The sequence below is a fragment of the Capricornis sumatraensis genome, chromosome 3, assembly GCF_032405125.1.
Source record: "Capricornis sumatraensis isolate serow.1 chromosome 3, serow.2, whole genome shotgun sequence".
NCBI classification, from domain to species: Eukaryota; Metazoa; Chordata; class Mammalia; order Artiodactyla; family Bovidae; genus Capricornis; species Capricornis sumatraensis.
In genome coordinates this window covers 165,143,556-165,215,293 of record NC_091071.1, presented here as the reverse complement: position 1 = coordinate 165,215,293, position 71,738 = coordinate 165,143,556, and the positions used below count along the sequence as shown (strand labels likewise).

The window sequence follows — 71,738 nt, the reverse complement described above, 5'->3', positions numbered from 1 at the left end:
ACGAGGCGTGAGGTGACGGCTGTTCTGAGGAACGTTCTGAGGATGCAGGGCCGTTGTGAGGGGATGGACACATTCCAAACCTCGACAGGAGTGTGAGCTTCAGGAGAATATTTGATTGTTAAAACTCATCAAACTGGGCTTGGGCTTCCTTGGTGGTCCAGTGGTTAATCTACCTGCCAATACAGGGGACACGGGTTCGATCCCTGGTCCGGGAAGATCGCACATGCTGTGGGGCAACTAAGCCGATTCGCCACAGCTTCTGAGCCTGAGCTCTAGAGCTGCTACAAGAGAAGCCCACGCACCACAATGAAGAGTAGCCCCGCTTCCCTGCAACAAGAGTAAGCCCAGTGAAGACCCAGCGCAGCCAAAAACAAATCAATAAATCACATCGAGGGTCAAATATATGTAAAAAAATCTGATCAAACTGTATAGCTAACATCTGTGAATTTCATTATATGGAAATTATACCTGTGATGGGCAGCTTTCAAAATAGCTCCCAGCGAGCCCTGCCTCCTTGTGTAATCCCTGCCTGCACATTGTATCAGGTTGGTCTGTGTGGTGACTAGAATGTGGCAGAAATGATGGCATGTCACTTTTGAGATTAGGTTATAAAAGATGCTAAGGTCCTGTCCTGTACTTTCTTTCTTTTATTTTGCTTATTCTGTCCAGTGTTAGGCATCCCCTGGGAGAAATGCACAAGGCGAAGAACCCAAGCTTCCTGGCTGTGTAACTGAGCTTCCAGTAAGAGGATCCTTCAGCCTCGGTTAAAGCTCTCATTTGTTTGCAACCTTGGTTGACCACAGATTCATGAAAGACCCTGAGCCAGGCCACCCAGCTAAGCTGCCTCCTGATTGCTAAGCCTCAGAAACGGTGTGGAAGAATATATGTTTGCTGTTTGAAGCCATTACGTTTTGAGAGTTATTTTGTTTTGCAGATGTAAATGACAAATACAATATTTCAACAAACTAAACATGTGGGAAGAACATCTTCTAAGGGCTCCTGGCCCAGAGAGCTTTCCCAGAGACCTTCAAGTGTTTTCTGTGACTCAGACTTCTGGGCTCCATCTCCACGGTGGGGAAAGGAGGGGCCTGAGCTCCGTCTAGACACCAGGAACTGGTGTCTCCAGAATAGCCACAGCCTCCACCCATGTCCACCGCAGGAGCCGGCTGCACACAGCGCCCAGGCCCACACCTGCAGAGCAGAGAGGATTCCAGAAATGTGCCCCACCCAACCTCACCCATGTGCACCTGCAGGGATCCACTCAGGGCTCAGAAGCTAACAGCAGCTACTATTTTTGGAACACTCTCTATGTGCCACGTGATGTGCAGAGCTGTGTGCATCTTTTAATTTACTCTTCTCAACAACCTTCTGCAGGAGATATTACTAAACCTGTTTCACAGTGGAGAGAACTGACGTTCAGAACACTCAAGCAAATTGCAGGGTCCATAGAGTTACTTTGGTGAGGCAGCTTTAGATTCAAATTCCGCTATGTTTAGGTCCCAAACTGGGAGACTAGAAAATAGAAGCTTCTGACCTGAAAATACTTTTATCATCCATTCCTTGTAAGAAGAAGAGACACAAGCTTCCATCAGAGAAAAGGGTGCCATCTCGACCTAGATTTCCCAGGGCAGAGATGTAAAGAGATTGTGGAGGATATCTGAGCCACCAAGAGTCTCAGAGATGGAGTCATGAAGAAGGGAACGTGGACCCAGAGAGGAAAGCGACTTTTCCAAGGGTTCCTGCCCAGTGCTCTTTGCACAGAACTGCCCTGTCCCTGACACACAAGAGGGGAATGGTTGCCATGTGGGGAAATAATGCTGGGGTACAGGGTAGCTTTGGGGTGGGTGAAGGAGAGAAAAAGGGGAGCCAAGGTAATAGCAAAATGGGCATCTCAGTTTTGTCTTGGGTCATCCCCACCTTGGCTAGGGGATACATAAACCAGCATCACAGATTGTCCCATGCAGAGCCTGGGCGCCTCAGAGAACATCACAGAAAAGCTCCAAGACAGAGCCAGGCCCGTGGCGCCACCTGCTGAAAAGCACTGTGCCCTCACTGCTGTGATTCATTCATTTAGTAAATATTTATTGACGATCTGCTTTGTGCTAAATACTGTCTTAGGAGCTTAGGATAGTTCAGTGAACACAAGAGACTTGCCTTTATGAAGCTTAAAGTACATAGACTTAATATATAAATTCTAAGATTCTGGAAAGTGAAAGGTGCCATAAAAGAGGAAAAAGTATGAAGAGGGAAGAGGACCAAGAGTGACAACAGTGTGTGTAGAGGGGTGGGTTGAAATCTTTAAAAGGGTGGTTGGGGAGGCTCCCTTAAAAAGGTTTCATTTGAACCTTCAACGACTTTAAGGAGGTGAGGGTACGTCACATCTGGAGTGAGACATTTGTGTATCTGGAGGAAGCACTCTCCAGGTGAAATACACCCTGATATATTTGGGGTGAAGGGGAATTGTGTCTGCAACTTACTCTCAGACAATCTAGAAAAAAATAAGTTATATAGACATACAATATTTATGTGTATATTCACATAGAAAAATATACTTGTACAGAGAGAAAAAGAATGAGAAAACTTAAAACGTTAATATTTGGGGAATCTGGATGAAGGGGGGCATCCAATTTTTAGGAATTTTCTGTAAGAAATTCCAAAGTAAATATTTTTTAATAGATTTATACTATTAAAAGAAAAGCTTTCCAGGCAGAGGGAGCAGCTTGTGTAAAGACCCTAAGATGAGAGCATGCCTGGACTTGTGAAGGAGACATTCAGGGTGCCAGCAAAGAAAATACAGATGGTCTCTCACTTATGATGGTTCAGCTTACAATGTTTCAGCTTCACAGTGGCGTGAAAGCGATACACATTCAGTAGAAACCATACTTTGAATTTTGAAGTTTGATATTTCCCCAGGCTGGTGATATGCAGTACAATACTGTTTTGTGATGCTGCGCAGCAGCAGCCGCAGCTCCGGGTCAGCCACATGGTCACAAGGGTAAATCACACGTATACTTAGAACTATTCTGCACCCACACAGCCATTCTAATTTTCACTTTCAGTGCAGTATTCATTACGTGACGTATTAAGCACTTGATTATAAAATAGGCTTTGCATTAGATGATTTTGCCCAACTGCTGGCTAATGTAAGTGCTCTGAGCCCGTTTAAGGTAGGCTAGGCTGAGTTACGATGTTTGGTAGGTTGGATGTATTAAATGCATTTTCAGCTCATGATATATTCAACTTACAATGAGTTTATTGGAATGTAACCCCATCCTAAGTTGAGGACGATATGTAAAGGGAATGCATCAGTGTTTATTACCTGCCTAGCATGCATCCCTCTTCTTCAGGTAACAACACTCCTTTGGGGAGCTACCCCTGCCCCACTCTCCTTCCACATTCATCCTATCTCCCAGCTCGGGGGAGGGAGATGGCTGGAAATGAAGGTCCAGCCAATCAGACACATGCATATTAAGCAACAGGCCCAGGGAGACACAGTCCTGGGGTCCAGGGCTGGCAGATGGGGTGACAGCCTGCCTGAGGAGAAAGCCAGCCTCGCTAGAGGCCCAGCTGAGACTTGAAGCAAAGTTTGGGTCTCAACTTTTATTCCTTGGTGGCTTAGATACATGAGGCAACAAATTCTTTTTTTGCTTGGGCCACTTTGAGTCGGAATTTTTCTTACAGAAAAATGTGTTGAGTGCCCCAAAGTGCTAGTGTCAGCCTTCTTAGGAAGGGGCGCTGAGGCAGAGATCTGAAGGATGAGCAGCAGGTGGTTGGATGAAGAGTCAGGGACACTGGTCCAGGAAGAGGGACTGGCGAATAAGAAGGCCTCCGGAAAGGGAAGGGCAGAGCAGGAGATGCAGGAAGGCCCGGATGGTGGTGGCAGGGAGAGTGAGGAACCTGCAACTGGGTCCCTGATGCAGGGCTTCACAGGCTTGGCTAAGGATCTGGGACTTTCTCCCAAGAGCCATGGGAAGTCATTGCAGGGTTTAGAATGGGGATTGACAATTTACATTTGATGTTGTTTGTGTTTTGATAAGAACACTCTGGTGGCACGGTGGGACTAGATTGGCAGAGGTAAGAGTAACGCAGGGGGATCTCTTAGAAAATTACTGCGGACCTCCAGGCTGATATGATGACAGCTTAGAGGGAGGTTGTAGCTATATAGGGTCTTCCCAGGTGGTGCAAGTGGTCAAGAACCCACTTGCCAATGCAGGAGACCCGGGTTCGACCCCTGTGTAGGGAATATCCCCTGGAGAAGGACCTGGCAGCCCACTCCAGTATTCTTATCTGGAGAATCCTATGGACAGAGGAGCCTGGTGGGCTACAGTCCATGGGGTTGCAAAGAGTCAGACACAACTGAAGCAACTTAGCACACATGCATGCAGGTGGCTATAGGGACTGGATGGATTTTGTGCCGCTAGTCCTCAGAGATGGTCCCCATGAATCATGCCTCCCAATAGTCACGCCTTGTGTATTCTCATCCCACGTTGAATCTGGGACAGCTCTGCGGTCCACTTTAACCAATAAATGCAGAGGAAGTGATGCTATGCCTCTCAAAGGCAGGAGGTCTGGTGTCTCTGCTATAGAGGACTCTGCCACATGGCATCTGTGAAGGGGTTTACCCAAAGAATGCAGGCTCTCTCATAGACATCAGGCAGGGCTGGAAGCCTCAGTGGTGGTTTAGTCACTAAGTCGTGTCCAACTCTTGCGACCCCATGGACAGAGGAGCCTGGCAGGCTACAGTCCATGGGATTCTCCAGGCAAGAATACTGGAGTGGGTTGCCATATCCTTCTCCAGGGGATCTTCCCAATCCAGGCATTGAACCTGGGTCTCCTGCATTGTAGGTGGGTTCTTTACCAACTGAGCTACAAGGGAAGCCTCAGAGACAGAGGCAAATACTCTCTGGCTCCCTCTGGAGAGGATTTCACTGACCCTGGCTTTGACCTATTACTTGACCACAGTCTCTGTGTCTCTGGTTGGTCAATTAACTGGAGGTGTATGGATGCTCTGTGATTCTATTGGCTGCGGGGCAGGGGAGCAGGGACCCTGAGGCACAGACATGGCTACCTGGCTATTCTGGGGGCGAGGGAGCAGTTTTCAAGGGGAGACCATGGCACTACAGCAGTTTAGGAAGAAGCCCAACTTGGGTCAGGCTTCCACGACTCAGTACCCAGCACATCGGCGCTGCCCCTGTGCAATCCCATGGGGCTGGAATGGAATTCCATTACCCATCCACCCATCCCCTCACACTGAGCCTTTGACCCCTGCTGGGTGATCCTCGGCTCAGGTCCCAAAACGTTCCTGTGGAGCTGCTTCTCCCATCCTGTTCCAGCAGTGTTGCTCTGACACAGTTTTAGTTTTTGACACAGTTTAGGTTTTCTCCGCTAGTCCCCTGCACACCCCAGCTCAGGGTAATAATACTAACAGCTACTACTTAGAATACATATACTAATGTATGTGTCAGATGCTAGGCAAGGGCTTTATTAAAAATAATTTTATTTATTTAGGTTGCACTGGGTCTTCATTGCTACAAGAGGACTTCCTTGAGTTTTGGCGAGCAGGAGCTACTCTTCGTCGTGGTGTGCAGGCTTCTCATTGCAGTGGCTTCTCCTGTTGCGGAGCACAGGCCCTAGGCTCGCGGGCTTCAGTAGCTGCAGCACTTGGGCTCAGGAGTTGTGACTCATGGGCTTAGTTGCTCCTCGGCATGTGGAAACTTCCTGGACCAGGGATTGAACCTGTGTCCCCTGCATTGGCAGGCAGATTCTTATCCACTGCACCACCAGCAAAGCCCTAAGCAAGAGTTTTTATAAGTTCATGACATCAATTCTAGGAAGTAGTTACTCTTATGCCCATTTTGCAGATGGATAAAGTTTATTTATTTAATTTTCAGTCGCTCAGTCGTGTTCGACTCTTTGCGACCCCATGAATCGCAGCATGCCAGGCCTCCCTGTCCATCACCGTCTCCCGGAGTTCACTCAGACTCACGTCCATCGAGTCAGTGATGCCATCCACCCGTCTAATCCTGGGTCGTCCCCTTCTCCTCCTGCCCCCAATCCCTCCCAGCATCAGAGTCTTTTCCAATGAGTCAACTCTTCGCATGAGGTGTCCAAAGTACTGGAGCTTCACCTTTAGCATCATTCCTTCCAAAGAAATCCCAGGGCTGATCTCCTTCAGAATGGACTGGTTGGATCTCCTTGCAGTCGAAGGGACTCTCAAGAGTCTTCTCCAACACCACCAGTTCAAAAGCATCCATTCTTTGGCGCTCAGCCTTCTTCACAGTCCAACTCTTACATCCATACATGACCACAGGAAAAACCATAACCTTGACTAGATGGACCTTTGTTGGCAAAGTAATGTCTCTGCTTTTGAATATACTATCTAGGTTGGTCATAACTTTTCTTTCAAGGAGTAAGCGTCTTTTAATTTCATGGCTGCAGTCACCATCTGCAGTGATTTTGGAGCCCCCCAAAATAAAGCCTGACACTGTTTCCACTGTTTCCCCATCTCTTTCCCATGAAGTGATGGGACTGGATGCCATGATCTTTGTTTTCTGAATGTTGAGCTTTAAGCCAACTTTTTCACTCTCCTCTTTCACTTTCATCAGGAGGCTTTTTAGCTCCTCTTCACTTTCTGCCATAAGGGTGATGTCATCTGCATATCTGAGGTTATTGATATTTCTCCTGGCAATCTTGATTCCAGCCTGTGTTTCTTCCAGTCCAGCGTTTCTCAGGATGTACTCTGCATATAAGTTAAACAAGCAGGGTGACAACATACAGCTTTGACGTACTCCTTTTCCTATTTGGAACCAGTCTGTTGTTCCATGTCCAGTTCTAACTGTTGCTTCCTGACCTGCATACAGGTTTCTCAAGAGGCAGGTTAGGTGGTCTGGTATTCCCATCTCTTTCAGAATTTTCCACAGTTTATTGTGATCCACACAGTCAAAGGCTTTGGCATAGTCAATAAAGCAGAAATAGATGTTTTTCTAGAACTCTCTTGCTTTTTCCATGATCCAGTGGATGTTGGCAATTTGATCTCTGGTTCCTCTGCCTTTTCTGAAACCAGCTTGAACATCAGGGAGTTCATGGTTCACATATTGCTGAAGCCTGGCTTAGAGAATTTTGAGTATTACTTTACTAGTGTGTGAGATGAGTGCAATTGTGCAGTGGTTTGAGCATTCTTTGGCATTGCCTTTCTTTGGGATTGGAATGAAAACTGACCTTTTCCAGTCCTGTGGCCACTGCTGAGTTTTCCAAATTTGCTGGTATATTGAGTGCAGCACTTTCACAGCATCATCTTTTAGGATTTGAAACAGCTCAACTGGAATTTCATCACTTCCACTAGCTTTGTTTGTAGTGGTGATTTCTAAGGCCCACTTGACTTCACATTCCAAGATGTCTGGCTCTAGATTAGTGATCACATCATCATGATTATCTGGGTCGTGAAGATTTTTTTGTACAGTTCTTCCATGTATTCTTGCCACCTCTTCTTAATATCTTCTGCTTCTGTTAGGTCCATACCATTTCTGTCCTTTATTGAGCCCATCTTTGCATGAAATGTTCCCTTGTTATCTCTAATTTTCTTAAAGGGATCTCTAAAGTAGGGTGGGACAAAAACCTACCTGGGCTAGCCGAATGGCTATACAGTTTCTAAGTAACAAGAGAACAAAATTCGTGGGTATACAGGTTTTGCTCCATTTCCTGGGTGCACACTCACTGGCTCTGTGACCTTGGCTGGTGGCTCAGGTGGTAAAGAATCTGCCTGCACTGCAGGAGACCCAGGTTTAATCCCTGGGTCGTGAAGATCCCCTGGAGAATGGAATGGCAATCCACTCCAGTATTCTTGCCTGGAGAATTCCACAGACAGAGGATCCTGGCAGGCTACAGCATTGGATATGACTGAGCAACTAACACTTTAACTTTCAAAGTGAGGCTCACACAAAATAAAAAACTTTGCCAAGGTCACACAGCCAGTGAGTGTGGCCCCAGGAAATGGAGCAAAGCTTATATACACACAAAGTTTATTCTTTTGTTACTTAGAAACTGTACAGCTGTTTGGCTAGCCCAGGTAGGTTTTTGGCCCACTCTACTTCCGTACCAGAGAAGGGATAGGGGTAAGGGCCTGATAAGATTTTTCAAGGGTACATAGTTTTGACCCCTTTGCCTGCTGTACTTCAAGTTCATTTAGGGCAGGGGTTCTCAAAATCTGGTTCCTGGACTGGCAGCATCCGCATCACCTGGGAAATGGTCAGGAAACTGTCAGAGTGCATATTCTCAGGCCCACCTCAGGCTTACTGAATCAGAAACTCTAGGGCGGGCCCCAGAAATCTGTTATTTAGCAAGACTTCCAGGTGCTTCTGATACACACTCATTTGTGAACCGTTGAAGAATGCAGAAGAATCAACAGCCTTTCCATTCTTCTCCCAGGGGGCTCTGGCGACAGCAGCTGGCCAAAGCGAAAATTTTCATCTGAGTATTTTTTATTTTTAATTTGGTTGTTGTTGTTGCTTTCTCATCACATTTGTTAGAAATGACTCAGGGCTGGCTTGAGAGATAGTGTGTGAATCCTTAATTGTTGCACACTATTATTATTATTTTTCACATTTGTGTTCAGCCTAAAAGAGAGTGAAAATAAACGTAAAGAAATCCAAAGGACCAAATTCAGCATCTTAGCATCCTGTCTGTCTATGGAAGGTCTGTGACTATAATCCCACATTCAGTCCACAGATTCAGGTTTTGCCTCCTTGGTGCCCAGTCCCAGGCTGGGCTCTGAGGCACACATTGGGTCTCTTTCCTGCCTGACTCTGTGTCAGGGGCACAGACAACTCACTAATTAGAATTTGGGGGTTCCGAGACTTGGGGTTCAGAGTCTGCTCCAACACAACTGTGGGCTGCACCATTTCAAGTTCCTTACCAGCACATAGCCCTGAGTTTGAGTCAGGTTCTGCCACTTACCAATTGTGTGATCTTGGACAAATCACCTGGCCTCTCTGGGCTTCAGGTTCCTCCACTGAGAAATGAGAGTAATAATTTCCACCTTGCTGGCTTGTTGTGAGGATGGAGGAAATGTATGTAGCATAGTGATGCCATTCATTAGCTGTGTGACCTAGAGCAAGTTTGTTAGTCTCTCAAGCTTGTTTTCTGCCCTGTAATACCCATAGCATGAATTTACAACAAAGCTGCAGGATAGTAATTACTAGTAGTAAAATGTTAGTAGAATGTTAGCTCAGTTCAGTTCAGTTCAGTCACTCAGTCATGTCCGACTCCTTGCGACCCCATGGACTGCAGCACACCAGGCTTCCCTGTCCATCATCAACTCCTGGAGCTTGTTCAAACTTATGCCCATTGTGTCAGTGATGCCATCCAACCATCTCATCCTCTGTCATCCCCTTCTCCTCCTGCCTTCAATCTTTCCCAGCATCAGAGTCTTTTCCAATGAGTCGGTACTTTGCATCAGGTAGCCAAAGTGTTGGAGTCTCAGCTTCAGCATCAGTCCTTCCAATGAATATTCAGAACTGATTTCCTCTAGAATTGACTGGTTGGATCTTCTTGCAGTCCAAGGGATTCTCAAGTTTTCTCCAATAGCACAGTTCAAAAGCATCAATTCTTTGGCACTCAGTTTTCTTTATAGTCCAACTCTCACAGCCATACATGACTACTGGAAAAACCATAGCCTTGACTAAACGGACCTTAGTTGGCAAAGTAATGTCTCTGCTGTTTGATATGCTGTCTAGGTTGATCATAGCTTTTCTTTCTAGGAGCAAGCATCTTTTAATTTCATGGCTGCAGTCACCATCTGCAGTGATTTTGGAGCCCCAAAAAGTAGAGTCTCTCTGTTTCCACTGTTTCCCCATCTATATGCCATGAAATGATGGGACTGGATGCCATGATCTGTTTTCTGAATGTTGAGTTTTAAGCCAACTTTTTCACTTTCATCTTTTACTTTCATCAAGAGGCTTTTTAGTTCCTCTTCACTTTCTGTCATAAGGGTGATGTCATCTGCATATCTGAGGTTATTGAGATTTCTCCTGGCAATCTTGATTCCAGCTTATGCTTCTTCCAGCCCAGCATTTCTCATGATGTACTCTGCATATAAGTTAAATAAGCAGGGTGACAATATACAGCCTTGATGTACTCCTTTTCCTATTTGGAACCAGTCTGTTGCCCCATGTCCATTTCTAACTGTTGCTTCCTGACCTGCATACAGATTTCTCAGGAGGCAGGTCAGGTGGTCTGGTATTCCCATCTCTTGAAGAATTTTCCATAGTTTATTGTGATCCACACAGTCAAAGACTTAAGCATAATCAATAAAGCATATGTTTTTCTGGAATTCTTTTGCTTTTTCAATGATCCAATGGATGTTGGCAATTTAATCTCTGGTTCCTATGCCTCTTCTAAATCCACCTTGAACATCTGGAAGTTCATGGTTCATGTACTGCTGAAGCCTGGCTTGGAGAATTTTGAGCATTACTTTACTAGCGTGTGAGATGAATGCAACTGTGTGTTAGTTTGAACATTCTTTGGCATTGCCTTTCTTTGGCATTGGAATGAAAACCGACATTTTCTGATCCTGTGGCCACTGCTGAGTTTTCCAAATTTGCTGGCATATTGAGTGCAGCACTTTTACAGCATCATCTTCCAGGATTTGAAATAGCTCAACTGGAATTCCATCACCTCCACTAGCTTTGTTTGTAATGATGCTTCCTAAGGCCCACTTGACTTCTCATTCCAGGATATCTGGCTCTAGCTGAGTGATCACACCATTGTGGTTATCTGGGTCATGAAGATCTTTTTTATATAGTTCTTCTGTGTATTATTGCTGCCTCTTCTTAATATCTTCTGCTTCTATTAGGTCCAGACCATTTCTGTCCTTTATCAAGCCCATCTTTGCATGACATGTTCCCTTGGTATCTCTAATTTTCTTGAAGAGATCTCTAGTCTTTCCCAGTCTGTTGTTTTCCTCTATTTCTTTGCATTGATCACTGAGGAAGGCTTTCTTATCTCTTCTTGCTATTCTTTGGAACTCTGCATTCAGATGCTTATTTCTTTCCTTTTCTCCTTTGCCTTTTGCTTCTCTTCTTTTCATAGTTATTTATAAGGCCTCCTCAGAAACCATTTGGCCTGTTTGCATTTCTTTTTCTTGGGGATGGTCTTGATCACTGCCTTCTGTACAATGTCATGAACCTCCATCCATAGTTCTTCAGGCACTCTGTCTATCAGATCTAATCCCTTGAATCTATTTGTCACTTCCACTGTATAATCATGAGGGATTTGATTTAGGTCATACCTGAATGATTTAGTGGTCTTCCCTACTTCAATTTAAGTCTGAATTTGGCAATAAGGAGTTCATGCTCTCAGCCACAGTCAGCTCTCAGTCTTGTTTTTGCTGACTGTATAGAGCTTCTCCATCTCTGGCTGCAAAGAATATAATCAATCTGATTTTGGTATTGATCATCTGGTGATGTCCATGTGTAGAGTCTTCTCTTGTGTTCTTGGAAGAGGGTGTTTGCTATGACCAGTTCATTCTCTTGGCATAACTCTGTAAGCCTTTGACATGCTTCCTTTTGTACTCAAAGGCCAAATTTGTCTGTTACTCCAGGTAGCTCTTGACTTCCTATTTTTGCATTCCAGTTCCCTATAATAGGAGCAGCTGTGAAGAGATATCCCACGTCCAAGGTAAGAGAAACCCAAGTAAGATGGTAGGTGTTGTGAGAAACATCAGAGGGCAGACAAACAAACCATAATCATAGAAAACTAGTCAATCTAATCACATGGGCCACAGCCTTGTCTAACTCAATGAAACTAAGCCATGCCGTGTGGGGCCACCCAAGACGGGCAGGTCATGGTGGAGAGGTCTGACAGAATGTGGTCCACTGGAGAAGGGAATGGCAAACCGCTTCAGTATTCTTGCCTTGAGAACCCCATGAACAGTATGAAAAGGCAAAATGATAGGACACCAAAAGAGGAACTCCCCAGGTCAATAGGTGCCCAATATGCTACTGGAGATCAGTGGAGAAATAACTCCAGAAAGAAAGAAGAGATGGTGCCAAAGCAAAAACAACACCCAGTTGTGGGTGTGTCTGGTGATAGACACAAGGTCCGATGCTGTAAAAAGCAATATTGCATAGGAACCTGGAATGTCAGCTCCATGAATCAAGGCAAATTGGAAGTGGTCAAACAGGAGATGGCAAGAGTGAACATTGACATTTGAGGAATCAGCGAACTAAAATGGACTGGAATGGATGAATTTAACTCAGATGACCATTATATCTACTACTGTGGGCAGGAATCCCTCAGAAGAAATGGAGTAGCCATCATGGTCAACAAAAGAGTCCGAAATGCAGTACTTGGATGCAATCTCAAAAATGACAGAATGATCTGTGTTCGTTTCCAAGGCAAACCATTCAATATCACAGTAATACAAGTCTATGCCCCAACTAGTAATGCTGAAGAAGCTGAAGATGAACGGTTCTATGAAGACCTACAAGACCTTTTAGAACTAACACCCAAAAAAGATGTCCTTTTCATCTTTTCATCCTGTCCCCTTTTATAGGGGACTGGAATGCAAAAGTAGGAAGTCAAGAAACACCTGGAGTAACAGGCAAATTTGGCCTTGGAATATGGAATGAAGCAGGGCAAAGGCTAATAGAGTTCTGCCAAGAGAATGCACTGGTCATAGCAAACACCCTCTTCCAACAACACAAGAGAAGACTGTACACATGGACATCACCAGATGGTCAACACTGAAATCAGATTGATTATATTCTTTGCAGCCAAAGAGAAGTTCTATACAGTCGACAAAAACAAGACTGCGAGCTGACTGTGGCTGAGATCATGAACTCCTTATTGCCAAATTCAGACTTAAATTGAAGAAAGTAGGGAAAACCAGTAGACCATTCAGGTATGACCTAAATAAAATTCCTTATGATTGATTATACAGTGGAAGTGAGAAATAGATTTAAGGGACTAGATCTGATAGAGTACCTGATGAACTATGGACTGAGGTTCATGACATTGTACAGGAGACAGGGATCAAGACCATCGCCATGGAAAAGAAATGCAAAAAAGCAAAATGGCTGTCTGGGGAGGCCTTACAAATAGCTGTGAAAAGAAGAGAAGCGAAAAGCAAAGAAGAAAAGGAAAGATATAAGCATCTGAATGCAGAGTTCCAAAGAATAGCAAGAAGAGATAAGAAAGCCTTCCTCAGTGATCAATGCAAAGAAATAGAGGAAAAGAACAGAATGGGAAAGACTAGAGATCTCTTCAAGAAAATTAGAGATACCAAGGGAACATGTCATGCAAAGATGGGCTTGATAAAGGACAGAAATGGTCTGGACCTAACAGAAGCAGAAGATATTAAGAAGAGGTGGCAAGAATACACAGAAGAACTGTACAAAAAACATCTTCATGACCCTGATAATCACAAAGGTGTGATCACTCACCTGGAGCCAGACATCCTGGAATATGAAGTCAAGTGGGCCTTAGAAAGCATCACTACGAACAAAGCTAGTGGAGGTGATGGAATCCCAGTTGAGCTATTTCAAATCCTAAAAGATGATGCTGTGAAAGTGCTGCACTCAATATGCCAGCAAATTTGGAAAACTCAGCAGTGGCCACAGGACTGGAAAAGGTCAGTTTTCATTCCAATCCCAAAGAAAGGCAATGCCAAAGAAGCTCAAACTACCTCACAATTGCACTCATCTCACACACTAGTAAAGTAATGCTCAAAATTCTCCAAGCCAGGCTTCAGCAATACGTGAACTGTGAATTTCCAGATGTTCAAGCTGGTTTTAGAAAAGGCAGAGGAACCAGAGATCAAATTGCCAACATCCGCTGGATCATCGAAAAGGAAGAGAGTTCCAGAAAAATATCTATTTCTGCTTTATTGACTATGCTTAAGCCTTTGACTGTGTGGATCACAATAAACTGTGGAAAATTCTGAAAGAGATGGGGATACCAGACCACCTGACCTGCCTCTTGAGAAACCTATATACAGGTCAGGAAGCAACAGTTAGAACTGGATATGGGACAACAGACTGGTTCCAAATAAGAAAAGAAGTATGTCAAGGCTGTATATTGTCACCCTGCTTATTTAACTTCTATGCAGAGTACATCATGAGAAATGCTGGGCTGGAAGAAGCATAAGCTGGAATCAAGATTGCCAGGAGAAATCTCGATAACCTCAGATATGCAGATGACATCACCCTTATGGCAGAAAGTGAAGAGGAACTAAAAAGCCTCTTGATGAAAGTGAAAGAAGAGAGTGAAAAAGTTGGCTTAAAGCTCAACATTCAGAAAACGAAGATCATAGCATATGGTCCCATCATTTCATGGCAAATAGATGGGGAAACAGTGGAAACAGTGTCACACTTTATTTTTGGGGGCTCCAAATCACTGCAGATGGTGACTGCAGCCATGAAATTAGAAGACACTTACTCCTTGGAAAGATAGTTATGACCAACCTAGATAGCATATTAAAAAGCAGAGTCATTACTTTGCCAACAAATGTCCATCTAGTCAAGGCTATGGTTTTTCCAGTAGTCATGTATGGATGTGAAAGCTGGACTGTGAAGAAAGCTGAGTGCCGAAGAATTGATGCTTTTGAACTGTGGTGTTGGAGAAGACTCCTGAGAGTCCCTTGGACTGCAAGGAAATCCAACCAGTCCATTCTAAAGGAGACCAGTCCTGGGTGTTCTTTGGTAGGACTGATGCTAAAGCTGAAACTCCAATACTTTGGCTACATCATGGGAAGAGTTGACTCATTGGAAAAGACCCTGATGCTGGGAGGGATTGGCGGCTGGAGGAGAAGGGGACAACAGAGGATGAGATGGCTGGATGGCATCACTGACATGATGCACATGAGTTCGGGTAAACTCCGGGAGTTGGTGATGGACAGGCAGGCCTGGCGTGCTGCAATTCATGGGGTCACAAAGAGTCAGACATGACTGAGTGACTGAACTGAACTGAACTGATAATAAAGCTACTATTGTTATTATTGGAGCACAAAAGATGGCCAATAAATGGTGGTTACTGTTAGTTTCTGTCTTTTAAAAATATATTTTATTTATTTATTTACTTGGCTGTAAATACACTCACGTCTTAGCTATAGTGCAAGGGCCTAGTTGCCCCATGGGCTTTAGGGTCTTAGTTCCTCAAACCTATATCCCCTACATTTGGAAGGTGGATTCTTAACCACTGGACCACCAGGAAGTCTTGTTACTTTCCATCTTAATGTGAAGACATCTTTGACCTAACAATGCCTATGGCTGCTTTCAGCTTTTGGCTTCTAGTTACTTAAGGGTCTCCATCTCACTAATGCCTTTGGGGAGTTTGCAGTGCTAACTTGGGGTTATCAAAGCACCAGCCTTTTCTGCCAATTCATCTTGTGTCTGACTCTGAGTTCCAACCTTTCTTAGTCTCCTGCTATTTGCCCTTGGCTTGGTCTCAGAATCCTTTGTTTTCAGCATTCATGCCCCATTCCTGGGGTCCATCTCACAGACATAATATCAGTCAGGTCAGAATTAAGGCTCAGCTCTGTACTCACCAGATAATGGATTTAATCACAATTTTCTCATCTGTAATATGGGACTAATGATGCTTATCTTGCAGGGTTGTCTAAAGATTAAATGTGACATATATTCAGCAGGGTGTCTGTCACACAATTGGTGCTCAATATATGTTTATTTACTTCCCTGTCAGCTTTCCCTGTAAATCCCATAGTTATTCTGAGCTGGTGTATCTGTAAAAGGAGAAAATAACCTTTCCTACTTGTGGCAGAGATTGCCAGTCTCCACCCAATATCCAGTCTCCCTTTCTTCTTTTCTATCTTGACTTTAATGGGAGTGGGAGGAGGCAACAATGTACCCAACTAAAAACTAGACCTTCCCACCCCCTTTGCAGCTAGGTGGCACCCTGTATCTATATTCTGCCAACAATATTAAAAGCAATATTGGAGTGCTGGTATGGTTTGAATTGTGTCCCCACAAAAGATAAGTTAAAGTTCTAATCCTCAGGATCACAGAATATGACTCTATTTTGAAATAAGGTCTTTACACAGGTAATCTAGTTTTAATGAGGTCATTTGGGTGGGCCCTAATCTAATATGACTGGAGTCCTTATTAAAAGGGGTAATTTGGCCACAGAGACCGCCATGTACACAGGGAAAATGATATGAAGACACAGGGAGAAGAAGATAGCCATGTGACCTGAGCGATGCAACTGTAAGCCAAGGGGCACTAGGGACTGCCAGTGGACACCAGAAGCTCTTAATAGAAGGGGCAAGGAAGGGCTCTTCCTTAGAATTAGCAGAGAGAGCATGGTGCTGCCGACAGTTTGATTTTGTTATTCTAGCCTCCAGAACTGTGATACAATAAACATCTGTTGTTTTAAGCCACCCAGAGTTTGGTACTTTCTTATGGCTATCCTTGGAAAATTAGCATGTGTAGAATTTGGGGGTGGCTGCTTCCTCCTGCCTGGAATGTACAGGGTTGGTGTTTAAAAATATTTAACAATAAATATAAAGAAGGGCACTGATCAACCAGAAAGGACACTGCCCATGAATAATTTGGTTACATTCATGTATACTGGTTAAATACGAGTCCTACAAATGTGGCTGGAGCTCTTGCAGCCATTTTGAACCACGAGGTTGGAAGCCAGACAGAACTGAAGGAAAGGAGGCACTTTCATTCCTGCTGACTTTGTGGAGCTTCCATACCAGATTTGGACTGCCTACCTCATATATTCGGAGAAGGGAATGGCAACCCACTCCAGTACTCTTGCCTGGAAAATCCCACGGATGGAGGAGCCTGGTAGGCTGCAGTCCATGGGGTCGCGAAGAGTCGGACATGACTGAGTGACTTCACTTTCCCTTTCACCTCATATATTACATGCATAGTAGAGTAAACCTGTTTGTTCATGGTTCCAGTGCATTTGACATTTCTGTTTTCCTCAACCAAACCTAAATTTATCTGATATCCAATCCCATAAAGTATTGGGAAGCCCGAATAAAATGATGAACAGGAAAGTATTTTACAAACTCTTCAGTTCTAGGCACGCCTCAGTTTGGTCCAGTTCAGTGACTCAGTTGTGTCGGACTCTTTGCGACCCCATGAATCGCAGCACGCCAGGCCTCCCTGTCCATCGCCAACTCCCGGAGTTCACCCAAACTCATGTGCATCATGTCGGTGATGCCATCCAGCCATTTCATCCTCTGTCGGCCCCTTCTCCCCCTGCCCCCAATCCCTCCCAGCATCAGAGTCTTTTCCAATGAGTCAACTCTTTGCATGAGGTGGCCAAAGTATTGGAGTTTCAGCTTTAGCATCAGTCCTTCCAATGAACACCCAGGACTGGTCTCCTTTAGAATGGACTGGTTGGATTTCCTTGCAGTCCAAGGAACTTGCAAGAGTCTTCTCCAGCATCACAGTTCAAAAGCATCAATTCTTCGGTGCTCAGCCTTCTTCACAGTCCAACTTTCATATCCATACATGACTATTGGAAAAACCATAGCCTTGACTAGACGGACCTTTGTTGGCAAAGTAATGTCTCTGCTTTTTAATATGTTGTCTAGGTTGGTCATAACTTTCCTTCCAAAGAGTAAGCATCTTTTAATTTCATGGCTGCAGTCACCATCTGGAGTGATTTTGGAGCCTAAAAAAGTAAAGTCTGACACTGTTTCCACTGTTTCCCCATCTATTTCCCATGAATTGATGGGACCGGATGCCATGATCTTCATTTTCTGAATATTGAGCTTTAAGCCAACTTTTTTACTCCTTTCACTTTCATCAAGAGGCTTTTTAGTTCCTTTTCACTTTCTGCCATAAGGGTGGTGTCATCTGCATATCTGAGGTTATTGATATTTCTCCCGGCAATCTTGATTCCAGCTTGTGTTTCTTCCAGCCCAGCATTTCTCATGATGTACTCTGCATAGAAGTTAAATAAGCAGGGTGACAATATACAGCCTTGATGTACTCCTTTTCCTATTTGGAACCAATCTGTTGTTCCATAGGCACACATAAGGCATTTTTATTACTAAGTGTTTGTGAATACAATTACAACTGATTTAAGCAGAACAGATTGAAATTGACTTATACAATGATCAAAGTCTCTTTGTCCTGCTTCAGCAATATGTTTTCGAGGGCTCTGCATAGTATGCATTGATAACAGTGGCACAAGAGCCACCAGATTTCAGCCTGGATGCCAGCAGAATGACTGGCTGACATTTTTTGAGCTGGGGCCCGAATGCTCAGCCACTGGTTGGCAAGTTAAGCATGAAGGTGAAGGGTCAGGTCAGATGGGTTTAAGCCTAGGCTCCACCCTGACTTGCTATGTGACCCCGAGTAAGTTACTGACTTCTTTGAATCTCAGATTCTTTATCTGTAAAATGGGGACAATTATAGCCCTATGACATAGGGTTGTCATGGTGATTCAGTAACATCATAGACCCAGTAGGGTAAAAGATAAATCCACAGTGTCTTTGTATCCAGTTCAGGAGATGGTTTTTCTGCTCTGACTACCAACCCTTAACAGATTTCAAATGGACAGATTGGATTATGGTTTGTTTCTTTTTATCTTTATTGGTTCATTCAGTTAGCACATTGAATGTGTCTATTACATGCCAACTGTATACCAGGTGATGAAAAGAGCTAGTGAGGCAAACTTAGACCATGGCATCATAAAGCCAGCTCAACAATGATTTTTTAAAAAGTAGAGACAGTTCGTTTGGGTGCCCCTCCCTCCTCTTACTGTCATCTTTCCTTGAGGGCTCCCTTTGAGGTTTCTGCCATGGCCATCCTGGTCTACTCCTTCCCAGTCAGTAGATGCTTATTCTTAGCAGGACTTCAGACACTAATTCATACTATGGTGCAAATGGCTACAGATCTCTCAAGGAATGGATCTGCCAAAAGACCCCTCTGGTAAAAGTGACTGCTTTCTGAAAGGCTTTTGCTAGTATAGAAAGCATGAGTGTTCCAGGCAGAAAGGCCCACAGATATCATTCAGTGTGAATGCTCTCAGTTCACAGGGGGAAATCAAACCAGGCAGACATGACCCTGGTCTCAGCAGGATGGTCCAACCAAGGACATCCATCAGTTATGCAGCCATGCTAGGTGGGGAGCAGAAAATGGTTCTTCCAGACTTCAACGTTCTATACCATCTGTGTGCTAAGGATGCTTTGATTAGGTTGCGCAGGGTGCCCTAGGGAGATACTGATGCAGAACAAGAAGTGCCTCTGACTTTCAGACAAGGAAGCAACCTAAAAGTCCACTGATGGAGGAATAAAGAAGATGTATACAATAGAGTATTACTCAACCATTAAAAAGAATGAAATAATACCATTTGCAGCAACATGTATGGACTGAGAGATTGTTATACTGAGTGAAGTAAATCAGAGAAGGAGAAATGTCAAATGACATCCCTTGTATGTGGAATCTGAAAAGAAATGATATAAATGAACTTAGTTATAAAACAGAGACTCACAGACTTAGAGAATGAATTTATGGTTGCCAGGGTGAAAAAAATGGGGAAGGGGTAGTTAGAGTGTGTGGAATGGACATGTACAAATTGCTATGTTTAAAATGGATAACCAACAAGGACCTACTGTGTAGCACATGGAACCCTTGCTCAATATTATGTGGCAGCCTGGATGGGAAGGGAGTTTGGTTGAGAATGGATACGTGTATAGGTAAGGCTGAGTCCCTGTACTATTCACCTGAAATTATCACAACATTGTTTGTTAACTGAATATATCCCAATACAAAACAAGTTCATGTATATAAAAAAAGAAGTGCCTCTGACTTTCAAGAAGCCTATAGCCTGACAACGGGATGTGAGCACATACGTTATACCAAAAGCTCTTTGGCCACACTGATTTGACATGCTGCCTTCACTGTGTACCAAATTCTCCAACATGCACAAGACTGTTCTAAACTCTATTCTGTTCTACCACTGCCTTTTCCTGCACCAGCACCATGCTGCTTTAAAGACCATGTGTGTGTGTAAAGTCGCTCAGTCGTGTCCGACTCTTTGTGACCCCGTAGACTGTAGCCCAACAAGCTCCTCTGTCCATGGGATTCTCCAGGCAAGAATACTGGAGTGGGTTGCCATTTCCTTTATAAAATACTTTGCTATCTTGTAGAAGACATCCTCTTCTTTTTTCAAGAATGTCTTGGCTGTTCTAGTACAATTACAGTTTCAGATGAACGTTTCAGTTCGATTTTGAATAGCAGAGATATTGAATCTTCCTCAGCACTCTTGTTTATGCCAGGTTCTGGGCACTCTGAGGAGGCAGGCACTCAGTTCCTGCTCTGGGAGCTCTCAAACCAACCGGGCAGTGTAACCAAACAAGCAGTGTAAAACAACAACAGGAATCTCATGCTATGAGATGAGGAAACAAAGGCGGAAAAAGGAAGGAGTCCACCCAGAGGTAAGTGCTGTGAATTCCGTTGTTTCTCCAAGCTAGGAAAGTCTTGGTAGGCTCAATGGGGGAGGTGACATACTGGAATTTGATGGATGCGCAGGAGCAGGAGTTCATTAGATATAAAAGAAGAAACTCTTTTGAGAAAGTCAGAGAACGCTATTTGGAGAGAGGGACACATTTTACTTGAGAAGTGAGTAGGAGTTTGCCCGATTCAGATGGGATGAAGGGAGGGATTGCCCTGAGCTGGGAAAATGACAAGAAGCATCGTTGAAGACGTTTCATCTGGGTTTTGAATTGGAGGATGCTGGAAGAGACAAATGAAAAGGACTTGATGAGAAAAGTAATACAAGCAGATGACATTTGGCCTGGGCTTCCAGGGACGAGTGGGCAGTTCACCAGATCAGAGAAGAGAGGCATCGTCAGAAAATGCTTCTCAGAGCGAAGAGTAAATCTGGCTTTCTGCCCATTCTCTAAGACCCAAGATCCAGGAGCTAAGGGTCCCATGGCGTAGACGCTCAGGATTCTGAGCTGGTGGTCCTGCAGTACAGATTTACCAGCGTAGGGGAGTCGCGGAGGGGTCTCCGTGGGACTGAGGCTCAGGTTTGCGAAACTGACTAGCAGAGTTGAAGGCTTTATGTCGGAATCGACCAATGGGACGGCGGCACCCCGTTGCCAGGGCTACGGAGGGGACCGCCGAGTGGAGGCGGGGCTTGTGTGCCAGGGGTGGGGTCTGGGCGGGGCTTATATAAGTGGGTGGCGGGTGGAAGGCGGGGCGTGGGCGGGGGGTCGGTGGAAGCTGGGCGGGCGGGGCGCAGGCCGCGGGGCCCGAGCCGGGGGGAGCGAGCGAGCGGAGGCGCCGAGGATCCGATTCACTCGCTGGGGAGACCTATGGGCCGAAGCCGTGTAAATGCGTTTTAAGGCGAGTGCTGGGAGACCCTCGGGGATCCTCGGGAGCGGGCGCTCTCGGCTCCGATGCTGACCTGCTCCCTGGCTACTCTTGCCTTCTCTCAGCAGGGGCCTCGGCTCCGCAACTGCCACTCCTCGGGGTGTTGCACAGGTTTCGAGGTCACCGGCGACCCCCTCTAGCAGCGCGCCTGGCTCTGGCCCCCGCGAAGGAGCACGGGGCTTGGTAAGGGGGTTTTGTGGGGGCGGGACCTCGGCTCTGCACTCAGGAGGGCTCACCAGGACAGAACCTCAGTCCGCGGCCCCACCCACATGTGACGCTCCTATGCATGCTTAGAATCCTAGCACGTCAGGACCAGCCCGCCCCCGACTTTACAAACGGTGAAACTAGGCTCTGAGAGAGGGTCGGCCATATCCAGGGTCAGAGAGCTGAGACTCCTTGGTGGGGCCACCTGCAGCCCCTTTAAGTGGGCGTGGTCCTGATAGGCGGCGCACCTGGAAACTTCTCCCCCCGGTTGTCCTGCCCTTTCCCTCTCATTCTTTCCCTTTTAACCAAAACCCTAATTTCAGAACTGGAAAGGATCGCCAAAGCAGTTCATCCATTTTACAGATGGGGAAACTGAGGCTCGGAGAGGCAATGACACCTAGGCATATAATACCCAGTCCCAGGCCAGAAGTCCTGATCGTCCTCACTTTCCCCAGTGAGCCTAAGTCCCCCAGGCTTGTGCTGGGGGCAGGGTGTGACAGAACTGGGTGCCCTGGCTTGGGGAGGGGCGGGGCGCAGCTGAGGCCAGTGCCCCAGCCGTCCCTCACTCTCCTCCCGCAGTGTATTGCATACTTTCTAAGGCGGCCGGAGGCAGCGGCAACACCATCCAGCCCATTGGGTCCTCCCCCTCGGCATGGCTGGCTACCTGAGAGAAACGGACTTTGTGATGGTGGAGGAGGGCTTCAGCACCCGAGACCTGCTGGAGGAGCTCACTCTGGGGGCCTCACAGGCCACCGCGGTGAGGGTCTGGGGGTGGGGGCGGGACCTCTATTCTCATAGCAGGCTCGGCTGCCCCCGAGGGCCCTCATCTGCTTCTTTTCACTCGTTTGATATTCAGTCCTTGCTGTTTGCAAGAGAGGGGCTAATTTTATCTGCAAATTCCTGGTCCTTGCCCCAGTCCTGCCCCTCCTGTGTCCTCCACTTTCATGAACAACACTACCATCATCTACACAGCCATCTAAGTCAGAAACCTGGGAATCCTCACTTTCTCTCCTACACCTGGACACCACCAAGTTCTGTAAATTCAGCCTCCTTAAATTATCCTTCAGTGTGCAGGAGACATAAGAGACAAGGGTTAAATCCCTGGGTCAGGAAGATCCCCTGGAGGAGGTCATGGCAACCCACTCCAGTATTCTTACCTGGAGAATCCCCATGGACAGAGAAGTCTGGCGGGCTACAGTCCATAGGGTCGCAGGAGTCAGCTGCAACTGAAGGGACTTAGCACGCACACACGTGCTCTTCTGGAACCTCACTTTGGAGTTTAGGCCTCATCTCTCGATAACCCTCCTAAACTTTTCCCTGCCTCATCCCACCCCCTCCAACTTATCACAGCCCTGCTCAAAATCTAAATTCTTTGGCAGTTTCCCAGTGCCTACAGGATCCAAGTCAGAACCCCTCTGCCTTCATAGCCCCATTTCTGGCTTTTCCCCGGGTATGTATCGTGCTCCATCTGAACTGAACTACTCTGCTCATGTTCCCCAGTGATTCCATGTGCTCCATTATCATTCTGTTGTCCAGACTGTTCCTTATGCATGGAACACCCTTCTCCCAGCCTCTCTGCCTCTTACCTGTTTCTGCTGCTACTGCTATGTCGCTTTAGTCGTGTCCGACTCTGTGCGACCCCATAGACGGAAGACCACGAGGCTCCCCCATCCCTGGGATTCTCCAGGCAAGAACACTGGAGTAGGTTGCCATTTCCTTCTCCAATACCTGTTTCTCCTCTTTGCTTATCACTCATCTGTCACCTCTTCCTGATTGCCCCAGGCAGGTTTTGTACTTCTCCCTCCGCATTTTGTAGAAACTCCTGCTTAGCATTTCCTGAATGGGCTTGTAATTGCTTGCAGGGTTAGTTCTTGTCCAGACCCAAGCCCCTTTACGGCTAGAGCCTTGTCTGTTCATCTTTGTACCTTATTTAGCATACTTGCATAAATATGCTTGATCAGATGCCAAGTGGGCATCAGTAAAAAGGTGTCACATAAAAGGGAAACTGAGGCACAGGAAAAGTTTAAATAATGTGGCCTCACCCATGGCCTCATACACATCCAGCCGTCAGCAGACAGTTATCCACAGGTTTGGGCTGCAGTTCTACATTGGGACTACCTCAAGGCTTCATTGAGCTCCTCAGCAGGAAAGCCAGTGGCTGAAGGCCATAGCTTTGGTCTTCAAGGAATTGATCTGGAGGAGACCGACGTGTATATACCCAGTTCTGATACTTTGGCACCATATGCAAAATGCAGTGCGAGCATTAAAGGCAGAATTGCCTTATTGGTTTGGGGGCAGGTGGCATTTCAGCTGAAACTTGAAGGTAGATTAAGAATTTGCCAGACTCCTATGGGGGCAGGGTATTCTACATGGAGGCGTGGTGACAATAAAGGGTGGGAGGTGGGAAATGATGGAAGGCAGAGCTGGAGTTTGAGCTGCCATGAGGGGAGGGACTGGAGCTGGATCACAGAACCTCTTGGGGAGCCCCAGAGAATTTTAGAGCAGGGTACTTGGGGGGAACGTGGGTGGCATGCACTAGCAGGGAGCTGAGTGGGGTCTCGTCTTCACCCCTCTTCTTGTACAGGAAGAGGTCGCTGCCTTGTTCGTGGCCGACCTGGGTGCCGTGGTGAGGAAGCACTTCTGCTTTCTGAAGTGCCTGCCTCGAGTCCGATCCTTTTACGCTGTCAAGTGCAACAGCAGCCCGGGCGTGCTGAAGGTCCTGGCCGAGCTGGGGTTGGGCTTCAGCTGTGCCAACAAGGTGAGCCTCCATCCCCTGCCTGCAAACTGACTTACTGAATGTGCACACCTGGCCCGATTGCAGCTGCTGCAAGCCGGTGGACCAGGGGAAGCAGGAGTACCTGTGATGGCCCCTGTCCTCTGGGAGGGGCCACCCACTTGGGAGGAGTTTAAGGGATGAGGGAGGAATTTGCCAGCCTTGAAGTTCCACACTGGAATCAGATGTGTCCCTGGGCAGGTGGGTCACCTTTTTAATGGAGATTTTAAAACTTCTTGGCATAGAGTTATATGTGATATCCTTGTAATTAAGGCATAACAAAACAAAAACACCTTTCTATCGTTGGTTTTATTTTTTTCTTTTATAATATTAATGTGTGACTCTATTTTTTTTTAACTAATCCTCTTAGAGTTTTGTTATTGTTGCCAATTCTGCTGCCTTTCTGATTTGATTAATGTCTTAATTCCCTCCTGCTCTCGTTAGTTAGTTAGTTAGTTAGTTCAGTCGCTCAGTCGTGTCCAACTCTTTGCGACCCCATGAACTGCAGCACGCCAGGCCTCCCTGTCCGTCACCAACTCCCGGAGTTCACCCAAACTCATGTGCATCGAGTCGGTGATGCCATCCAGCCATCTCATCCTCTGTTGTCCCCTTCTCCTCCTGCCCCCAATCCCTCCCAGCATCAGAGTCTTTTCCAATGAGTCAACTCTTTACATGAGGTGGCCAAAGTACTGGAGTTTCAGCTTTAGCATCAGTCCTTCCAAAGAACACCCAGGACAGGTCTCCTTTAGGATGGATTGGTTGGATCTCCTTGCAGTCCAAGGAACTCCCAATAGTCTTCTCCAACAGCACAGTTCAAAAGCATCAATTCATTGGTGCTCAGCTTTCTTTATAGTCCAACTCTCACATCCATACATGACTGCTGGAAAAACCATAGCCTTGACTAGATGGATATTTGTTGACAAATAATGTCTCTGCTTTTTAATATGCTTTCCAGGTTGCTCATAATTTTCCTGCCAAGGAGTAAGTGTCTTTTAATTTCATGGCTGCAATCACCATCTGCAGTGATTTTGGAGCCCCCCAAAATAAAGTCAGCCACTGTTTCCCCATCTATTTGCCATGAATTGATGGGATCAGATGCCATCTTCGTTTTCAGAATATTGAGCTTTAAGCCAACTTTTTCACTCTCCTCTTTCAGTTGCATCAAGAGGCTCTTTAGTTCTTCACTTTCTGCCATAAGGGTGGTTGTCATCTGCATATCTGAGGTTATTGATATTTCTCCCAACAATCTTGATTCCAGCTTGTGCTTCCTCCAGCCCAGCTTTTCTCATGATGTACTCTGCATATAAGTTAAATAAGCAGGGTGACAATATACAGCCTTGACATACTCCTTTTCCTATTTGGAACCAGTCTGTTGTTCCATGTCCAGTTCTAACTGTTGCTTCCTGACCTGCATACAGGTTTCTCAAGAGGCAGGTCAGGTGGTCTGGTATTCCCATCTCTTTCAGAATTTTCTACAATTTGTTGTGATCCACACAGTCAAAGGCTTTGGCATAGTCAATAAAGCAGAAATAGATGTTTTTCTGGAACTCTCTTGCTTTTTCCATGATCCAACGGATGCTGGCAATTTGATCTCTGGTTCCTCTGCCTCTTCTAAAACCAGCTTGAACATCTGGAATTTCACGGTTCACGTATTGCTGAAGCCTGGCTTGGAGAATTTTGAGCATTACTTTACTAGTGTGTGAGATGAGTGCAATTGTGCGGTAGCTGGAACATTCTTTGGCATTGCCTTTCTTTGGGATTGGAATGAAAACTGACCTTTTCCAGTTCTGTGGCCACTGTTGACTTTTTCAAATTTGCTGACATATTGAGTGCAGCACTTTCACAGCATCGTGTTTTAGGATTCGAAATAGCTCAGCTGGAATTCCATCACCTCTCCTAGCTTTGTTTGTAGTGATGCTTTCTAAGGCCCACTTGACTTCACATTCTAGGATGTCTGGCTCTAGGTGAGACACCCATCGTGATTATCTGGGTCGTGAAGCTCTTTTTTGTACAGTTCTTCTGTGTATTCTTGCCACCTGTTCTTAATATCTTCTGCTTCTGTTAGGTCCATACTATCTCTGTCCTTTATTGAACATAGAAGCAAGGTCCGATAGAAGCAAGGTCCAATGCTGTAAAGAGCAATATTGTATAGGAACCTGGAATGTTAGGTCCATGAATCAAGGCAAATTGGAAGTGGTCAAACAGGAGACAGCAAGAGTGAATGTCGACATTCTAGGAATCAGTGAACTAAAATGGACTGGAATGGGTGAATTTAACTCAGATGACCATTATGTCTACTGCTGTGGGCAAGAATCCCTTAGAAGAAATGGAGTAGCCATGATGGTCAACAAAAGAGTCCGAAATGCAGTACTTGGATGCAGTCTCAAAAATGACAGAATGATCTGTGTTCGTTTCCAAGGCAAACAATTCAGTATCACAGTAATCCAAGTCTATGCCCCAACCAGTAATGCTGAAGAAGTTGAACAGTTCTATGAAGACCTACAAGACCTTCTAGAACTAACACCCAAAAAAGATGTCCTTTTCATTCTAGGGGACTGGAATGCAAAAGTAGAAAGTCAAGAAACACATGGAGTAACAGGCAAATTTGGCCTTGGAGTATAGAATGAAGCAGGGCAACGGCTAATAGAGTTTTGCTGAGAGAACATACTGGTCATAGCAAACACCCTCTTCCAACAATAAAGAGAAGACTCCACCCATGGACATCACCAGATGGTCAACACCGAAATCAGATTGATTATATTCTTTGCAGCCAAAGATGGAGAAGCTCTATACAGTCAACAAAAACAAGACCGGGAGCTGACTGTGGCTCATATCGTGAACTCCTTATTGCCTAATTCAGACTTAAATTGAAGAAAGTGGGGAAAACTACTAGACCATTCAGGTGTGACCTAAATCAAATTCCTTATGATTATACAGTGGAAGTGAGAAATAGATTTAAGGGCCTAGATCTGATAGAGTGCCTGATGAACTGTGGTTGAGGTTCGTGACATTGTACAGGAGACAGGGATCAAGACCATCCCCAAGAAAAAGAAATGCAAAAAAGCAAAATGGCTGGTCTGAGGAGGCCTTACAAATAGCTGTGAAAAGAAGAGAAGCGAAAAGCAAAGGAGAAGAGGAAAGATATAAGCATCAGAATGCAGTGTTCCAAAGAATAGCAAGGAGAGATAAGAAAGCCTTCCTCAGTTGGCAATACAGTATTGAGTAAAACAGACTCTGTTGTCATTGAGTTGAATGCACAGCTTATCTATCTTCATTCTGTTCTCACTTGATAAAGTCTTTTAGCTATAGAGTTTCCTGTGAGACAGAGTTTCCTCTGAGACATAGACAGGTTTGACATAGTTATGCATTCAGCAAGTGTTTATTGAGCACCTACTGTGGGGTCAAGTTTTTTTCTCAGTGGAACTTAGCAAGTGACCAAAACAAAAAAAAAAAGATTTTTCCTTCATGGAAGTTGCTTTCTAAAGAACAAGAAAACAATGGAAATCTATGGTACTTTAGATGGTAAATGCTGTGGAGAAAATTACGGTGGGAGAGGGAAGTAGGGAAGAGACATGGTTGTTGGGAGAGAGGGTTGTACTTTTAGAAAGTTTGGCCAAGGAAGGCTTCACTGAGATCTGAACTGTGTTCTGAAGAAAGCAAAGGATCAATCCAGGTGGATAACTAGGGGAAGAGCATTCCAGGCAAAAGGACCAGCAAGTGCCAAGGCCCTGAGGTGGGAGAAAGCCTGGTGGGCATTGGTTTGTGATATTGTTATAACTGTTACTTTTTTTTAACAGTTAGTAATGATTGTTTTGAGAGGGAACCCGTTTTAAATTCTGGTCAGCAATATGGCTGGGTGTTGTAAGGATTCTAGAAAGGGATCCTGGAGGAGACAGAAGGAGAGTTTGCCTGGGCGGCATGCGGGGATGGAGGGATTCTGAGTGGAGGATAGGTGCGCACCGATGGTGGGGGTTGGAGTGAGCAGGTTCGCGTTTATCAGAGATATGCATCAGTGTCCTTAGTTGCAGATAAGTCTCTCTTTTGTCACCCATGAAGCCCCTTTGCATCAGCTCTTGTTTTGCGCACCTAGTTTCATGCATGCCCTACATAAGACCCAGTGAGGTATCTGAGGGGGAGATTGCCATTTTGCAGTTGAGGAAATTGGGGACCAGGTGCACCGAACTTGCTGATGGCAGAGCCAGGACTTGCCCTTTGCAGCTCTCAGAGTCTCTGCTCTGACCGAGGCGGAAGGGGACCCTTTTCCAGCCTGTTTGGTGTAGGGGTGAAGAACAAGACCAAACCTCACTGACTAGACTCCTCTGCTTCTGGAAACCTAGAGGTGGGCCCTGTGCTGGCCCTTAAGCTTCAGGACTGGCCTTCGAAGAGCAAAACTGTGGTGTTAGGGCTTAGAAGTCAGTGGGGAATGTTAAAAGCATCTACTGTTTGCTGAGGGCATCTGTTATGCCAGGCTCTCTGCCAAGCGCTTTCTGTACATGATCTCATTTGATTCTCGAAACAACTCTGTAAAGTAATTATTATCACAGTGATTCTGACAACAGTCCCATGAGGAAGCAGTTAGCATATAAGGGAAGGAGGCCCAGAGGTTTGAGGGATGCCCAGGGAAGGGCCGCTTGAGTATGGTGAGGGCCTCTCTGACTTTATGGCTGCTGTCTTCATGAAGGTTCTTGGGGAGGGGATGGCAGAGATGGGACCCCTCCTGGGTAGGTGGGATCACCTAGCCCTTGGGTGCTTTTACTTCGAGGTGGTACAGCTTTTCTTGGAAGGCCGAGGCTGCCCTCTTCTGGTAGCCTAGAGCTGGTGGCCACCCTGTACAGCACCATGCTTTTGTGCTTCACGAGCGGCTCAGTGGTAAAGAATCCACCTGCAAACGCAGGAGACATGAGTTCAGTCTCTGGGTTGGGAAGACGGTTTGGAGAAGGAAATGGCAACCTACTCCAGTATTCTTGTCTGGGAAATCCCACAGACAGAGGAGCCTGGCGGGTTACAGTCCATGGGGTCGCAAAGAATTGGATGTGACTAAGCATGCACGCACATGCATGGCCAAGGGACAGGCGTGAGCTGGGGTTTTGTGTACAGATATGCCCCAGACAGGCTCCAGGGTCAAGGGCACCAACCATTCCTCATCTGGGGCTTTGGTCCACCCACCCACCTTCCCAAGGACCTTCTGTCATCTCTCCTGCCCCATCCCTTGCCCTCTCTTGTTGTCTCCCTCAGCATCCTCCCATCTTAAAAAGCCTTCTCTGGACGCCACATTTCCCCCTAGTCCAATCCCTTGCTCCCTCTTGAAAACCAAACTCACTTATCTATACTCACTTGTCTCTTTCCCTTAGCACCCACTTCTTAAGCCACTGCTTCCTGACCTCCACTCATCATTTCAAGGAATTTCCTCTTACCAATGTCCCCAGTGATCAGCAGGATCCAGTGAGCACTTTATACTAAACACTCATCTTGAATTATTCAAGTAATGCATTGATTCATCTGCAGAAGAGAAGTAGAACATCAGCTTTCTATCTCCAGAGATAATCAACATTCGGAGTTTGAGTTTGGTGGCGATCTTCTAAAAATACTTACAAATATGATCCATAGAAAATATACAAAGTATGCTGTGATTTTGTAACAAAATATAAAATATAAAATATTCATCTGGTAGGCACTGTGCCTCAGTGGCTTTAAAAGTCAGCAGACTTTGGAGATCTGTCTGTGTTGATGCATTTAGACCTTGTAGGGGACATTCCTTAATCCTCCTATTTTTTTTTGCTTTTACCATGAAAAAAGGTTTTGTTTTGTACTGTTTTTTTTGGAGTGTGTGCATGTGTGTGTGTGTGTGTGTGTGTGTGTGTGTGTGTGTGTGTAGAGAACATTTAACGTGATGTCTTTCCTCACAATTTTTTTACATATATAAGTAACTCAGATGGTGAAGGACAGGGAAGCCTGGCGTGCTGCAGTCCATGGGATTGCAAAGAGGCGGACACAACTGAGCGACTGAACAACAAGGAATTGTTAACTATAGGCACTGTGCTGTACAGCAGATCTCTAGAACTTATTCTTCTTGCAGAACTGACATGTATGGTCAGTTCAGTGGGTATACCACTGAACAGTAACTCCCCATTTGAAACACATTCTTTTTTTTTGTTTGTTTTTAGAATTTATTTATAATTGGAGTATATTTAAATTGCAATATTGTATTAATTACTGTTATACAATAAAGTAACTCAGTTATACATATATATATATATATCATTTTTCATATTCTTTTCCATTATGATTTATCACAGGATATTGAATATAGTTCCCTGGGCTGTACAGTAGGGCCTTTTGTTTATCCTTTTTCTGTATACCAGTTTACATCTGCTAATCCCAAACTCCCAATTCAACCCTCTCCCACACCCCATCCCCTTGGCAACCGCCAGTTCACTCTCTATGTCCCTGATTCTATTTCTGTTTCTTAGATTGGTTCATTTGTGTCATATTTTAGATTCTACATATAAAAGTAACATCTTATAGTATCTGTCTTTCTCTTTTTGACTTACTTCACTTAGTATAATAATTTCTAGTTGCATCCATTGAAATATAGTCTTTTTAAAAACACAGGCATAACTTAGAGATATTGTGGGTTAGGTTCCAGACAACTACAGGAAAGGTCACAATAAAATGAGTCACGTAAATGTTTTGGTTTCCCAGTGCATATAAAAGCTATGCTTATACTATATTGTAGTCTATTAAATGTGCCGTGGCATTATGTCTTAAAAAAACATACCTTAAGTCAAATGTACATACCTTAAGTCAAAAATATTTTATTTCTAAAAAATGCTAACTATCATCTGAGGCTTCAGTGAGTTGTAATCTTTTTGCTGGTGGACAGTCTTGCTTCGATGTTGATGGCTGGTGGTTGATCAGGGTGGTTGTTGCTGAAGGTTGGGGTGGCTAGTTTCTTAAGGGATAGCTCTACTTTTCACTTGAATACCTAGAGGTTGTTGTAAGATTATTAATTGGCTTAATTTCAGTATGGTTGGGTTGTTATGTCTCAGGGTATAGGGAGGCCCAAAAAGAGGGAGAGAGAGCTGGGGAATGGCTAGTGGGTGGAGCCATCAGAACACACAACATTTATCCATTAAGTTCATCATCTCTTATGGGCACGGTTCATGGCACCCTAAAACAATGGCAAAGTCACATCAAGGATCATTGATCACAGATCACCATAACAGATACAGTCACACTGCAAAAGTCTGAAATATCCAGAGAATTACTAAAATGTGACACAGAGAGGTGAAGTGAGCAAACGCTGTTGGAAAAATGGTGCCAGTAGACTTGCTTCACGCAAGGTTGCCACAGACTATCAGTTTTAAAGAAAAACCCCAATATCTGTGAAGCACAGCAAAGTAAAGTCTGAGGCCTCTGACAGTGCAGGCGTCTCCTGCTCAGATGTGAACTGTAAGACAGGGTTACCTTGGCAGGAATGGCATAGTCACCTCTGCATTGTCCTGCCTCTTCTGGAGATGCTGTCTCTTCCCTCTCTGCCAGTCCTATGCCAGCTTGCCCCTGTCTCTAGCTGGAATTGTTCCTCTGGATTCCAGCTCAGGCTCCCTTCTTTTATAAACTCTTCATCTTCCTGCTGCTGCTGCTGCTAAGTTGCTTCAGTCATGTCCGACTCTGTGCAACCCCATAGACAGCAGCCCATCAGGCTCCCTGTCCCTGGGATTCCCAGGCAAGAACACTGGAGTGGGTTGCCATTTCCTTCTCCAATGCATGAAAGTGAAAAGTCAAAGTGAAGTCGCTCAGTTGTGTCTGACTCTTAGCGACCCCATGGACTGCAGCCTACCAGGCTCCTCCATCCATGGGATTCTCCAGGCAAGGGTACTGGAGTGGGCTGCCGTTGCCTTCTCCACTTCATCTTCCTAGGGGATTTCATCTCCTCCCATGGCTTCAAGTTATCCCCAAGATGCCACCACCTCCCCAGTTTTCTTTTTCTAATTAACTTTTTGGCTGCCCTGGGTCTTGTTGCTTTTGCAGGCTTTTTCTAGTTATGGGGAGCAGGTGCTACTCTTTGTTGCGGTGCTTTTCTGCGGTGACCTCTCGTTGCAGAGCATGGGCTCAATAGTTGTGGTGCATGGGCCTGGTTGTGCTGCAGCACGTGGGATCCTCCTGGGCCGGGAATCAAACCCGTGTCCCCTGCATTGGCAGGCGGACTCCTAGTTGATACTACAGGATGCCTGGAGCCAGCGTGTTCAAATGCATTCACAATCTTCCCTTCAAGAGGGGCCCCTAGGTCTGCTGGGTGTGAAGTCCCCCTCTTACCCCACGTCCCCACGTGCTGTCCATCAGCAAGCTTTCCAGGCCTGCCTCCAGACCACACCCTCCCCGCTTTCTAGCGCAGCGTGTCGTGTCTCCCGGGGAGGCCCTTCCGGGCCCTCCCTTGTCCGTTTTCACATGGTGTCTGGAGTGACATGCACTTAGGCCTTGCCTTCAAGATGCATATCTGACCATGTCCTTTTCCCTCTTGCGATCCCATCAGACCGTCTCCCACAACCTGCAGCATCGAACATAAATCCACATCAGCCTTCTTGTTCTCCCCGTTGGCTCTGCCTGCGTCCCTCCAACCTCATCCGCCCCCGCTGGTCACCCTGCCCAGACCACACCAGCATTCTCTGTTCCTCCATCAGGCTGAGCGGTCTTATCTCAGAACCTCTGCACAGGCCGCTTCCTGAACCAGAAATATTCTTTGCTTCCCTTCTAGCCTGGCCGACTCCTCCTGCAGGGCTCAGCTCAAATCTTTTTTTTCATTGAAGTTCAGTTGGTTTACAATGTTGTGTTAGTTTGGGGTGTACACCAAAGTGGTTCAGTTATATATATATATATGTGTGTGTATATATATTTAAAATTCTTTTCCATTATTATAACATATTGAATATAGTTCCCTGTGCTATATGGTAAATACTTGTTTACCTCTTTTGCACATGGATGTGTGCGTCTGTCAGTCACGTACTCCCAGTTTATCCCTCCCCTGCCTTCCCCTTTGGTAGCCATGTGTTTATATTCTGTGTCTGAGTCTGTTTTGTAAATAAGTTCATTTGTGTCATATTTTAGATTCCACATATAAGTGATATCATATGGTATTTGTCTTTCTCTAACTTATTCACTTACTGTGATAATCTCTCGGTCCATCCACATTACTGCAAATGGCAGGATTTCATCTTTTATAGCTGAGTAATAGTCCATTGTGTATATCCACCACATCTTCCTCATCTACTCATCTGTAACTGGACACTTCGGTTGCTTCCATGCCTCGACTATTATAAACTGTGCTGCAGTGAACGTTGTGGTGCAGGCATCTTTTCCAATTGCAGCTTTCATCTTTTCTGGGTATATGCCCAGGAGTGGGGTAACTGGATCATATATATGGCAGCTCTGTTTTTAGTTTTTTTAAGGAACCTCCATTCTATTTTCCATAGTGACTATACCAATTTACATTTCCACCAGCAGGCTAGGAGGGTTCCCTTTTCCCCACACTTTCTCCTCAGCTTAAATTTCTGACCCTCAGAAAGCTGCCTGCCACACCTCTCACGCAGGTCTCTGCATCCCACATTCTCTAGTATCCCATACTTTTTCTCCATGGCTCCTATCCATTTGTAATCCTATCATGATTCAGTGTTCCTTCGTTCCTCCCCTTCTTTCCCGTCTGTCTGAAAGGTCCACAATCAGAGACCCTGTCTGCTTTACTCAGCGCTTTGCTTTCATTTGCACCTGTCACAGAGCCTGGCGACTCGATAGATGCGCAAGAGACACTTGCCAGGGCAGCATCGAGGCGTCTTCTCCGCCGAAGCGCTGTGGCTGAGAGCCAGTGAGCTAAAGTCGCACAGTTAGAATTCTAGCTGGGTTAGAATTCTAGCTGTGCCACCTGCAAGCCGTGTGATGCTGAACAAGTCACTTAAGGCCTCTCAGGGCCTCTGTTCCCTGTCTCGTAAGATGATTATGAGGATGATGAGAATGTCTATGAAATATTTAATGCAATGACTGGTGTATGGTAATCCGTCAAGGAGTGACAATGGTTATTATTTAAATAACTATAATCAAAGCTCAACCACAGGTCCCCAAAGTGCTACCCTTGCTGCTTCCTCTCACCTCACGGGTGAAGCCGGGAGCAGAACCACATTTTCGTGTCTGCAGAGAGGCAGGGTCTTTGGAAGCAAGCTCTGATGAGGGCAGTTTACGCTCTGGAGGGGCCTCTGATTCTCCCTCTGCTACTCACTGACTGCGTCACCCAGACAAGTGGGCTCCTTTGAACTCAATTTGGTCCTCTGTAAGATGTGGCCATAAATATTTCATAGGATAGTTACAGACATCACATGAGATAATGCACAGAAAAACCTCATGCTGAAAAGTTGCTACATTAAAATTACATACAGTCTTGTTACAAACTCAGGATGGCTAAGGATGGCCCTGTGTCTCTACCATGTTTCAAAACTGCTTCTTTGTTAATCATGGAGAGTCAGGTTTGAGTTTGAAAGTTGGTTCTGCCTCCTACATGCTGTGTGGCCTCTGAGGATGTTTTTTTCTCTGTAGAATGGAACTAATACCCCTCTGATGGGCTATGGTAAGGAGGAAATAAGAGTGAATCTAAAACAAGGGTTGACAGATTATGGATGGTGGGTTTCGCAGAGTCTTACTGGCCCACGGCCACATCCATTCACTTAAGCTTTATCTGTGGCTGCTTGCTGTTACAAAGGCAGCTTAGCTATGCAGAAACTACTGGCTCAGAAAGCATAAAATATTTACTCTCTGGCCTCTCATAGGAAAAATTTGCCAAGGCCTATGTAAAGCCTGTCATTCGGTGCCTTCTTGTGGTAGGTGCTCCATGCCCATGGTTGCTTCCTTCACCAACACCATCATCGTTGTCTGTATCATTAATGCAGCAATCATGTGAAGCACTGTTCTGGAAAGGTGAGGATGAAGAGGCCTTGCTGGAGCACCCAGCACAGTGCCACACATAGGGCCAGCCTTTGGATGTGGGATGACCTGTGCCAAGAAGACTCTTGAGCTGGCAAACTTTCTACTACATCAAATGATATTTTCTATCCATTTAAATCTGCCAGGAAAATATGTCAGAAGTCTGTTTTCAGGGCCACCATGAATCTGTACAGTGCCTTTGTGGGAATTAAAATGTATCTTGAAGACACTGTTAAAAATACATGGATTTTGTTAGAGTAAGATGCTTCACCATTAGGAAGTTGTAATAAATATACCAATATACTATGTAGTCTCTGAATGGAGCTTCCCAGGTGGTGCAGTGGTTAAGAATATGCCTACTAATGGAGGAGACACAGGAGACATGGGTTCCATCCCTGGGTTGGGAATATCCCCTGGAATAGGAAATGGCAACCCACTCCAGTATTCTTGCTGGAAACTTCCATGGACAGCAGAGCCTGGTGGGCTACAGTCCATGGGGTTGCAAACAGTCGGATACAACCGAGCGACTGAATATGCATGCATGATTCTCTGAATGGGGCCCCACCCTCCCTAGGGTTGAGCGGTGGTTCACCCTCTGCACAGCTGTACGTGGCAGCCCTTCTTGTTAACAGGGAATCTGTGTGAGTTCTGGTTGTTGTATATCTATTGTCTAAAAGTGAGGCCCGTTTCTTATGGACCTCCTTAGGCATAGCTATGACTTTGCCCCTCATCTGTGCTTCCTTGGCCTCCGTGGGCCCAGCAGGCTCTGGCGCTTCCTCACCACCACCTTTGGGACCCCACAGGCAGAGATGGAGTTGGTCCAGGATATTGGTGTCCCCGCCAGTAAGATCATCTATGCCAATCCTTGTAAGCAAATTGCACACATCAAGTATGCTGCCAAGCACGGGGTCCGGCTGCTGAGCTTTGACAACGAGATGGAGCTGGCAAAGGTGGTGAAAAGCCACCCCAGTGCCAAGTAAGCTGAGAACCACTCAGGTGGGAGGCTGGGCTACGGGTGAGAGTGGGGGGAGTAGGCGAAATAGGGTTGGGGCTGAGGACCCTGCCCTGGAGCCGGTCATAGCCACAGGAGGTTGGGGCAGGCACTCTTGGGCTGGACCCAGGATGCCAGAGGCTGACTAGGGTGGAGGCAGAAATGATGGGTTATAGTCCAGGCAAAACCCATGGTATTGCAGAGGTCAAAGTCGTGGCAGAAGGAGCAGTGGTCAGGAAATGCCACTGAGGAGGCGTCATTTGAGGTGGGCCTTCAGGGGCGACTGGCATCTGGAGCGGGCATAAACAGTGCATCAGAGGGAGCTGCAGGAGCAAGCACATGAAGGCCAGAAGCAGCAGAGGGCGTTTGCAGGATAAGCAGAAATTGATGTGGCTGGATCATACCATGTGTGGCCAGGGGTGAAGGAGAAGTCAGTGATGCTGGTCACAGGGCAGGCACCCCAGTGCACATGGGCTTTGGAAGGGGTCAGGGCTGGACATCTTTTTCAGGGTGTGCCCCTCACCTGGTCACTGGACACACTGGAGGGGCCAAGAGGGGCACCACTCGGGTTCACCCAAAGCAGCTTCTGTTTTGACTATTTCACATATTGAGGATACAGGCGTTTTCAATAAGACTGTTTAAAAAAAAAATGGTCCCCTCCACCCCACCATACAAGAGAAGCTGGAAAAGCCTGCCTGATTGGGAGGGAGTAGGGCTGCCCAGGGGGAAACTGGTGAGGTCGGGACCAGGGCAGGGGTCCCATGGAAGGGTCTGGGAACATTTAGGGAGTGGATTGGACAGGACTCAGAGGTTGACTGGCTGTGCAGGGGGAGGAAGGGGGCCGGGGCTTCTGGGGTTGGATATAGCTCTGAGCCATGAGGGTTCATCCCCCTAGACTAGAGAAGACGTGGCTGGGGTGGAAGAAGTAGGCTCCCACCCCCGCCAAGGTGCTGCCCCGTGTCTCCCTCCTCAGGATGGTTCTGTGCATTGCCACGGAGGACTCCCACTCTCTGAGCCGCCTGAGCCTCAAGTTCGGAGCGTCGCTGAAATCCTGCCGAGACCTGCTTGAGAATGCCAAGAGGGACCATGTAGAGGTGATAGGTGTGAGGTGAGTGCCGGAACCCCGCCATCCCCCACCATGCCCGCTGCCTCCTGCTTCTTTCCCAGGACTTACTCAATTCTGTGTGGGACCTCCCCCAGGGCCCTCAAGGCAGGCCTGTCCCTGGTTCTGGAATTCTGCCACTTGAGAGTTTCCTCCCTTTGGAAAGAAGGTTTGGAGTGTCCCAGTGCCCCAACCCCACAGTCTGCAGAAGGTCCTGTCCCAGGAGGTTCTAGGAGGGACCTGGCTTTGCAGGAAGTGTCCCCAGCCTGAAGCCAAAGGTCATCCTGGCACACCTTGTCTTTGCCGTTTTTCTGGTGAGGATGTGGAAGAAGCCAGAACTAGGACCTGATGATTTAACTTTCCTATGCTCTGGATTTTGGACAGCCAGGCACTGTGCTAAACGCTCCATAGACATTTTCCCACAATTTTGGGACCTTATCCCCACTTTATCCTTTGATAAAGCCTTTGACTGTGTGGATCACAATAAACTGTGGAAAATTCTGAAAGAGATGGGAATACCAGACCACCTAACCTGCCTCTTGAGAAACCTGTATGCAGGTCAGGAAGCAACAGTTAGAACTGGACATGGAACAACAGACTGGTTTCAAATAGGAAAAGGAGTACGTCAGGGCTGTATATTGTCACCCTGCTTATTTAACTTATATGCAGAGTACATCCTGAGAAACGCTGGACTGGAAGAAACACAAGCTGGAATCAAGATTGTTGGGAGAAATATCAATAACCTCAGATATGCAGATGACACCACCCTTATGGCAGAAAGTGAAGAGGAACTAAAAAGCCTCTTGATGAAAGTGAAAGTGGAGAGTGAAAAAGTTGACTTAAAGCTCAACATTCAGAAAATGAAGATCATGGCATCCGGTCCCATCACTTCATGGGAAATAGATGGGGAAACAGTGTCAGACTTTATTTTGGGGGGCTCCAAAATCACTGCAGATGGTGACTGCAGCCATGAAATTAAAAGACGCTTACTCCTTGGAAGAAAAGTTATGACCAACCTAGACAGCATATTCAAAAGCAGAGACATTACTTTGCCGACTAAGGTCCATCTAGTCAAGGCTATGGTTTTTCCAGTGGTCATGTATGGATGTGAAAGTTGGACTGTGAAGAAGGCTGAGCGCCGAAGAATTGATGCTTTTGAACTGTGATGTTGGAGAAGACTCTTGAGAGTCCCTTGGACTGCAAGGAGATCCAACCAGTCCATTCTAAAGAAGATCAGCCCTGGGATTTCTTTGGAAGGAATTATGCTAAAGCTGAAACTCCAGTACTTTGGCTACCTCATGTGAAGAGTTGACTCATTGGAAAAGACTCTGATGCTGGGAAGGATTGGGGGCAGGAGGAGAAGGGGACGACAGAGGATGAGATGGCTGGATGGCATCACGGACTCGATGGACGTGAGTCTGAGTGAACTCCAGGAGATGGTGATGGACAGGGAGGCCTGGCGTGCTGCGATTCATGGGGTCGCAAAGAGTCGGACATGACTGAGCGACTGAACTGAACCGATCCCCACTTTATAGATGGGGAAACTGAAGCATGGCCGGCCACACTGCTGAGTGAGATGTACGTTAGTTCTGGCTGACTCTGGGGCCCTAACCCTCATCCCAGGAAGGCTCAGCCCCCAGAGGCAGTGTGGAGGGATGAGAGGGGCACCAAGTGCCAAAGGTCCTTGGATCTAGTCCCCTGTCCACTCTTCATTTGCCACATGGCCCTTGGCAACCCACTCAACATTTTAGGCCCACAGTCACTGCATCTGGAAAATGGGCACAGCATCCGGTATGCTTGGGCAAGGCTGCTGCTGGCTGAGGCTGAAGTGGTGACACCTGGGGTCCTGTGTGTAAGCCGAGACTCTTCTTTCTTCCCCAGTTTTCACATTGGCAGTGGCTGTCCTGACCCTCAGGCCTACGCTCAGTCCATTGCAGACGCCCGGGTTGTGTTCGAAATGGGTGCTGAGCTGGGCCACAGGATGCACATCCTGGACCTCGGTGGCGGCTTCCCTGGAGTGGAGGACGCCAAAGTGAGATTCGAAGAGGTAAGTGGGGTCACAAGTGTTGCGCTGGGCTGGGTGGGGGTTGGGGGGGGTTACAGTGATCCTAGGAAGCCCCCTGTGAGTGGGTCCCCTGTACTATGTGCTGCGCTTGGTGCTTTGCCTGGATTATCTCATTATTAACCCTGTGTTATAGCTGAACAAACTGAGGCTCATAGAAGCTACTTCATTTCCTGAGTCCATGGCAGGGCCGGCTGCACACCCAGCTCTGCCCGGACTCTGAACATGCACATATTTGAGGCTTAACTGGGCCATATCTGCATAAGTCATAAAGTTCTCTGAGGGTCTGGGTGTGCCCTATTCACCCTCCTATGGGATGATGAGAAATCAAGTTGGGCAGGGGAAGGAATAGCCAACCCTCTGTCCACTTCTAGTCCATCTGTCTCCTTCCCACCTGCAAGTTTCAGTTGAGTTCAGTTGCTCAGTTGTGTCCGACTCTTTGCAATCCTATGGACTGCAGCACACCAGGCTTCCCTGTCCATCACCAGCTCCTAGAGTTTACCCAAACTCATGTTCATTGAGTCAATGATGCCATCCAACCGTCTCATCCTCTGTCGTCCCCTTCTCCTCCTGCCTTCAATCTTTCCCAGCATCAGGGTCTTTTCAAATGAGTCAGTTCTTTGCACCAGGTGGCCAAAGTATTGGAGTTTCAGCTTCAACATCAGTCCTTCCAATCAGTATTCAGGATTGATTTCCTTTAGGATGGACTGGTTGGATCCCCCTGCAGTCCAAGGGACTCTCAACACTCTTCTCCAACACCACAGTTCAAAAGCGTCAATTCTTCAGCACTCAGCTTTCTTTATAGTCCAACTCTCACATCCATACATGACTACTGGAAAAACCGTAGCCTTGACTAGACGGACCTTTGTCGGCAAAGTAATGTCTCTGCTCTTTTGGTCATAACTTTCCTTCCAAGAAGTAAGCGTCTTTTAATTTCATGGCTGCAGTCACCATCTGCAGTGATTTTGGAGCCCCCCAAAAAAACAAAGTCTGTCACTGTTTCCACTGTTTCCCCATCTATTTGCAACGAAGTGATGGGACTGGATGGCAAGATTAAATCAGGAAAAATGTGTCATAGCAATCTCCACTGGAACCACTAGGGGTCGCTTTTCCTTAGTAAATGCCTCTTTCGGGACTATTCACATCTTGGAACTGAATTTAAGAAAATCTGTGATGGATAATAAAAATTAGCTTCAAAGATGAACACTGCAACATTCTTCATAACAGAAGTTAAGTGGACTTTCCTGGTCCAGCTAACACTCTGCTGCTGCTAAGTCGCTCCAGTCATGTCCGACTCTGTGCGACCCCGTAGACAGCAGCCCACCAGGCTCCCCCAGTCCGTGGGATGCTCCAGGCAAGAACACTGGAGTGGGTTGCCATTTCCTTCTCCAATGCATGAAAGTGAAAAGTGAAAGTGAAGTCGCTCAGGGATTGGCTAAATTACAGTACATTCTTTCTTTTTATGTAAAATATTTTTACTTTTATAAAGATATAATTTTTTATAAAAATGTTTTTATAAAAATATTTTATCATATGGCAATGATACCAGTGTATTTTCTGGGTAAATGCAAATAAGATTTATTAAAATATTTTTATTTTTAAATCTTTCTCTTTAATTACTTAAAAAAAGTTATTTTAACTGAAGGATAATTGCTTTACAGAAGTTTGTTTTCTGCCAAACATCCACATGAATCAGCCATAGGTATACATATGTTCCCACCCTCTTGAACCTCCCACTTCTCTGGATTGTCACGGAGCCTCTGTTTGAGGTCCCTAAGTAAATTATGGTATATTCTTATGGGAAAAGAATTTACATAGATTTATATACATTTACATAGCAAGAAGAGATAAGAAAGCCTTCCTCAGCGTTCAGTGCAAAGAAATAGAGGAAAACAACAGAATGGGAAAGACTAGATATCTCTTCAAGAAAATTAGAGATACCAAGGGAACATTTCATGCAAAGATGGGCTCAATAAAGGACAGAAATGGTACCAGAAGATATTAAGAAGAGATGGCAAGAATATACAGAAGAACTGTACAAAAAAGATCTTCACAACCAAGATAATCAAGATGGTGTGATCATTCACCTTGAGCCAGACATCCTGGAATGTGAAGTCAAATGGGCCTTAGAAAGCATCACTATGAACAAAGCTAGTGGAGGTGATGGAATTCCAGTTGAGCTATTTCAAATCCTGAAGGATGATGCTGTGAGGGTGCTACACTCAATATCCCAGCAAATCTGTAAAACTCAGCAGTGGCCACAGGACTGGAAAAGGTCAGTTTTCATTGCAATCCCAAAGAAAGGCAATGCCAAAGAATGCTCAAACTACCGCACAATTGCATTCATCTCACACGCTAGTAAAGTAATGCTCAAAATTCTCCAAGCCAGGCTTCAGCAATACATGAACCGTGAACTTCCAGATGTTCAAGCTGGGTTTAGAAAAGGCGGAGGAACCAGAGATCAAATTGCCAACATCCGCTGGATCATTGAAAAAGCAAAAGAGTTCCAGAAAAACATCTATTTCTGCTTTATTGACTATGCCAAAGCCTTTGACTGTATGGATCATAATAAACTGTGGAAAATTCTGAAAGAGATGGGAATACCAGACCACCTGACCTGCCTCTTGAGAAATCTATATGCAGGTCAGGAAGCAACAGTTAGAACTGGACATGGAACGACAGACTGGTTCCAAATAGGAAAAGTAGTACGTCAAGGCTGTATGTTGTCACCCTGCTTATTTAACTTCTATTCAGAGTACATCATGAGAAAAGCTGGGCTGGAGGAAGCACAAGCTGGAATCAAGATTGTTGGGAGAAATATCAATAACCTCAGATATGCAGATGACACCACCCTTATGGCAGAAAGTGAAGAGGAACTAAAAAGCCTCTTGATGAAAGTGAAAGAGGAGAGTGAAAAAGTTGACTTAAAGCTCAACATTCAGAAAATGAAGATCATGGCATCCAGTCCCATCACTTCATGGGAAATAGATGGGGAAACAGTAGAAACAGTGTCAGCTTTTATCTTTTTGGGCTCCAAAATCACTGCAGATGGTGATTGCAGCCATGAAATTAAAAGACGCTTACTCCTTGGAAGAAAAGTTATGACCAACCTAGATAGCATATTCAAAAGCAGAGTCATTACTTTGCCAACAAAGGTCCATCTAGTCAAGGCTATGGTTTTTCCAGTGGTCATGTATGGATGTGAGAGTTGGACAGTGAAGAAAGCTGAGCGCCGAAGAATGGATGCATTTGAACTGTGGTGTTGGAGAAGACTCTTGAGGGTCCCTTGGACTGCAAGGAGATCCAACCAGTCCATTCTGAAGAAGATCAGCCCTGGGATTTCTTTGGAAGGAATGATGCTAAAGCTGAACTCCAGTACTTTGGCCACCTCATGCAATGAGTTGACTCATTGGAAAAGACTCTGATGCTGGGAGGGATTGGGGGCAGGAGGAGAAGAGGACGACAGAGGATGAGATGGCTGGATAGCATCACTGACCAGATGGACGTGAGTTTGAGTGAACTCCGGGAGATGGTGGTGGACAGGGAGGCCTGGCGTGCTGCGATTCATGGTCGCAAGGAGTCGGACACAACTGAGACTGAACTGAAGTGACATACATGGAGAGATCATTCAATTTACTGAGTAAAGCAGGTTACAAAAACCTGTATACTTATAGCCCTATTATGTTTATAATAAAAAATCAGATTTTCAGGTTTGTATAACAAGGAATTAAAGGAGTGATTCCAATAAATTAGCATTGAATAGGTTAATCTGGGGTTAGAATTAGGGGTGACTTTTATCTTCTTTTTCCTTCTCTGTCTTGTCTATGAAAATGTGTTGTTTAGCATACTGGTTACTCAGGAAAGAAAGATCTGCATCACAGATTCTGTCATCTGAGTACCAACTGTTAGATTAAAAGTTCCTTTTTCCATTGTGGGGGGCATTGAAGGGTGATTTTCAAGGGTAAGGGTCTTGACCCTGCTCCATCTGTGCTTGCCTGCCTTGGCCAGCTGTCTGTGATTACCAGCTGGGGTCTTAGCAGCTGCCAAGTTCTGCTTCCTGAAATCAAAGCTGCTTTCAAGAAGTAAGACTTGGAGCTGTAGCTAGTCTCCAGCATAAACCCCACATTTCAAACATGAAATTGTCTCTGTACCCTCAGATTGCTTCTGTGATCAACTCAGCCTTGGACCTATACTTCCCGGAGGGCTGTGGTGTGGACATCCTTGCCAAGCTGGGGCGCTACTATGTGACCTCAGCCTTCACCTTGGCTATCAGCATCATCGCCAAGAAGGAGGTTCTTCTGGATCAGCCAGGCAGGGAGGGTAGGTGCCAGGTGGGCAGTGGAGGCCCGTTCTTCCCTAAAGCCAAGGACGGTTGTTGGCTGAGCTGGGTTTGATTTTAGGGGGTGGGGGAAAATCTGAAGACTGGCTCCTTCTTTAGGGAAATTTACCGTCATGTCTCCTCACCCCCAAGACACTCTTTTAGCATCTTTTTTTTCCCCTATGCATGTTTATATTTTATGAAGATTGAGATCAAAGCAACCTTGGGGAGAACAGATACTTTATTAAACCTATTGTATATGGGTTTCCTATGTGGCGCAGTGGTAAAAAATCTGCCTACCAGTGCCAGAGATGCAAGAGACACAGGTTTGATCCCTGGGTCAGGAAGATTCCCTGGAGAAGGAAATGGCAACCCACTGTAGTATTCTTGCCTGGAAAATTGCATGGACAGAGGAGCCTGGCGGGCTACAGCGCATGGGGTTGCAAAGAGTTGGACATGACTGAGCACACATTTTATAGTGCAGATGACGAAACTGAGAGCCAGACAGAATACAATTGAATTGCTTAAGAGCTAATAAGTGGTGAACCCTGCATTTGACCCCATGTTTGTCTTCTTTCCAGAGTCCAGGCTCTTACTCATCCTACTGCTTCTCATAACATAATGAAAATAATTGACAACCACTTATACTGATCTAAGCCCATTTTGCAGACTACAGAACATAGGCGTGAAGAGGATGGGTCACTCACACAAGGTCACACAGCTGAGAAGGGGGCAGCGCCAGGGTTCAAGTCCAGGCTAGGCTGACTCATGGACAGAGGAGCTTGGCAGGCTACAGTCCGTGGGGTTGCAAAGAGTTGGACACGACTGAAGCGACTAACACTTTCAGGCTGACTCAAGGCTTTTCTGTCCGCACTGCCAGCATCAGTGCTCCTCACTGACCTTCCGGATAGATCAGTCCTCCCAGCAGCCTCTTGAGTGCGAGGTCTGACTCTGATCTTGGAGCTTTTTTCTCTGCTCTGGGACCCCCAGTCTGAAAGTCTGGGTGTTTTTCCCAGAGATGGGTGGTGGGCTCCAGGTGGAAGGTCTTCTGTGTGTGTATGTGTGCGTAGGGATGGAATTCTTCTGGCTTCCTTTCCAGATCTGGGATTATACTTTCTAGTCCAGCCTGGGGAGAAGGCAATGGCAACCCACTCCAGTACTCTTGCCTGGAAAATCCCATGGATGGAGGAGCCTGGTGGGCTGCAGTCCATGGGGTCGCTAAGAGTCGGACACGACTGAGCGACTTCACTTTCACTTTTCACTTTCATGCATTGGAGAAGGAAATGGCAACCCACTCCAGTGTTCTTGCCTGGAGAATCCCACGGACGGGGCTGCCGTCTAAGGGGTCACACAGAGTCGGACACAACTGACGTGACTTAGCAGCAGCAGCAGCAGTCCAGCCTGGAGACCTGACTTCTCATTCCAGCTCATGTGTTGCCCCACTGTGTGTACTTCTGAGCTGCTGACTCAGTCTGTCGGGGTCTTGAGTTCTGGTGGGCTGCTTTTCAGCCTTTGCTGGGGCATCAAGGGGCTCAGATGCAAGCCTGGAGTGTGTCCTAGGCAGGGTTGCTCAGCTGCAAAGGTGTTTCCAACCCAGCCATGAACACAGGAGGAGGCAGGAGCCGCCCCGTAGCTGAGGAGGGGGCAGCCCTCCTGTCTGCTTGCTGAGCCCGCCGTTGTCCCACCCCCTCACATCTGCTTGTGCCCCCCCCAACCCCTCCCCTCCCTGCAGAGGAAACCGGTTCCTCCCCCAAGAGCATCGTGTACCACCTCAGTGAGGGCGTGTATGGAGTCTTCAGCTCAGTCCTGTTTGACAGCACCTGCCCCGCCCCCATCCTGCAGAAGGTGAGCCTGCCCTGCTGGGCCTGTTTTCAATTGTGTGGGTGCATTGATACTTTTTTTTTTGGTGTGTGTTGTTATCTAATTTTAAAAAAGTAAAACATATTCTTTGGAGAAAACAGACACTAAGAGTGAAGAAGCTTATCACCCCTAATTCCACCACATAGAGACAGACCCCTTGAATATTTAGATTTCAGTCTTTTAAAAAATGTGTTATACTTTTCCCCCATAAAGTTGGGATCATATTTGTTTGTAACCTGATTGTTTTTCACTTCATATGGGGTGTGACTCTTTCCATGCCATTCACGAATCTTTAACAACATGCTTCTTGATGACCATATAATATTTTAGGCAATCTAACTCTAGCAATTGTCCATTTGGTTTCCTGTTCTTGAGCTTCCTGAGTCTATCTTGACATCCATCTCTGATCACTGCTCGTGGGCTGGGTCTTCATTGTGCTGCATGGGCTCCATGTCCCCAGAGCATGTGGGATCTTAGTTCCCTGACCAGGGATCGAACCTGCATCCCCTGCATTGCAAGGCAGACTCTTAACCACTGGATCACCAGGGAAGTCTCTTAGAATTCGTTTTATTGAGTTTTTCCATGTTAACAAGGGAACAGGGATAGATAGAACATTCCTCCCATCCTGCCGAATCCAGCCCAGGGCCTCTGGCAGCTTTAGTGGGCTTCTACGAGGGGAAAGAAACCAGACACACTTGTATTTTCACAGGCCTTTGTGTGGTCCTGCTTCAGGAAGGAAGCTCAAGTGCCTAACCAGCACCTAGACCCCCGTGAGCTTTCAGTATGTGCTGTTGTTTTTCTTTCCATCTTTTTTTTCCCCCCAGAGTCAACCAGATGTGGGCTCCTCTTTGTAGCTCTTCCTGCCCATCCCCTATGCAGGCAGAGGGAGCTTCCCTCCTCCAGGCGGCCCCCACAACTGGATGAGTCCTCATTCCATAGCTGCGTCGTTGCCTAGTAAGCCTCCCCGATGATGAAGTGCTCAGGAATTCAGATTTCTACGGTGATGCACTAGCGTTGCTTGCATTCCTGCGGTCTTCCACATCCTACCGCACAGGGGAAGGACCGGCCTAGGCCAGCCAAGCCCCAGGCTGCACAGCAGGCAGCAGTCGCTTCCTAGTCCCCTTGCTGGTCCCAGTCCCTGCCTCCTGTTGCAGGCCAGCCCTGACCCAGTCCCCGTTCCCTTCATCAGCTCCTCCGAGGAGTGGGGCTGTGGTCCCAGCCCAGCCCCATACCTGCCCCAGGAGCTTGGCGGATCAGTCTCCTGCTGGTATTCCTGGCTTGGGCACCAGGATGTTCCTAACTCTTTCAGTGGTCTGTCCTGCTGCTCCTCTGGGGGTGCCCGGATTTCTTCTTCGAGCTGCCCACCACTTAGGAGACCGTATCCAGGGTGGGGCCGCAGTGTGGCCTTGGCGACTGAGTAGATGGCAGCACACCTAGGAAATGGGCTACGGCTGTGCTAGGAGTGTGTCGGGAGGGCCCAGCCCGGCCAGGGCATCTGCACTCTCCTCCCCAAGGAAGGTGCCCCTCACCAGCCAGGACGGCAGCTTTCTATCCTGTTCTTTGTGCCCATGGACTTTGATTTTGGACCTCAGGTAGAAAAAGTTGTGTTAAACATAATCCTTGCTTCAGGGTATTTTTCTCGTCATTGGAATATGTGTGGCCTTTTTTTGTTTGTTGTTTAACAAATATTTGAGCACCTTCCACATGCACTGAGGTCTGCAGAAGGTAGTGGGTAAGGAAGGATTGCTTGTGCCTTGGAAATACACTCTTGCTGCGTAGAAACGTGTGTGTGTGACACACACAGAGAGAAGTACACAGACTACAACAACGTCATGAGAAAAGTACAAAAAGTACAGAACAAATGTTACTGCGTTTTCTTCAAAAATATTTTAGTGCTTAACAACTAAAAGATAAGGACTTAAGAAACACAGTGTCATCATCAGACTAAAAGCGAAGCAGATCCATAGTATCCCTTGTCACCTAGTGAGTGTTCAGATGTTCCCTTATAAATGGTTTTTATAGTGGATTTTACAGGTGAGAAAACTGAGGCATAGGGAGGTGAAGGAACTTACTCAAAGTCACACAGTTAATAAATGGCAGCGTTTTAAACTGTAGACCCTTGGGGTAGGGTTCATGTCTTACTCATCTTTGATTATCTCTCTGTTGCTAAAGACCAAACTCTGAACTACTTTCCTATAAAATGATTGTCTCCCTGTAAAATCGCTGCCTCCTTGTAAAATGTCTTCATTAGCATTTAGGCATTGCTAATTTTTTGTCATTCATGTTACTTTGAGTATCCTCTGTCAAAAAATTGTTCTTTGTTAGTCTTTGTATATCTGTCTCAATGTACATCCTTAAAGTATAGTCCCTTTTAAAAACCATTTTCTTATGGTGAGTCTCTGGAATAGGGTTACTGAGCAAGAGGATTTGAGCATTTTTATTCCTCTTGATATGTATTGTTAGGCTGTTTTCCTCCATGCTTGGACTAATATGAATTATTACCAGTAGTGCTATTTCACAATAAGCTCACCAGCATTACACACTGTGACCTTTTTCTTGTTGGCTAATTTATCTGAAATGGTATACCTCAGTCTTTCATTTTTGCTTCTTTGGCAAGTATAAAGCCTTCTTTAATAGATATTTCAACACGCTCTCATATGTCTTAACTAAGTGTTCTGCAATTAATAGTAAGGATATTGATCTCTTTCTACCTGCTCTGAGGGTTATAGATTTACCATATGTTAAATTACTGGAGAAAATTTAGCACAAAAGTAATAATGCACTAATCCCACCATTCATAGATGACCATTGTTAAATTTTACTTTCATTTCTTTAAGTGTCATAGTGCACATTGTTTTAACTTAAAAAATATATATATATTATGAGACATGGTTTTCTTTTTTATATTAATTCAAATTTCATTATTTGCTCAGTGTGGGAAATATCTAAATCATAGAATTGAGGAAAATCAACTTTGTTTTATGTAAATTATAAAAGGCCAACCAAAGCCAAATCATGTTTGATAAAGTGAACACTTTTAAATTAGAAACCAATATATAACCTCTGCCTCCCAGAGATGCCCTGGATATATAATAACTTAGTAACTTTGTCTTTTATTAACAATGTTTGGGCATATTAACTTTATCTTTTTAAAATGCTATTTTTGAAGCAACAATGGAGGTAATAATATCCTTTACTCTTGAAAATATTTTTGGCATGCTCTTGTTTAGTCACTAAGTTGCGTCTGGCTCTTTTTCTACCCCACAGACATAGCCCACCAGGCTCTCCTGTCCATGGGCTTCTCCAGGCAAGAATGCTGGAGTGGTTTGCCATTCTCTTCTCCAAGACATGATTTTCTTTACTGATATGTTAGGTAGACTTTTTATTTATAAACATTTTAAATATTCACTGAGTGGTCTAAAATGCAGTTCAGTAAATGTGTCTCAGTACTTCATAAATGCAAGGGTTAGTTAGGTGTGGGGAGGGTCCCAGAGGGGGCAAGTACCATGGGAGTTTTACAAGACTTTTCGGAAGCAAAATTCAGGGTACAAGCTCTGATCACCCCACTCTGTACAGAGACACTTTTGTTGCCAAGATCGGGTTCTCTCATTTGTCATTATATTTTATTCTAATTATTTTTTGGTTTAAAAGGTAGGATTCTGTCTGGAGTACATTGCCGTATACTTTTTCAGGTCTGGATCTGGTTAGTTCTTGTCTTAAAAATTCTTGAGTAATGATTTCTAATCTTATTTCATTTCTGCTTTGCCATACTATCCATTACTTTTATTTTCCAATGATCTCTAGTTTTTATCCTGTTCTTTGGACAACAGCTTTGCGCTATGTTTAGAAACCTGGTAGGGGGTGCCTTCTATTTCCAGCAATGTGGTAGAGGAGATACTCTGAACAGCTTCCCCACTGACAAAGAAGACTGTGTCCTGACCTCCAAGATAGCAGGGAATCTTCAGAGGTCAGTACACAAGTGAAAGCAGGCATCTCCATTTCACTTAGTGTAAAAGTCAGTCAGCCCACCAGTCTGAGGGGTCCTTTTTAAGGGTAAGTTAAATCATGTCTCTTTTCTAACTGAAACTCTGCTTGGGCTCCCGTCTCACTCTGAATTAAAGCCAGAGCCCTTCCAGTAGCTCCCGAGGCCCTGAGATCTGACTCTGTCACCTCTCACACCACCTCCCTCACCCACATCCCCTTGCTCATCGTCTCTAGTCGCTCCAGCCTCCTTGCAGCTCCCTGAGCTCACCAGGCATATTCCTGCCTCAGCACTTTTGCACCAGCTTTCCCCTCTGACCGGATCACTTCTCTTCTAGGTACCACCCTGGTTCTCTTCTCACCTCCTTTAGGTCTTTGCTGAAAAGTCATCTCCTTATACCCTGACACCTTATACCTTATTTCATGTTACACCTGAACCCCTCATCTAATCTGTTTTTTAAATTACTTTATAACATAGTGTATATACTTTTTTGTTTTCCTCCCTCCTGCTAGACTATAAACCCTGTGAGGACAAGGATCTGTGTCTATTTTGTTCACTAGTGTGTCCCAAGCATGTACAGTAGTGACTATTCAAATATGTTAAGTGAGTTAATCCAGAGAGAAAACCTAGCTCTGAAATTGGCCTTCTATCTGGGGATGTATGCTGAATCCTTTTAGCACTGATAGAATGGGAAACACTAGAGATCTCTTTAAGGAAATTAGAGATACCAAGGCAACTTTTCATGCAAAGATGGGCTTGATAAAGGACAGAAACAGTATGGACCTAACAGAAGCAGAAGATATTAAGAAAAGGTGGCGAGAATACATGGAAGAGCTACACAAAAAAGATATTCATGACCCAGATAATCACGATGGTGTGATCACTCACCTAGAGACAGACATCCTGGAATGTGAAGTCAAGTGGGCCTTAGAAAGCATCACTACGAACAAAGCTAGTGGAGGTGATGGAATTCCAGTTGAGCTATTTCAAATCCTGAAAGATGATGCTGTGAAAGTACTGCACTCAATATGCCAGCAAATTTGGAAAACTCAGCAGTGGCCACAGGACTGGAAAAGGTCAGTTTTCATTCCAATCCCAAAGAAAGGCAATGCCAAAGAATGCTCAGACTACTGTGCAATTGCACTCATTTCACATGCTAGCAAAGTAATGCTCAAAATTCTCCAAGCTAGGCTTCAGCAACACATGAACTGTGAATTTCCAGATGTTCAAGCTGGTTTTAGAAAAGGCAGAGGAACCAGAGATCAAATTGCCAACATCAGCTGGATCATCAAAAAAGCAAGAGAGTTCCAGAATAACATCTACTTCTGCTTTATTGACTACACGAAAGGCTTTGACTGTGTGGATCACAACAAACTGTGGAAAATTCTGAAAGAGATGGGAATACCAGACCACCTGACCTGCCTCTTGAGAAACCTATATGCAGGTCAGGAAGCAACAGTTAGAACTGGACATGGAACAACAGACTGGTTCGAAAACAGGAAAGGAGTACGTCGAGGCTGTATATTGTCACCCTGCTTATTTAACTTCTATGCAGAGTACATCATGAGAAATGCTGGGCTGGATGAAGCACAAGCTGGAATCAAGATTGTTGGGAGAAATATCAATAACCTCAGATATGCAGATGACACCACCCTTATGGCAGAAAGCAAAGGAGAACTAAAGAGCTTCTTGATGAAAGTGAAAGAGGAGAGTGAGAAAGTTGGCTTAAAGCTCAACATTCAGGAAACTAAGATCACAGCATCTGGTCCCATCACTTAATGGCGAATAGATGGGGAAACAATGGAAACAGTGTCACACTTTATTTTTGGGGGCTCCCAAATCACTGCAGATGGTGACTGCAGCCATGAAATTAACAGACACTTGCTGACCAACCTAGACAGCATAGTAAAAAGCAGAGACATTACTTTGCCAACAAAGGTCCGTCTAGTCAAGGCTATATTTTTTCCATTGGTCATATATGGATGTGATAGTTGGACCATAAAGAAAACTGAGTGCCAAAGAATTGATGCTTTTGAACTGTGGTGTTTGGAGAAGACTCTTGAGAGTCCCTTGGACTGCAAGGAGATCCAACTAGTCCATCCTAAAGGAAATCATTCCTGAATATTCATTGGAAGGACTGATGATGAAGCTGAAACTCCAGTACTTTGGCCACCTGATGCAAAGAACTGACTCATTTGAAAAGACCCTGATGCTGGAAAAGATTAATGGCAAGAGGAGAAGGGGATGACAGAGGATGAGATGGTTGGATGGCATCACTGACTTGATGGACATGAGTTTGAGTAAGCTCTGGGAGTTGGTGATGGACAGGTAAACTTGGCATGCTGTAGTCCATGGGGTCACAAAGAGTTGGAACTGAACTGAAAAATAAAAATATTTACTGTGTTTAAAGAAATAGTAAATTGAAAATTACTTTTGCTTTCCAAAAAGTAAGCAAATATAAAAACTTGACTTAACAGATTTTTAAAAGGACTAAATAGAATTTGTAGAAATGAAATATATGAACATTGAAATTATACACAGAGTAAGCAAGATATTGGGGCTTCCCAGGTGGCTCAGTGGTAAAGAATCCACCTGCCAATGCAAGAGACGTGGGTTTGATCCCTGGGTCAGGAAGATCCCCTGGAGAAGAAAATGGCAACCTACTCCAGTATTCTTGCCTGGGACAGAGGATGGAGGAGCCTGTCCATGGACAGAGGAGCCTGGCGGGCTACAGTCCATGCGGTCGGAAAAGAGTCAGACATGACTCAATGACTAAACAACAACAACAAAGCAAGATATTAGAGACAGTTGAAGAGAGAGGATATGGGGAAAGAAAGAAGGAACTGGAATATAGAGCTGAAGGCACTTTGCAAATGTAGCACAAAGAGACAAATGGAAATAAGAAAGGCGAAGGAAGTGGCAGAGTGAGAGGGCGTAATGTCTAACCACAGTTTCAGGAAGAGATTGTATCAGGATACAGAAACAAGACAGGTGGTTTGAACACGGAAATTTTAACATAAAGAACTGCTAACTTTAAAGATGGCTAATTACTAAAAAGGATAAAAGCAGTTACTATATCTGGTAAGGGAGAGTGAGAAATGAAGCACCATAGAGGAGGGCTCCTTCCTGCAAGTCTCAGATTGAAACCTGTGAGGAAAGGCCATGGTATGCAGCCTTCCTGTGGCAAGGAAACTTTTAGAGGGTCGCCAACACAACTGAATTGCAGAGGTAGCCTGCTGTGGAGTGGAGAGAAGCTTGTTGGACTGTGCAGGCCAAAGTTGAACTGAGGGCCATTGAGGTGAACGCAACCACACCCTCACACCCTGAACCAAAGGTGGCCACACGGAAAATAGCAAGCTGAAAGGGAGAGAGTTCCTTCTTCCTGATCTGCCCTTGCAGTGTTTTTCCAGCAACTTATATTGACAAAGCCCAACATAGAGCTAGCTGGGCTTCCCTGGTTGCTCAGTGATAAAGAATCGGGCTGCCAATGCAGGAGACATGGGTTCGATCCCTGGGTCAGGAAGACCCCCTGGAGAAGGAAATGGTAACCCATTGCAGTGTTCTTGCCTGAGAAATTCCATGGAGAGAGGGGTGAGCTACAGTCCATGGGGTTTCAAAAGAGTCAGACATAGCAACTAAACATCATCAAGAAGATAGAGCTGGCTAGTAAGGAAGAAATGTCGCACTCTAGTATCCTATGAGTCGGGCACGACTTGAGCGACTTCACTTTCACTTTTCACTTTCATGCATTGGAGAAGGAACTGGCAACCCACTCCAGTATTCTCGCCTGGAGAATCCCAGGGACGGAGGAGCCTAGTGGGCTGCTGTCTATGGGGTCGCACAGAGTCGGACACGACTGAAGCGACTTAGCAGCAGCAGCAGCAGTATCACAAAGCAGGGCGGAGAAGCGTGGATTTGGAGCTGAGGCAAAATAAATAAAAATGAGTTGCTGGCAGAGAGTAAACGAGAGGAACATTTATTCTCAGATTCAGGAAATTCAACAAATTCCAAGTATGTTACCTAAAAATGAATCCATACGTAGACAACATGTTAGTGAAACTGAACACCAGAGACGGAAGGTCATAAAACTAGTGAGAGAAACGAGACAGATAAAAGAATACCGGTAGAAGAATATTAATTAGACTTAGAGCTTATTTCCCCCCATAGCAATGGAAGGCAGAAGACAGTGAAAGAGCAGCTCCGATCTATCAGCCTACACTGGATAGCAATAGAATGTAAGTTGGGAGGGAGAGTGACCAAGCTGGTATTCTAAGGTTTTGAATTTCTTGTGTGTGTGTGCTAAGTCGCTTTAGTCATGTCTGACTCTGTGCGGCGCTATGGACTGTAGCCCGCGAGGCTCCTCTGTCCGTGGGGTTCTTCAGGCAAGAATACTGGAGTGGGTTGCCGTGCCGTCCTCCAAAAGATCTTCCCAACCCAGGGATCGAACCCATATCTCTTACGTCTCCTTCCTGCCTTGGAAGACGAGTTCTTTACCACTATCACCAGCCCTTCAATTGCTTGAGCAGAAGGTAAAGATGTTGACTGATTTTAGACTACCTTAGGAATACATATTACAAAGTAAATATCTTGAGTAACCGCTAAAATAGTAGGCGTTTATTAAAACAGTTTGGTTTGGAGAGTGGCATAAAAACATAGACCAGCAAAACATAGATTAGAGCACACACACACAATTCACATATATCTGGAAACTTGATTTTGACAAGACTTGCAAAGCACATCATTGGGAATTGCTTAATATATGATGCTAGGTCACTTGATTGTCCCTATGTAAAAAATGAAATTGGATCCCTATCTCTGGGGCTTTTAATTAGTAGTAGCTTATTTATTTCTGAAATTGGAAGAAATTCTCTTTTTTGGCTTTACTAAGTTTTTCCAGCTAGGAGAAGGTAGAGTCCTTGTATTTCATCTCTCCTTTCAAGGTTTTATTATTTTCATGGGTTAAGTATTATTGTGGCCCAAGTACATCCCTGAGTTTAGTAACTTAATGCTTTCATTACTGTGAGTGGAGATGGTCCCCTGTGTGTTTAAGTTGAGGCATCAGCTTACATGTAAAAACTCACTAATCTCTAGTAATTACTCCTCTCCCGTCTGAATTTTCTAGGTGGGCAAGCTTTGTCTGCAGTATAATATTTTATTTCTTTATTTTTCTATATTATATCTTTTTGTTTCTTTATTTTCAGATAATAGCCATGGTCAGCATTTCTCATGCTATGTAAAATAGAAACGACAGAAAGGTTCAGTCTTGGAGTCAGAAGACTTGGGTCTGGTTCTTGGCTCTGCCATCTAGTAGCTGAGTAACATTAGGCAAGTTACTTACTCTCTCTGGGCCCCGTGTCTATAGTCTTTTCATCTGGAAAATGAGAGGGCTTAACTGTAAAATTAAGGTTGCTTCTAGTTCTGAAATGAAGCCATTCTAGTACATCTCCATTAAGTTAGAGTTGGCTCATTATTTTAAATGGTTTCTCTTTATTGTGGAGTTTAATTTTGTCTATAGTTTTAATCAAGAAGAGGTGCTATGGGCTATTGAATGCCATGATTTGGAAAATTAAATTTGAAGTATAGATCTATATTTTTCACGTTACTATGAAGCCAGTGATCACCTTGCTCATTGTCCCTGCCTTCCATTTAAATCATCTGACCATTGAAAGTGATTCTTTGAATAAGAGTGTGGATTTGATTAGCTAGGGTTTCATTTTGGATTTTTGCCTGTATGTTCACAAGTGAGATTTTGATCACAGGCTTTTGTTATGTTTCTTCTTTTTCCTTTTTGTGTGCCGCCCTTGTTCATCCCATTTTTTTTCCTTTTAAAATATTTCTGTACACTTTATGCAGTATCGGAGCTAAGTTATGTATGCTTTAAAAGTTGGGGAGTTATTTAGGGATTCCCTCAGAGCCATGTGCCATCTTAAATGCTTCCTTGTGTTTCTTCTGTGGATCCACTCTCATATTGGGCCTCTTTGAGGAAAGCTGCCATCCAGGTGCAGCTAGGAGGGCCCTCGTCTGGGACCCCCAGGAGCTGTGCCACTCACTCCCCCCAGAACCCGGAGCAGGTCACTTCTTCTGAGTTTTCTCATCTGTAAAATGGGAATGCAACTGCCTCCCAGATGAAGTGTGAAGTGGTGGTGGGTGTACTTTGTAAAGTAGGACCCTCTTCTTGCTCTCTCAGAGAAGGGCTCTAGTAGCTGATTCGGCTTCTTGTATTTTTACAGGTCCATTTCCGCTCAGTTTCCCAACTCAAAAACAGAACTGAGACTTAAAAGCCTGCTCCGACATACTTTTGGAACATTTATTTTGCTATTTCCTTTTTTATTTTCTTTTTTTAAAAAAGGTTTTAAATGGTAATTGCCTTATTTCCTGTGAAATTTTAAAATCTTTCCTTTCTACCCATTTAAAATTTATACCACTAATAAGTGAGAGAAATCTGATTATAAATCAAAAGTGCCTTTTCTTTTCATTTTATTGTGGAAGAAGCTTTGAAACCTATTTTCTTAAGGATTTCTTAAGAATCCTCATGAATACATTTATATAGCATTTCCCCTCACACGTCTTTAAAAGTCCAATTGTTGGAGCTAAGGTAAATAATTCAGAGCAACTGAGATGAATTTTACTCATTAATAAGAAGCTTATGAACAAGAGTGTTAAGTTGTATGAACAAGGATGTATTGATTTGTATTCCTCTAGCATGTGAGGTTCATGAGCACAGGAACCTTGTTTTTCTGTGTGTTCACTGTTGCATCCCAGGCTCTTGGATCAGAGCCTGGCACATAGTAGGTGCTTAATGAGTATCTGTTGAATGAATGAGTATAGGATAGTTCTCATGTTTGATTTAATAACATGTGCGTGTCTTTATTTACGAGACTAATTAATGGCTTATGCAGTAACACACGAGTATATTTCTGCTCATGGCACCTGTGGCTCTCCCTGCTCCTGGCTGAGGCACCTAAACACCTCTCCTCCTCCTTCCATTGGTCTCCTCTGCTGCCTCCTCCTAGGCTCTTGGATAGCGTCTATTTGTACCGTCTTTTTCTTTTTTGCTCTTTCCCATCACTCATGTATTCCCTATGCCTTTATTTATTCATTCATTCACTTAAGTAGTCTTCACAAAAGCACTTACTGTGTGCCAGACCGCTAGGCTTGGAGGAGATGGGGGTAAACAAGACTGTCGTGATCTCTGGACTCAACCGAATTTATGGTCTGATGGGAAGACGGGCCTGGGAGATACACTTCTTAAATATCAAACTATAAATTATAGGAAATGCTATGAAGGCAAAGCTTGCAGAGCCTTAGTAAAGGCTTCCAGGAGGACCCTGAGATCTACAGGAAAATTAGGAGTTGGTGGGTTTGGGACCTCAGGGAATAGCGTGGGGATGGCGTGGGGAGCCAGGGGTGAGGGGAGGGAGGGACAGAAGCAGGGTTTCCCCGGGGAGCCACAGCTCCACAGCCCCAGTCACAGCCTGCCTAGCAGCATCCCTGCACTGTGACAAACGGCGCTGATAGCTTGGTTGTCTTCAGATGGTCTATGCTACAGACTTTTTTCTGGATTTGGAAGTCACTTAAGGACAAAGTAAAAATTTTACGTCATTGTTAGTTGTGTCTTTGGGTAAGTCAGTTTTGTCTTTGGGTAAGTCACTGAACCTCTCAGAATTCCTGTTTCTCTGAAATGGAAGTAATTCTGTTGACTCTGTGAGGTCCTCTGTGACCTCTGCCAGGCCACCCTGTGACCGTCTGTGGGAGGCCGGTCCTCCTCACCAGACTGAGTGCCGTGGGAGCCTGAGGGAGGGTCTAACTCACTGGTGTCCTTCTGGCCCCTGTTACTGGGTCAGGCCTGGAAGGAGGCGATCATGATGGCCTGCATAGAAGGAGCCGCAGGGCTGGGCAGGGAGGACAATCTCCGTTTGAGGGAGGGGGAAGGGCTGCAGAGGTGGGGAAACACCCAGGGTCTGCAGCGGCAGATGGTCCGGTGAAGACTGAAGCCAGAGGCTGACGGCAACACCAGCGATGAATAAAGATGGTGCTAACTTACTGGGCCCTTGCCGTGTGTCAGACGCTGGTTCACACACTCATCCTCTAGTCATGTAATGTATCCTTTCACTAACCCCGGCAGGTAGGTAACTGCTTCTATTCCCATTTTATAAATGAGCAAACTGATGGATTAAGTATCTTGCCCAAGGTCACAGAGCTAGCCAGTGTTGGAGCCTGCATTTAAGACCAGGAACTGTGGCTTCTGAGTGTAGGAGGCAATGAATGCAGAGAAGTGGGAGGGCCTTAAAGGCAGGCTAGGAGGCCCGGCTGGTCTTGATCCCGTTTACTCTGGGAGCCGTGCAGGCTTTGGAGGGAGGGAGTGCTCAGACTGTGTACGTATGCCCGGGAAAGCTGACTGTCCCTCTCTCCTGCAGAAACCATCCACGGAACAGCCCCTGTACAGCAGCAGCCTGTGGGGCCCGGTGGCCAATGGCTGTGACTGTGTAGCTGAGGGCTTGTGGCTGCCGCAACTACACGTAGGGGACTGGCTGGTCTTTGAGAACATGGGTGCCTACACTGTGGGCATGGGTTCCCTCCTCAGGGATGCCCAGACCTGCCGCATCACCTACGCCATGTCCCGGGTGGCCTGGTAAGGGGGCCCGGCTGGGAAATGGAATGGGGATTGGAGAGGGGGCAGGCTGGACTGAAGCCACACGGGGAGCCTCAGGTTTGGGGGCCTGCCCCTGTGTAATCCAATGGGACACATAATCCTGGGCTACTGATTTCAAGTGAGGCCTGTGCTGGGCACCTGGCTGTGGTCTTTAATGAGACCGAGTTTCCCTTGGGGAGCTCAGAGCCCTGGAGGGACACAGAAGCAGACAGGCGCGCCTGAGAATACAGGGCTGCAGGGAGGGGCCGGGTTTTGGAGGCTTAGATCCCCACCCCAGATCTACCTCCCTGAGGAAAGAAGGATGGAGTCAAAGCCTGGCGGGAGTCAAATGGCTGGAAGGGCAGGAAGGGGGTTCTGTTCCAAGGTCCCCCGGAAGAGGGTCTTTCCACGGCAGGGACATGGTCTGATTTGGATTTTAGAAGGAATTGAGGGCAAACATGCCTTCAAAAAACATGAGGTTGGTTCGGGCTGGAGAGGGAGCAGGGCTGGACATGGGAAGAGCCATGAAGGGTAGCTTAGAGCTTCCAGCAGCAGCTGGCAGGGACTGATTGGAAGTCTAGGGGTGAGATGGTCCAATTTGGATTTTAGAAAGACCACTCTAACTACTGGGTGGATGAAGGGAAGACAAGGGCAGGTGTAGATAGAGCTGACCAGTCGGGTGGCTACTCACTGAGCATGCCCTCGCCAGGCCAGCACTGGGATCCAGCGAGACAAGCCTGAAAGTCCTGGGTCTTTCTGCCAGGCTCTACATTAGGCATCGTATGATGATTTTCTTTTACTCAAACACAGAACACTATGGGATCAGTGTTGACACAAACAGAGGTCACTTGCTTGAGATCACACAGCTGCTCAGCAGTGAAGAGCCCCCCCACTTATGGGGCTGGGGAGACGGCTGCAGAGGGCAGGAGCCATCGGGAGGGGCTTTTTTGCCGGGTCCTCAGAAATGAGTGAAGCCTGTGCCCCCAGGGACATGCTGGGGGCTTGAGCTTCCCCCAGCCCAGGAACAATGGTCCCAAACGGCAGGCCTGACGGGCTCGGGATCAGAGTCACCTGTAGTTCATCCAGTCAACAAACCTGCCGCTTCTACTCCCTGCACGGGATAGGCTGATGCTGCCATTTTGAAATCACGGGTGTTTTAAGAAGGCCAAAAACCCCCCACAAAACACCAAATGTAAAAAACCAATAATCACACAAGCTTCCTTATCTATCCCAGCTCCATTGTCAGCAAACACAGGTGGATGAAGTTGCATGGAGTCAGATGCACATGTTACTAGGAACATAAAATTCTGATGTATTGAAATGGCCACGTCCAAAAATTCTCCATATCAAAGGGGCCTCATGGGCATGTCCTACTTTAGAATCTGGCTCTGTGCTGGATCCTGGAGGGTAAAAGAACATCTGAGAATATGGAGAGCCAAGCGTCAGACCTGCACGCGTGCGCGCGCACACACACACGCACACAGACACACACACACACAGATACACATACACAGACACACACATAGACACATACCAGCAGAGTGCAGAGGTCACTAAGGAGGGAGAGTGGGCCATTGAGCTGGGGAGGATGCACCGCCTGATGGGTGAGGGAGGAGTTAGCGGGCACCAGAGGGCCAGGCAAGCTGACTGGAGGGTGGCCTGGGCCGGTGGGGGGCTTCAGAGTCCAGTTCATCCAGAGTTTTAAGTGGTTCTGTCTAGCTGGAGTGGCATGAGAGGAAGACTTGGTCAAGGAGGACCTTGGAGGCCCAGGTTGGCCTTGATCTTGAAGGCAGTGGGGAGCCAGTGAAGGAGTCTAAGAAACTTATCTTTCAAAACCCATTTAGATAAGGAAACAGAGGTTCAGACAGAGGGCGCTTGGCCCAGAGTACCTCCCACCTGGAAGGGAATGGCCTGACTGGACTGACTACTGATTTGCTGCTGAATTGTAAACATCAGCAAAGGGGGGAGGCCTTCCTGCAGGTGGGGGACTGGAATAGGCTGGAAGTGTGAAAGGAATGAAGGGAAGATGTAGATGGAAGAGGGAGGGTCCTGGGAAGCAGATCCTGGCAGGAGGCTGTCATGCTGCCCTGACCCGGCCTCTTGATACTGAACGCAGTGCTCTTTCCCCGTCCTCCACCCAGTGTCCACCTCTCCGCACCAAGTGTGTATTTATTTGCTGTCAGGGGCACTAGGCAATGAGTAACTCAGGTACATCCCCTGCCCCTCTCTAGTTGGAGGATTGTCAGGGAAGCAGGTATTGAATGCTCCTTGTTATCAAGGAGTACACTGTGCTGTGGGACTCAGCTAGGGTTGATGATGCAGGCAGAGACTGCATGTGCACAGGATGTGCCTGGGATGGGATGCAAGCCCGAAGATGGCTGCACCGTTGTGCGTGGTGGGAGAGGCAAGCAGGGGCCAGATCTTGTGTGGCCTGAGCATGGAGGGAAACTGCCGGCAACTCAGAAGGGATTTGTTTTTGGAAAGATGAACCTGGGTTGGACTTTTCTGGGAGACTGTGCTTTCCTGGCTAGAGATGGTGGTGTCAGTGTGAATGGAGAGAAGTGGGTGCCTTTGGGGATGCTCAGGAATGGGGCTCAGCAAGGATCCACTGGGTGTGGGAACAAGATCTCCAACTCGTGGCAAGAACAGGAGCCGTTTATTAACGTGAGGATGTAGGAGAAACAGTTTGTAGGATTTTTGAGGGAAGGGCAGATTTTTATTTTTTAAGTACCAAGCCTGGGGTATGAAGAATGTGGGCTTTGAAGTGAGTGTTGGGTTGAGTCCTCGTTCTACCTCCTTCTAGGACTGTGACCTTGGGCAGGTAACTTCTAAGTCAGTTTGCTCGGAGTAAAATGGGGACGATAAAGTCACCCTTACAGGGTTTTGGGAGAATACAATTAGACTGTAAGTGGAGTGCCTGGCACAATAATGGGCACACCAGTGAATGTGGGTTCCTTTCCGTTGTGGGTTAGGCTCTGGGAGAAGAGAGCAGTGGGGGAAGTGGGGGCAGCAGGCCTCCCTCTGCCCTTGCCCCTGGGTGCTGGGGCCCCAGTGGCACCAGGTCTTCCAGTGCAGGAGCCATGGGGAGTGCTTGGCCCATGGGCCCCGTGCCGGCTGCCTCCAGAGACCCCCTCTCCCTTGCAGGGAAGCCCTGCAAGGGCAGCTGCTGCCTGCAGAACAGGACGAGGATGCCGAGGGCATGTGCAAGCCTCTGTCCTGTGGCTGGGAGATCACGGACACCTTGTGCATGGGCCCCGTCTTCACCCCAGCGAGCATCATGTGAGCAGGCCCCGTTCCCCCCCGGAGAACCCCAGCGGGGCCCCAGAGATGCCTCTGGGAGAGGTGGGGAAAGTGGCAAGCAGGGCACCCTCTGGCCAGGACTCTGGTGCTCACTCTGCCACCCCCCACACTCCACCTGTAGTGTTTCTGCCCTGTAAATAGGACCAGTCTTACACTCGCTGTAGTTCAAGTATGCAACATAAATCCTGTCCCTTCCAGCTGTGTCTGCCTCCTCTGCAGCGCAAGGGGCCTGGTCAGCCAGGTGTGGGCGTGTTCTTGGGGGTCTCCCTTGGTCTCCTTCTCACCTTTGTAAATATGAAGCAAATAAAATATTTAGGTTTTTTAATACTCCAGTGCAATCGGCATTTCAGTTCACAAAGCAGCCTGGGTTAGGCCAGGGCTGAGACTTCCCCATCCTACAATGATAACCCTCACGCTGCAGTGTGGGCCTCCCCTACTGGTGCCCAGCTTCTCTGATTCACCTCTCTTGTTTTCCCGAGCTTCCACGCTGGCATCATGAGGAAGGCAGAGCCATCAGGAGTTGGGGTGGGGGTCAGGGTTGCCTCCCTGAAGCACTGGAGCTGCAGCTCATGGCTGAGGAGGTGTCTCTGGGTGTCCTCAATACCCAGCTTAAGTCCTGGCCTAAAGTGGGGGCAATCGAATATTTGACACAGCTTCGGGGAGTTCCTACCAAAGACGAAGAGTGAAGAGGTGGATACCTGGGAGGTTCTAAGGAGATCCCCTACCTGTCCTCTCCTTGCACGTCAGCAAGGCAGTCGGAGCAATACAGATACATGGCTGGTCTTGCTTACTCAGGCAGTGACTGTTAGCACATGGTTGGCCATAGACTGCTGCCACATCCAACGTCAAGGGCCCTGAGGCCCACGGCTCCTCAGTTGGGCAGTTCTCGTCAGGACTTCACATTGTTAGGATCACAAAACTGTGCGCGTGGGGTGTGTGAGCTGCTTAGCAAAGGAGTTCAGATTTTAGTTTCCCCAGCTGTTAATGGGTGATCCTAGAGATTTTTCTTTTGCAATTAAAAAAGATATAATTCATATTCCCTAAAACTCACCCTTTCAAAGTGTAGAAGTCAGTGGGTTTTAGTATATTCACAGAGTCTGTGCAACCATCACCACTATAATTCTAGAACATGTCCATTACCTCAAAAAGAAACTGTGTTAATTCACACTCACTCCCCATTCTCCCTTTCCCCCAGCCTCTGGTACCCACTTCACTATTTTCCACCTCTGTGGATTTGCCTGGTCTAGATATTCTGAATTGAGCTTCTTCCTGGGTAAGCCTGGTACAGTGTGTGCGTTTTTGCCCCTACACCACCAAACAATTCTCTGACAACAGCTGGGTGTCCCACAACTCCACTCAATTCTGACACTACCTACCTAGAGTGAGATAGAATCAGATCCCACAGATTAAGGGCTCAGTCCTACAAATCTGAACAACAAAGCAAGGAGTCTGAACTTAATTCTGCAGGCAGTAGGGAGCCCTACATGCCTCTGGAGCAGAAGCATGGTAAGACCTTTGAGAGGATAAATGAAAGCTTATTCACAGGGGGCAGAGGGAGACCTGGAGGTAGCATCCACTTCCTTCACCCCCAGCCTGTTTAAGGCAGGTCCAGCCAGGGGGTCCAAAAGACACAAGTTGTCCCCTCTGTGCACCCCTGCTCAGGAGGAAGATGGTGCCTCTCTGGGTGTCACCCACCCCCTCCACCCCTCTCCCTTTAGGAAACCCATCTGCCCAAGCCAGCTCATTCCAGCTGCAAAGGGACCATAGGGAAGGCAACAGGATGGAGTTTCCAGTCAACCCTTTGCTCCATTTTAAACTCTCATCCTGGCACCTAGTGGACGAGTAGCTAAGCCTGTGTAAACTTAACCTGCAAAATTATTCAATGTAGGCTTCTAACAGTCAGAGGGATCTTTTTGAAATATGAATCCAATCTTGTCAATCTGCTGCTGAAAACTCTTTAGCCTGTTTGGCCTCTTTTCAGTTCCTCACGTTTATCGGAATTCTTTTCTGCTTCCAGGCCTTTGCCCTTGCTGTTCCTTCTGCCTAAACTGCGTTTCTTCCAGCTTTCCAGGGCTGACTCATTCCCATCTTAAAGAGCGCATCAGGAAGGCTTTTCTGTACACCCTGTTCAAAGTGCCCCTCCCATCTAGTTATGTGTGTGTGGGGGGGTGGTGGTCACATTTTACAGAAAGTAGATTCTAAAGGTAACATTTAAGGCAAGAAACACAGTCACAGTTGCCACTGAAAATCCCTAAGAAAGCTATCCCATTGGAGGCAGTTCATTATTTCCCTGTCTTCCTCTGACATGCCAGGTGCATTTCCTTATAACCCCAATAGCTCTCTGATCTCTCTCCCTCACACCTTCAGATCTTTGCTCAGATGCCACCTTCTCAGTGAGGCCTTCCTGACCACTATTACAACTGTAACACTCCCACCCCACCCCACCATCCCATGATCCCCTCCATAGTCTTACCTCCTCCCACTCCCCATAACTCATCATCTGACATACATTTAATTAGAATTAAAGCTCTTAATTCTAACATTTTGATAAGGCTGAGGAGCCAGAAATCAAATTGCCAACATCTGTTGGATCATCAAAAAAAGCAAGAGAGTGCCAGAAAAACATCTACTTTGGCTTTATTAACTACACCAAAGCCTTTGACTATGTGGATCACAACAAACTGTGGAAGATTCTTCAAGAGATGGGAATACCAGATCACCTGACCTGCCTCCTGAGAAATCTGTATGCAGGTCAAGAAGCAAGTTAGAACTGGACATGGAACAACAGACTGGTTCCAAATCAGGAAAGGAGTACGTCAAGGTTGTATATTGTCACCCTGTGTATTTAACTTATACACAGAGTACATCATGAGAAACGCTGGATGAAGCACAAGCTGGAAAATCAAGATTGTGGGGAGAAATAATCAATAACCTGAGAGGCAGATGACACCACACTCAGGGCAGAAAGCAAAGAACTAAAGAGCCTCTTGATGAAAATGAAAGAGGAGAGTGAAAAAGCTGGCTTAAAACTCAGCATTCAGAAAACTAAGATCATGGCATCTGGTCCCATCACTTCAAGGCGAATAGATGGGGAAACAATGGAAATAGTAACAGACTTTATTTTGGGGGGCTCCAAAATCACTGCAGATGGTGACTGTGGCCATTAAAGATGCTTGCTCCTTGGAAGAAAAGTTATGACCAACCTAGACAGCATATAAAAAGCAAAGACATTACTTTGCCAACAAAGGTCTGTCTAGTCAAGGCTATCGTTTTTCTGGTAGTCATGTATGGATGTGAGAGTTGGACTATAAAGCTGAACGCCGAAGAATTGATGCGTTTGAACTGTGGTGTTGGAGAAGACTCTTTAGAGTCTCTTGGACTGCAAGGAGATCCAACCAGTCCATCCTAAAGATCAGTCCTGAATATTCATTGGCAGGACTGATGCTGAAGCTGAAGCGCCAATACTTTGGCCACTTGATGCAAAGAACCGACTCATTGGAAAAGACCCTGATGCTCTCAAGGATTGAAGACAGGAGGAGAAGGGGATGACAGAGGATGAGATGGTCGGATGGCATCACCGACCAATGGACATGAGTTTGAGTAGGCTCCAGAAGTTGGTGATGGACAGAGAAGCCTGGCGTGCTGCAGTCCATGGGGTCAGAGTTGGACACGACTGAGCGACTGAGCTGAACTGAAGCTCTTAAGGGCAGAGAGATGTTTATTTTTGTTGCCATGTTCCTAGCACCTAAAACACTACCCTACACACGAATGTCCAACATATAAGTTGAACAAATCTTTCACGTCTCAGCTTGGATATATCCCTTTTCTTTTACTCTATGCCTGGGAATTGTATCTCTGCACTTTCACTGCTCTGTATTCACCCATATTAAAGAACTGTTGATCATGGTGCATTGTAATTTTTCTTCTTGTCTCCCTGCAAATCTGTCAATTACACAAAGAGAGGGAATGTTTTTCATACTTGCCAATATCATCTGGAGCCTTGAGTCAGTGCTGGACACCAAGTAAGTGCTTAGTGTTTTTTGAATAAATTTTTTGGGCTCCAAAATCACTACAGATGGTGATTGCAGCCATGAGATTAAAAGATGCTTACTCCTTGGAAGAAAAGTTATGACCAACCTAGATAGCATATTAAAAAGCAGAGACATTACTTTGCCAACAAAGGTCCATCTAGTCAAGGCTATGGTTTTTCCAGTGGTCATATATGGATGTGAGAGTTGGACTGTGAAGAAAGCTGAGTGCCGAAGAATTGATGCTTTTGAACTGTGGTGTTGGAGACTCTTGAGAGTCCCTTGGACTGCAAGGAGATCCAACCAGTCCATCCTAAAGGAGATCAGTCCTGGGTGTTCATTGGAAGGACTGATGCTGAGGCTGAAACTCCAATACTTTGGCCACATCATGCGAAGAGTTGACTCACTGGAAAAGACCCTGATGCTGGGAGGGATTGGGGGCAGGAGGAGAAGGGGACGACAGAGGATGAGATGGCTGGATAGCATCACCGACTCGATGGACATGAGTTTGGGTAAACTCCAGGAGTTGGTGATGGACAGGGAGGCCTGGCGTGCTGCGATTCATGGGGTCGCAAAGAGTTGGACACGACTGAGCGACTGAACCGAATCTTGGAGGATGGGATGGCAGGGGTTTATCCCTAAACCTCGAGGCAGGAATATCTAGGCCCTTCTCCTCAGCTCCTGAACAGCAGCCTAGATCCCGCTAAGGGCAGACCACTAACTGGAAAAGACTAGGGACCCTGCAGGCTTCCAGAATTATAACCCAGGAGAAGCCCGGGTCCACATACTAGTGAATCTTAGGTGGGGAGGGATACAAGGTATCTCAATAGCTCTTTCTGCTCTTCCACTCAGCTGAGTGACCTTGGGGTAGGATTACCATGTAAAATATAGGACGCCCAGGTAAAGCTGAATTCAGAAAAACGACGGCTACTTTTTCAGTAAACGTATGACCCATGGGCTAACACTGTTGTTTATCTGAACTTCACCTTTAACTGGGCGTCCTGCATTTTAGCTGCTCAATCCGGCAACTCGACCGTGCAAGTCACTGTCTCTCTCTGGGTTCGTTTTCGCCATCTGTGCAATGGGTGTATTCCAGAGACACTTGCCTCAGGGACTTTTCAGGTGGAGCAAACCACCCCGAGGACGTCCCTCCCCGCTCCGAGGAGTCGCGTGGGAAGCGCGCTGGTCCTGGGAGAGGTTCTCGCTGGAATATGAACCAATCCCTGCCTCTAGAAGCTCACTTTTCTCATCTGAGTCTCCGATTCTATCCGGAGTGGAAACGATGCCTTTAAACACCGTCTAAACTAGCCTTCCTCGCTCGGCTCCCGGCACAAGCCAAGTCCCCGGGGAAGCGGATTTCCGGCGTCGTGACGTCACTTTCGTGTCAGAGAGCCTCCCAGGTTTCGAGCCCCCCGCGCTCTGGCGCCCCCTGCCTGAGCGGAGGAAGACTTTACCGAACAGCGAGAACAGACAACCGAGTCCATTGGTTGAAGGACAAGACAGACGGAGCTCGCAGCCTCCACGAATGGAAAATCGAACCTTTGCCGAGGGAGGGCCTCCACCGGCAAGGGGTCCTCCCGGGCCGCAGCAGGCAGGCAAAGGTGCAGCCCGGCCCCTGCTCGGCTAGAAAAGCCCGCAGTAACACCGGAAGTGGGCTTCTGCCCACCAGCTACTTACACTTCGCCTTGCAAAATAGGAGTATCCATGAGTAACAGGACGTGAGAGCTTTATCGATCTGGGGAGGCTTGTCCTCAGTATCCTCCCCATTCATCCATTTCACTGCCTAGAGGAGACGCCTGATGAATTCACGCAGAAAATCACGGGCTTTGAATGAATTCCTGACTTGCAGGCCAATGTGTTTTACCTTTCAAAACGATACTCACTGTGTGCCATGCTCTGCCCTACCCCTTCACTCTCATCTTTTCATTTAACCCTCGCAAGCCTGTGAAGTGGATATTATAACAGGAACGCCGATTCCTCAGTGCCTGTGTTGGAATCCTGGAATCCTAAGCAGTTATTACCTGTGTTTCCTGTGCATCTGTGAAATGAAATAATACACCTATCTCATACCCTAATTTTGAGGATTAAATAAGTTAGCATGCTTAAAATACTCAGAACAGCAGCTGATCCGTGGTCACCATAGGAACCACTTCGGTGACCTCCATTTAAAAAATAGGAAACGGAGACTCTGAAATGAAGTGACTTGTCGAGAACCGATAGTGTTTAGTACTGGTGGAGGCAGGTAGGGGAGCAGCTCTGCCCACTCTGGAGGGACTTCTCAACCACACTCACCCAGCCCTCTTCCTGTGGAATCCTGTGGGGACCATGATTGTCGTAGGAGCCCCACGCGTATTTATTTAGTAAGACCCTATAACCACATGACTGCTCTCTGGGCATTTAAATAACGCCAGTCAAGATGGTGAGGTTCTATAACGTGTTCTGTACATCTCCACTGAAGATGGACTTCCCTGGTCGTTCAGATGGCAAAGAATCTACGCACAATGCAGGAGACCCGGGTTTGATCCCCAAGTCGGGAAGATTCCTTTGGAGAAGGGAATGGCAACCCACTCCAGTATTCTTGTCTGGAGAATTCCATGGACAGACCGTGGGGTCGCAAAGAGTTGGACACGACTGAGCAACTAACACTTTTCACTGGCATACATCTCCATTGAAGATGGTGAGCCTGCAAGATCCACTCCTGCTAAATCTCACGGATATAAAAGTCAGCAGAACTGAACTTCTGAATGTGTTGAATCTGAGATCCTGTGAGAGATCCAAATGGAAACAATTATAACTTGGTGTGGTAAGTTGTGTGTTAGTGGGAAACAGAGGGTTGCAAGCGAGGTCTGGTTAGTGATAGCTGAAACTGCCTGCTAGAGTTAGGGTGGGCCTGGCAGAAGCAGTGGATGGAAGCAGAAACCTTGGTGGAAAAGTAGGAGCTGGCCAGGTAGAAAAGCCTGGGAAGACTGAGGGAAGTTTTCCAAACCAGGGAAATGGTGTGTAAAGGGAGAGTGGGGCAATAATTCTGTGCACTTTCTCAGGAACTGGAGCACGGGATGGAAGATGAGAATGCAACAGCGATTGAGCCATATTATGAAAGGCAATGTGGTAGTGCTGGCAAGTTAACAGAAATTTCTGAGAAAGGGAGAGAAGAAATCAGCTTTGCACTTAAGGTGGCTCATTAGAGGCAGTGAAGAGGTTGTGGTATGCAGTCTCCAAGATGTCCCCAATGAGCTCAAACTTCAGTATTCACACCCTGCTATGATTCTCTCTCCTTGAGTATGGACTGGGCTTGTTGATTCCATTCTAATGAACAGACTATGTTAGAAGTGATGGGTTACCACTTCTGAGATTAAATTACAACAAAAAACCTGTAGCTTCTGTCTTTGACACCCTGGGGCTTCGCTGGTGGCTCAGAGGATAAATCGTCTGCCTGCAATGCAGGAGACCCGGGTTCGATCCCTGGGTTGGGAAGATCCCCTGGAGAAGGAAATGGCAACCCACTCCAGTATTCTTGCCTGGAGAATTCCATGGACAGAGGAGCCTGGTGGGCTACAGTCCACGGGGTTGCAAAGAGTCGGACATGACTGAGCTACTTTACTTACTCACTTGCTCTTGGGGAAGACATCTTCCACGTTACAAGCTGTCCTATGGAGAGGTTTAGGTGTCCAGAAATGGATGTCTCTGTCCAATAACAAAGACTTGAGGGCTTCTAATAGCCATTACTGGGCTTGAAGTTGGATCCTCCTCCAGGTGAACATTGGGATGACTGTATCCCTGGTCAACACTTGCTGGCAGTCATGTGAGAGACCCTGAGCCAGAGGCACCCCCTAAGCCATGCCCAGATTCCTGACCCACAGAAACTTCGAGATAATAAATATTTGTGGCTTTAAGTTTTAACAAAAAATTTAAGGTAATTTTAATGCAGCAGTAGACAACTAGATAATAGACAGGGATTAGAAGCAAACAGAAAGTAGGCTGATTAGGAGGGGATACTTGTTCTAGGCCAGGGAAGAGATAATGAGAATCTGGATTGGGGCATTGGCTGTAGGGGGAGATGGATCTGAGATAGGTCTGGAAGTAAACAAAAGATATTTGGCAATGAAGTTGGATGAACAATGAGGGAGAAGGTGGAGGAGAAAATAACACTGGTGTTTTGTAACATGGGGGATGGTATTAGCTAGAGTTGCCAGCATGCAAGCCTCTGGGGATAAGTTTAAGAAGTAGCTCCTTGAGATTTCTGGCAACAAGAAGACAGATCAACAAGCAGACTCGTGGACAAAGAGAACAGCCACTGTGGTCTGGGGGAAGGTATTGCAGAAAAAAGCAGAATCAAAGGAGTAAGAACTGGAAAGTGCTCTCTTCCCTGAATTAAATTTATTTGTCAAAACGTACGGTGTACTATTCTCCCCTTCTTCTGCTCATTCATTCAGCAAGTATATAGTAAGTGTCTTCCCTGCGGCAGGTGCTGTCCCGGGCACTGGGGACATAAATGTGAGCACAGAAGTCTTTGCCTTCATGGCATTCATATCTTCCTCGCAGGAAGAGAAGCAATAAGAATTTTGGCTTCTGCCTGTTAACCCTCTTCGACGTTATTTCTGCCTTAATCTTTGACAGTTTCAGTACAGACGGAGATGATCCTCCTGACACCATTCTCTCAGTTGCTTGCTTCAGAGATCTTGTCCTAGACCTTGCCATGAATTCAACGCTCTAACAATACCTCGTTCTCCTCTCTCCTATTGTGACTCCATCAATCTTCAGGGCCAGGAACTGACATCTATTAATCTTTCATTTTGCATTTTCTCCCTCCCTGTTAATGTCCCCTCTTCTGGTTATATCAGTCAGGCTAGGCTATGTGGTGCTGTAGTAACAAACAATCCCAATATTTCAGGTTTATATTTAAGGCTTGCATTTTAAGCTTTACTACAATGAAGAAAGATTTATTTTCTGCTCACACAACTTGAACATTGTTGGTCGACAGAGGACTCTGCTTTTCATAGTGAGAAACCCAGGCTGATGGAAAAGCCTCCATTTCAAATAACATTGGTCAATATGTGAGAGGGAAAAGAGAACTCTGGAGGGTCTTGGCAATTAAATGCTCCATCTAGAGTCTGTAATCTAATTGGCCAGAACTAGTCACATGGCCACACCTAGCCTCAAATGGACAGAAAAGTGCATTTCTTCCCAGAGTCCAGAAGCAAGGGGTGGGGTTGGAGAACTGGAATTTTTATGAACGTCTCTTGACTATTCCCATGCCGGCTTAAATCCCATAGTTATTTCTACCATCATCCCCTTGCATTCACCCACTACTTCCTTGCCTCTTTTTTAGTTGTATGTATGCTCTCTAAGCAGAACCACACCTCTGGTTAAATATAACTTTCCACCTTCACCCATGCAGCAGAAAGCTCTTCTTAGAGTTGCTGGAAACTTCCTAGGACAGGACCTCCAGTTTACCATAGATTGGGCCAATATTCCTGTCTTTCAAATTTCAGGATCAGCAGTTAGGTGCGAGCAGGAGCATTCGGAGGACATTCCATTGAGGGGGGAAAGACACATCTGTTGATTGATCTCCTATTGTGGACCACTTTGCAGGCATAACTACCGGGGACTATGCCTGAAAGATCATAGATTTGCCTCTTTGGTTGCCAGAGAGAATAGGGGAAGATATGTGAGATGGAGTGATGGGAAGGACTGCATCTTAATATTTCAGCTGCTGCCACCAAAGTCTATCATCAACATCTTAACCTCTCATTCTCTCTTTAGCTCCTCCTAACTGGTCTCCCTACCTCGAGCTTCAAGTCCTTTCCTGTCCATGCTGTAAGTGGAAGTCAGAGTGATCGTCCTAAAGTTATATATATATATTTTGTCATGTTACTTCTCGATTTGAATCTCTTCAGGGGATGCCCACTGCTTTCAGAATGAGGCCAGGACTTCTTAGCAGATCCTTCATCACCTTGAACATCTTAATCTGTGCTATCCATTATGCAAGCGACCAGCCTCCTGTGGCTATGGAGCTCTCCAAGCGTGGCCAGTCTTATTTGAGATATGCCATATGTGTAAAATACACCCCACATTTCAAAGACATGGTTCAAAGAGAAGAATGTAAAACATCTCATTAGCAGTTTAAAAATCTTGACTAGATACTGAAATGATAATATTTATCTA

At 46.1% G+C, this 71,738-nt stretch overlaps 1 protein-coding gene across 2 annotated transcripts; it reads left to right on the top strand.

Annotated features, from left to right (window-relative positions):
* The first annotated feature begins 22,212 nt into the window (after nt 1-22,212).
* On the top strand, nt 22,213-66,788 carry AZIN2 (antizyme inhibitor 2). Of its 2 annotated transcripts, XM_068968916.1 has the most exons (10): nt 22,213-22,317; nt 24,145-24,318; nt 36,102-36,274; nt 37,263-37,397; nt 39,273-39,438; nt 43,611-43,773; nt 45,504-45,616; nt 58,031-58,245; nt 61,390-61,524; nt 66,659-66,788. In XM_068968916.1, exons 1-10 carry the CDS (start codon nt 22,213-22,215, stop codon nt 66,786-66,788), a joined length of 1,509 nt encoding a protein of 502 aa, XP_068825017.1. The 2 variants fall into 2 exon arrangements, with proteins under 2 accessions (XP_068825017.1, XP_068825018.1); XM_068968917.1 differs by lacking the exons at nt 24,145-24,318; nt 66,659-66,788 and having other exon boundaries at nt 61,390-61,528.
* The last annotated feature ends 4,950 nt before the right edge of the window (nt 66,789-71,738 follow it).

Coding starts and splice junctions, on each gene's coding strand:
- AZIN2 (XM_068968916.1), top strand. CDS start 22,213: ATGGCTGGCTACCTGAGAGAAACGGACTTTGTGATGGTGGAGGAGGGC. Junction 43,774..45,503: donor GGATCAGCCAGGCAGGGAGG/GTAGGTGCCAGG, acceptor CCCTCCCTGCAG/AGGAAACCGGTTCCTCCCCC. Junction 58,246..61,389: donor GCCATGTCCCGGGTGGCCTG/GTAAGGGGGCCC, acceptor TCTCCCTTGCAG/GGAAGCCCTGCAAGGGCAGC.